The sequence below is a fragment of the Hakea prostrata genome, chromosome 1 (assembly GCF_041222555.1).
Source record: "Hakea prostrata isolate BN-2017 chromosome 1, UWA_Hpros_2, whole genome shotgun sequence".
Taxonomy (NCBI): Eukaryota; Viridiplantae; Streptophyta; class Magnoliopsida; order Proteales; family Proteaceae; genus Hakea; species Hakea prostrata.
Window position 1 is genome coordinate 41,756,148 of NC_142600.1, and position 72,089 is coordinate 41,828,236.

Genomic DNA, 72,089 nt, shown 5'->3' on the forward strand with positions numbered 1-72,089 from the left:
TCTAGATTAATCTTGTTTGTTGAATGCTTGGTCTCGAACCGTCGCTCATACTCGAATGTTGATTCGGATTGATCTCGTTTGTTCAAATTTGCCTCTAGGTCTATTTAAACCCCTGCGTACTCCAATTTCATTTTTACTTTGCCATTTTGTAAATTCTTCCATGCTTGAAGATCCCAGCAAACTCTAAGCAATCCTCCGCTTCCAAGTCTTTCAAAGTCAACTTCAACTTGCTTAAGTCTTTGACAAGTAAGTCCCTTCTGCCTCCTGTTCACTCCCCTTTTCTCTTCTTTCTTCCATTCTTTGCTTCCCTTCAGTTGGATTCATAGTCTCTGCTAGTTTTCTGGGTTTTGGCTCCGGATTCTTTCCAAGCCTTTCCCTTAGGAATTTTTTTATTTTTCTTTTGACAACGGGTAGTGGTAAGACATCTTAGGATGACTCCATCGACTGAATGGTCAAGGGAGATGACTTTGCTAACCAATCCAGCCCCCAAGCTTCTATAAACTCTCTGGGATAGGATTGTTAGGATTACTGACCTTTAGTTCAATCCTTCAACTCAATCTTCCCGTCAAGAGTAGCTAGGGAATGAAATGGAGGGTGGAGTAACTTCTTCACCCCTTACTTCCCAAAAGTTGTGGCTGGAAGCTCCCGACCATCCAAGAGGCCTTCACACGGCCAAAGCTTCTTTGTATCTAACATTCGTCCCCCTGAAGTGGACTTTATCTCCAATCATTTCTCTATTCCATTTACGTACCCCAACTTTGATGAAAGGGTTAGTTCAAACCCTCTCGAGGTGTTCTCCATCTACATTGACACCTTGAAAAGTGAGCTAGGTGAGTTGTTTGATGAGTTGGGAGAAGCCCATTTGAAAATATTGAGGTTTGGTGCTTCAATTCCCTGACTTGGGCTTGTTGTCGCCTGGGTCAAACTGGGCCAATTGACCATCCAATCGACCCACTGCTGACAGGATCTGTGTAAGATCTGCTGATTAGGGTTTTCATGCTCTATTTAATAGGACTTCGTGGTTCTTAGCCTATTTTGTTTCTAAAACCTCTAGAGAGCATGGAGAACCTCTCTCAAGCCCCTCTCTTAGTTGTGTGGAAGCTCCATTGCAAATTCTCAAGTTCTTCATCTATTGTTCCTCATTAAGGTTAGTAAACTCTTAATCTTCTATTGATTTACTCTTGTATTGATTTAATTTCAATGTTGTGATTATGAAGATGGTATTGCATCCTTGCAAACACCTCTTCTTCAATCTATGTTGTTGTGAGTGAATCTCCATTCACTCCAATACTTCTATGATCTACATATTTGATTTTTAGAAGAGATCATGTGATATCTTCATGAATGTGTGATCATTCTTATTGTTTTGATTTCTCTAGCATGTTAGATCCATTCTCATGATAGTTCTTGTCTCTGATCTACTGTTGATATTCATCTAGAGTGAATCCTTATTCTCTCTAGCCTCTCCATTGAATCCATGGATTGTTTTCTATGAAAACCCTATATTAGATTTATTTAGAATTCCATTCTCATGATCATTGTTGGTGTCTAATCTATGCTAGTTAATCTTAAATTATTGTTCCTCATATTCCTTTGAATTTTCCAAGTGTTTTAAATCCCAGAAGATGAGTTTCGGATCAAAATTCTAATTTTGTAGCGTACTATTCATTGGGTCAACTGCCTGGTCGACTGGACCAATCGACCCAGCTAGGCTGCCCAAGGTGACAGCAGCTGGTTTCTTGGTCTGATTGATTCATTTGATTTCTAATCTTTTAGGGCTTATTCCTAATGACTGAATTATGTTTGTTTAGGGTTTGTTTGCTAACCTTGGACTTATCCTCTTGTTTCTCTGAAATTTCTTTGAAGCTATTTAAGGTAAGGATGGTTGTTTCCATAATAACCCAGATTGCATGATCTTTGTTTCTAATTTGGGAATTTCATGAGTTTGCTGCTATTCTTACATTTCATTATGATTCTATTATTGTTGTAAGTGATGAAATTACAGTAGGTCTTATTCATGTAATCCTTTTATGTAATTGATCATGTATATATGATTGTCTTGCTATATATTGGAATATCAATTGTGTATGTTATGACAAGATTGGGAATGTGATTGCTTATGTATGATTTGAGAATGCGGAATGTCATTTTGACATTTCTGTCCTTGGACATCAGTGGAAGTGGTATGGGACATTTCCTATGGTACTCTTTGACTCTTTGCCGGATTATTGATTGACATACCTAGGGCTTGTCTAGCAGTGTTTGGCTAGGATGTCCCTGTTATATCAGATCCGATTCGGAAGGGTATTGAGATCGAGTAACCCGTGGCAGCAATGTGGGTTTGTGGGCACTCAAGACCGGTAGCTAACCCGTGAGAGGACATGGATCACATTGTGAAGGACCATTCATTGGTAGGGTTGCAGTAGTAGACTTGGGCTCATGGGCGCTCAAGACCGGTATTCAACCCGTGAGAGGACATGAGAGCTTCCCGTTTACTATTTGTGGATGGCCAATAGGGTTGATGAGTCCATAGTCCGAGTTAGTTGTAGCCATAGGATACAATACGCTGACTCTAGTGAGAAAGATACCGGAAAAGATAGTGAGAGGCGAGGAATGGAAGTATTTGACTCTAACTTGATATAACTAAGTAGAAGACTTGCATTTGGGCTAGGTTTAACCGTAACATGCACCAATACTCAGACCAACAGTGATGTGAAAAAGTGGTGACCTAAACCCCAGCCAAAGAATGTTCGAGAGGGATGCAGGACCCATTTACCACTGGAGAACCCAAGATACTGAGATGGTTGAGGGAGAGTCATTTGAGACTTACCCAGAGGAGTACAGTGCTATGATTTAAAGAATGTCTACCAATAGACTAGCATACATTGAGTTAGATTCATACATGCATTGTCTGTTTCATCTCATCTTGCATCTTTTATGTTCTACTATCATGTTTTATTATGTTGTTATGGAATGAACTGCCTTGCTGAGTTCTTTTGAACTCACTCATTTTTGCAAACATCTTTGTTAGACTTATCTGCAGGTATTGATGACTTTGAAGGCTAGTTTTATGAAGCCCAAGCGGATGACGCATACTACGCTCAAGGTGGTGGCTACGGTGACTACGACGGTGAAGAATTCCACGGTGACGGTGTATCGTACCAGGATTAGCTGCACCCATGTGCTAGTGCAACGTAATCTAGATTCTAAAACTTTTACTTTTAGAAGTTGTATTTATAAGATTGAAGAGACCTTAGTTTAGTTTTTGATTACTTCTTTTCTATTCCTTTTATTTTGGAAACCGGTTGTAATCTTTCTTTATACTTTCGATCTACTTTTTCACTATGTTTGTGGAGTGATTTTCTGCGACACTCTACATTTGATTATTCTATTGGTATCATTTTCCACACTCTGATTATATTGTTTATTCTCTGAATCTTATCTTAATCTTCTATTAATATAGTATAACATTGATTTGGTCTTGTTGTTGATTATATTATTGTAAATGTGGGAGGTTGATTTCCTCGATACTGATCTTCGGGGTTGTGGATCACACACTCGGGTATGCCAGATAGGGTACCAGCTGGGTGGATGTGACATCCTGTGCTCGATCATGTATCTTCCACAGAACTGAGTGAAGTGTGGGTTATCAAATTGCGTTCCATGGTTGGTGACGATGACCTTTGGGATTTTGAGTTGGTGTATATGCTCTCCAGTACAAACTTCTCAATCCTCTTTTCGGTAATTGTGGCGAGTGGAATTACTTCAACCCATTTTGTGAAGTAGTCAATGGCCATGACCAAATATTCCCTTCCTCCTAAAGCTTTGGTGAACTTACCCATTATGTCTATTCCCCACATGACAAACGGGATCGAATCAAGGATAGATGTTAGGGGGATCACTGGCCTTCTTGACACAATTGAGTGCATCTGGCAGTCTTACATTGTTGAACATACTCTAAGGTGTCTTCTTGCACCTTTGGCCAATAGAGCTCGAGCCTGAGGATTTTGTGCACCAATGCTCGTCCTCCGATGTGCGCTCCACAGAGCTCTTCATGTACTTTTGCAAGTGCATTTCTCAAACCCTCTGGCCCCAAACATCTCTATAATGGCCCCACATAAGATCTTCGATAAAGTCTTCCATTTAGAATGGTGAACCTTGCAGGTTGAAGCCTAATCAACTGTGCCTCCTTCTAATCATTGGGCAGTCGATTGTCCCAAAGGTATTCTATAATAGGGTCCATCCAGCATCGCTCTTCTTCCATGCACATCATTTCTTTCACCCTTTTTCTCAAGAAGTACAACTCTTTGATGTACACCGAGGGCTCCAATATTTTTGGCTTTGCATTTTCCATTCTCAATAATTCATCAGTCATTTCATTTTCCTTCCTTAGGATCTGGGAGATCTAGACTTCCTTGAATTCCTTTATCAATACTTATATCATCTCCTGATACTTTACCAATCAGGGCTCTTTTACCCCGAACTCTCCTTGAACCTGATTCACCACCAAATGGGAGTACTGTAAATCACAAATTTTGGGATGGCAAGCACTTTTGCTAACCGAAGGCTTGTGAGAAAAGCTTCATATTCGGCTTCATTGCTACTCGATCTCCAAACTTTAAGGCATACCGGATAGGAAACCTTCTGGACTTTTTAATAGGATTCCGGCCCCTCCACCATGTCTATTGCTTTATCCATCCACATAAATGTCCCACCTCATCGGACTTTGGGGTTTGGTGATCTTTGATATAGGAGTTGTTGTCTCGACCACGAAATTAGCCAATGCTTGAACTTTTATAGCCATTCAAGGTTTGAAATCTACCTAATAATCACTCAACTCTACCAAACACGCCACCATTCATCTCAAAAGATCAGGTTTATAGAGTACCTTTTTCAAAGGGAAATGCATTAGTACCTTGATCGGGTGAGCTTGGAAATAGGGCCTTAGCTTCCTTGATGCCACCATCAATGCTAAAGCTTGTTTCTCGATCTCAGAGTATCTAGTCTTTGCATCAAGAAGAACATGACTTATATAGTATATTGGCAACTGTTTCTTATCTTGTTCACGAATGAGGACAACACTCATTGCCAAAGCAGAAGATGCTAAGTATAGCTATGCTTTTCACCTTTCTCTAGTTGGAATAACAATGGTGGTCTCCTAAGCATTTCTTTCAGATTCTCAAACACTTTATGGAACCCCTCCGTCCATTGTGCTTCTTTATCTCCTTTCAGGTTTTTCAGCAACTTGAAGAATGGCAAACATCATTCTCCCAATTGTGCTATGAACCTATTTAAGGCTGCTACTCGTTTGGTTAGACATTAGACATCCCGAACGGTCTTTGGTGGCTTCAAATCGATCAAAGCATGGATCCTGGCTGGTTTTGCCTCGATCCCTCTCTATGAGACCATGAACCCCAAGAACTTTCCCGAGGATACTCCAAATGCACATTTTTCTAGATTCAACTTCATATGGTACTTTCTTAACACACCGAAAACCTCTGTCAAATCGGAAATATGTCTCGATCGCTGTAAACTCTTTACAAGCATGTCATCCACATAGGCTTCCATGTTTTTCCCAATCAAATCTTTAAAAACTTATTAACCGCCCTCTGATAAGTTGCTCCTGCATTCTTGAGTCTAAATGGCAAGACTTTGTAATAGTAGCTTTCATGATCGGTCACGAATGCCGTGAACTTCTCGTCATCTTTGTGCATTAAGATCTGATTATATCCCAAGTATGCATCCATTAAGCTTACAGTCTCGTATCCATCCGTAGCATCAATAAAGAGATCAATTCGGGGCAAAGGGTAGCAGTCCTTCGGGCATGCTTTGTTCAGGTTTGTATAGTCGATACACATCTTCCATTTACCATTCGCTTTCTTAACCATGACAACATTGGCCAACCACGTTGGGCACTCAATTGGTCTGATGAATCCTAACTCCTTCAGTTTATCAACTTCACTTCGTATGGCTTCATGCTTTTCGAGAAGTTTCTCCTTCTTTGAATTACTAACTTTGCTTTCGGGTCAATCCATAGCTCGTTAAGAAGTTCCTCCCAATTTCCATCCATCGCACAAGACCTGAGCATCTTCCAAAATTTGAATCATTCGCTCAAACTATCCATCAGTTTGTGGATGAAAAGTTGAGCTTAAATTCAAATGAGTTCCCAAAGCTTTTTGCAAACTATTCCAAATCGTGCAGTGAAACTTAGATCTTTGTCCGATACAATACTCACTAGTACACCATGTAATCGAACCGCATTATCCACATATAGCCTAGCTAACTTATCCATAGTGTATGTGATCTAAATAGGAATAAAGTGCGTTGACTTGGTTAGTCTATCAACAATCACCAACACCATTTCATTCACTTTACTTGTATGAGGTAAGCCCATGAAAAAATCCATAGTGATGTCTTTCCACTTCCAACTAGGGATGGGAAGTGTTTGTAGGAGACTTGATGACGGCTGTCGGATGGCTTTAACTCTTTGACACATGTTACACTTAGCTATAAAATCTTCCACATCATTCTTTAATCTTAGCCTATAAAATCTTCCACATCATTCTTTAATCTTAACCACCAATAATGCTCTTTAAAATCTTTACACATTTTGGTATTGCCAAGATGTAGGGTGAACACCGACTGATGTGCTTCACTTAAAATCTCCTTTCTAAGTTCTTCAATGATAGGCACACACAGTCTTCCTCTATAAGTCAAAGCACCATTAGTAGACATAAGGAAATCAAACTCTTCCTGTGGATTAGAAGAAATCTTCTCGATCTTTTCCTTCAGTTTTAGATCCAAGGATTGCAGGATTATGATTCTATCTCTCAAGGTTGGGTGGTGTTGTCATAGCCCCAAATATTACATCAAATCCTTCCGGCAAAATCTCAAGCTCTCGCTTTATAATGACATTCAGAAGCGGTTTGTTGAGAGAAGCTAGATCTATCTCTTCACAGTTGCTCTTTCTACTAAGTGCATCAACAACAACATTGGTTTTCCCAAGATGATACTGAATATCACAATCATAATCCTTTACCAACTCTAACTACCTACATTGTCTCATGATGAACTCCTTCTGGGACAAGAAGTACTTTAGACCCTTATGATCCATGTAGATGGCAATTCGTTTTCCATATAGATAGTGATGCCAAATCTTCAAAGCAAAAACCATAGCTGCTAACTTGTCCCCAACCCAAAACTAACCAGTTCGGCCCATCAACCCCTTCAAATCATGGTCCCCCACCTAACCCATCTCTCAAGCCCTCTTCTCACTCTTCTGAAGCCCAGATCCTAGCCCAAACCCAACCCAACATTCCCAAACCCTTTAACCCTACTTCTAACACTTTAACCCTACATCATAACCCCTCAACCCATCATCCTCCCCCTTCTCAAAGGAGCCCGAACCTCTCTCTCTCTCTCCCTTGAGCCTTCCAATTGAGCCGCCCTCCTTATGATCCAAGACTCTCTTGAGCCTTTTTCCCTTCCCTCCAGCACAACCATTGACCCTCTCTGTGAAACCCAGCCCTAACCTTGACCCGGAAACCTTGTTATTTGTAGGTCCGATGACCCGAAGTAAAGTAAGAAGTCAGCTTTGGGCCATCCCAGTAGAGGACTTGGTGTCTGGCTTTGAATCCATGAAGGTTGATGATGAGGTTCTATTTATGGAAACAGAATCCTGATGAAGATCTAATTAGTTGATGGACTTGGAGTGCTCTCTATCTTGGTTTGAAGGCATTTCTACCTACTAGGTAAGTCACTTGACTTGTGTACAAAACCCCTTTAGGTTTGGATTTGATCTGGGCCTTCAATTCCCTGTTTTGGCCTTCTTTATCTGCATTGGTCGACTGATTGGTCGATGGGCCGATCGACCAATCCACTCGACCAATGGGTGCTGTCTTTGGCAATTAGGTTGATTCTTGCTCTATTTAAGTCTAACCTCGAGTCCACTTCGTATTTGCTGCCTCCAAACCCTCTCGGAACAGAACCAAAGACCTCTGCAAGTCATCTCTCTTGCATCCTTGGAGTTTTCTTGGCGGATCTTCGTCGGAACTCTTCTTTTTGCATCAAAAGGTATGTCTACTCTCTCTTCTTCTCCTACATCTTTGTTTTTCTTTCCTTTTTGAGTTGAGACAGTAGAAGAGATGCTGCATCCTCTCGTTGCAAACATCTCTGAACATGTTCTCATGATCATCCTAAGGATTTAAGGCTAGAACAATGATCTTAACCATGATCATTGCAAGCTTTTGAAGGATTCATGATCAAACCATGATTTAATCTCTGTTAATTTCCTAATCTGAATTCCGATCTCTTTGGATCTTCTTTCATTGATCATGTTAGTGGTTAATGGTTGTGTTTTCTTTCTATGATCCATAATCCATAGAATTCTAGTTGTTCTCTTCTACCTTACTATGTGTTCTTCATGATGCATGATAGTACATATATGGTAGGTTTTATTTCCTTATTTAGATTTATGCTTCTAAGCCTTATTCCATGAAGACCTATGCATGTTTTCATGTTTTCATTACCAAAAGCAATGATCCATCCTCCTATAATTCTTATCTTTGTTTTCTATTTCAAAATTCATCAAGATCCATGTTTGATTTATTTATGGTAACTTTTTGTTTCCTAATTTGGATCTTGATACCTTGATTTGATTAGTGTTTTGAGGTCCCCTATATGTTAGAATACTACTGATGTAGTCTACCCCTTGATTAGTACCCTTTTGAACCACCAAATTCGGATTTCATATCTCAAAACTCGATTTTCTAAGCTATCGTTGCATTGGTCGCTGATTGGTCGTTGGACCACTCGACCAATCCACTCGACCAATGAGTACAGCAACTCCAGAATTGGTCTATGTTGGATGTTTTGGTATCTTTTCTGTTAGGGATCTTTCCTAATATGTTGTATATACTTGTTTAGGACCTTCTTCTCAAGTTTGCCAAGATCTTACTTGATTTCTTAGGATTCTTTGCGAGTTATAAAAGGTAAGGATGGTTATTTCCTTAATTACATAGATAGCATGAATCTAGTTTCTATATTTGAATATCACTAATATGTTTCCTAAATTAGATTCTTACAATGATATTCTCTACTGTTGCATAACTTTGATTACGGTAGCATTACTTATTCATATTGAATTGATTCATGTATGATTTACTTACCAATGTTATACAAGTGATTGTTATACTGATTTCTTTCCATATATGGAGTTACCATATATGTGATGATATGAATTGATGCATGTGTATGCTTACGTATGGTTTGGAAAGGAGAGGTGTCCTTTCGACACTTACGTCCTTGGACTACTACGGGAATATTATGGGATATTTCCGGAGATGCCCCCTCTGGACACCTTCCTAAACTGTTGGATGACATATATAGGATTGTCTAGTAGTGTTTGGCTAGGATGTCTGTTATGTCGGACCCTAATCGGAGGGGTATTGAGACCGAACGACCCGTGGTAGCAATGGGGATTCATGGGCGCTCAAGACCGGTAACCAACCCGTGAGAGGACAGGGAATCACATTGTGGGGGCCATTTGTTGGTAGGGTTGCATATGGTTAGACTTGGGCTCACGGGCGCTTAAGACCGGTAACCAACCCGTGAGAGGACGTGAGAGCTTCCCGTTTACCATATGTGGATAACCAATAGGGTTGATGAGTCCGTAGTCCGAGTTGGTCGGTGCCATAGGATACGCCGACTCTAGTGTGAAGGATACCGGAAAGGATCGTCGGGGACGAGGAATGGAAGTATCCTGGATCGACTTGATGTAACCAAGTAGAAGACTTGCATTTGGCTAGGTATTACCCCGACATGCGCCAAGTACTTATACCAAATGGTTGTGAGAGAGTGTGTTGACTTAACCCCCTGCCAAGGTTTGTCCTGAGGGATGAAGGACCCATTACCAATCGGCTGCTCAAGACCGGTGAAATGATCCGTGAGAGAATCCAAGATATCTTAAATGGTTGAGGATGTGAGTGGACTTTCCTAAAGAAGTACGGTGCTATGACTTAAAGCATGTCTGCCAATAGAGACCAGCATACTTAGAGTTAGATTCATTCATTCATTGTTTGTCTCATATCATATTGCATTTATGATTGTTCCGGAATCCTGCCATTTATGTTATTATGGATTTTAATCGCCTTTACCGAGTTTCTTTGAAACTCATTCCTTTATTGTACAATGTTGTTAGACTATCCTGCAGGTACGGAATACTATGACGGTCCCTATGAGGAAGCGCAAGGCGAAGAGACATATCTCCGGGGAAGGTGATTGCGATTACCACAATTACTCTGAAGATCCCACGGGTGGTTATGCTTCGTACGATGCTTAGTCCGACCATTGAGTTTTATGAGATCTACACCTACAAGGATGTCGTCTACAAAGTGGAGAATAATTTAGTTACCCAATGTACTTGCTACTGGGATTAGCTTTTATCTAGTTTATTCTTTAGAGCTACTTTTCCGCTGGATGTAAAGTGGGATTTTTGCTTCACTTTACTTATCTGTTTGACACTCTGATTATATCTATTATTCCGTTTCGTTTATGATTCATTCTTTCATTATTGGATCTATGATTTATCTTCCGCACTCTTGTTATGGTTGTTCATGATTATGTTATTGTTTATGTGGGAGGTTGATCACTCGATACCTGATCTTCGGGCTGTGGATCACACTCTCGGGTATGCCAGATAGGGTACCGGCTGGGAGGGCGTGACACTCTCACCGCCTCTCTCCCCTCCCCCTCCAACCCCTCTTCACTGCCTTCTGCCAACGCTCACACTACCAAATCTCAGGTTTGTGATCTAATCCCTATCAATCTGTTGTAACGGATCAGAGTTTGATTGAGGTTGAACATTTGGACGGTTTATCATCTGAGTAATTTAAAAGCAAGCACTACCCAACATCAGGCAAGTTGTATTCCTTCCATTTAAACTCTATTTTATTACCAAAAAAAAAACTCTATTTTCACATGGTATCACAGGTTTTAATCTTACAACCTATAATGATCTCCTCTTCTTCACAACCTCTTCTACCAAACCTTCTCTTCTTCTCTTCAATGGCTGCATACCCTACCCCATCGTTTTAGCAACATCTTTCCCTCAAGCTTACTAGAAAACTTTCTCTTAGAGAAGACTTAAATACTCCCATCTTAAATTCTCAAAGATGTTCTCAATTATGTTGAAGGAATCATACCATGCTCAATAGCCACCATCATCTCATCTGAAACTTCCATAGCAGTTGCTAATCGCTTACACTGAGAATGGTTTGGAAAAGATCAGCTTGTAATGAGTCTCATTATTTCCAGCTTTTCCAGCTTGTCCTCTGAAACACTCCTTATGTTGTTGGTCTTTCTACATTAGCCGCAGTTTGGGACGTCCTGCAATCTGCATTTGGTACTCTCTCCCATACTAGTGTATTGCAGTTACACATGCAACAAACTAATCAACAATGCTGAAATGAATGCTATCATCTTCGAATTGAAAACCTTGGCCAAGACTACGGTGAGATTGTAGCAGCACTTGCTACAAAGTGTTAAGGAGTTAGCTGTCATGCCAGCTAAGACAGTTGTTGACTCTTAAGCATAGATTGTAATCTTCAGTATAAGTTCTTTTGAGCTCTAATAATATCGTATGGTTGTTTTCTAAACCTTATCATGGTATCAGGTTGAAATCTAGGGCTTGCACCCTCGATCTGGGCCAAAAAAAAAATATGTCTCCTCCTGTTCTTTCTTCTTCTTCCGCTTCGATGCCCTCTGCTTCTTCTTCGTCTCTATTTTCTATGAATCTTGGTAATGGCTTACCTATTAAGCTTACTGCAACTAATTCCCAGATCTGGCGATCTCAATTTGTACCTTTTCTCAGAGGATATGATCTTTTTGGTTTCTTAGATGGCTCATACCTCGACCATCTCCAGTTGTTGATGGATCTAAGTCTCCGGCTGCTGCGGTTTGGGATCGGCAAGATCAGTTACTGCTCGGATGGTTGATTGCTTCCATGACTAAATCGACTCTTCCTCACATAACCTCTGCTGCAACCTCGCAACAAGCTTGGGACATCTTGGCTCGTATTTTTGCACCATCTTCAAAGGCTCGAATTCTTGATCTTAAGGATCTCCTTTTTCATGTTCAGCGTGGTTCAAATACGATTGCTGATTATCTTCTTGCGATTCGCACTCTTGCGGGTTCACTACGTGCTGTTAATTCTCCAGTCGATGACACTGATCTTGTTCTTGCAACTTTGCGAGGATTAGGGGAAGAGTATCAAGATTTCTCAACATCGATTCGTGTTCGTGGTGATTCGATTTGTTTTGATGATCTGTCTGGGTTGCTTTTGACACAAGAACTTCATCTTCAAGCTTCTGCTTTAGCATCTGTTCGGGGTGTTTTGTCTGCCAATCTTGCCTCGAGAGAATCGTCTTCTGTTCGTAATAACAGAGCGATTTCCAATTCGTCTCGTTTTGTTAATGATTCTAGTTTGGGTGTTAATGTTCAGCGCTCAAGAGTTAGCTATTGGCGTCCATGGAACAGATCCGGTGGTCGTTTTTCTACTCAATATAGTGGTCGGTTTTCTAATAGACGCTCTATTTCTGATCGCAATGATTCTCACTCTACACTTGATGCTTCTAGAGGTTTTGCTTCACGGTTTTCTGCTTCAAGAAATCCTGAGTCAGGCTCTCCTTCATTTCTTGATGAAGCCCGTGTTATTTGTCAGCTATGTCGTGGTGCTGGACATCAATGTATGCACTGTCCCCAGCGTTTTAATCACGCTTTTGTGGGTAAGTTGTTCTGTTATGCTGCTTTACAGACTTCTCAAGAATCATCTGATTCTTCAATTTGGGTTTTAGATTCGGGTTCTAACAGTCATTTGACTGCAAATCTCGCTAATCTTGCTATAAGTGAACCTTATCTTGCAACAGAAAATGTTTACATAGGTAATGGATCTCCTCTATCTAATACACATGTTGGTTCTTCGATTGTCTCTGGTTTCGGTAGTTCGTTTGTGCTCAAGAGTGTGTTTTGTGTTCCTGCTGTGCGCTATGATCTGCTGTCTATATCTCGTTTTTCTGAGGATAATGATGTGATTTTTGAATTTTCTGCTGGCCAATTCTTGATTAAGGATCCGCGGACCCTGAGAGTGTTATTTGAAGGATGGAGCTTCAATGGCTTGTACTCTATTTCGTTTCCTCTTGCTTCTTGGAATCATCATGCTAAGCCTCTACTGTGTAATAATTCTTTTTGTAAAACTGGTGAAGCTCATAAGATGTCTTGTAATTCTTCGCTTTAATTGCTTCTACCTGTTGATTGGCATCGTCGCTTGGGTCATCCAGCGTTTCACAAGACTAGGATGCTACTTAAACAGCTTGGTATTTTGTCTTCCAACTTGCCAACTTGTGATGCTTGTAGCTGCTCTCATAGTCATCGGTTGCCTTTTCAATTGTCTACAAGCTGTGCTAGAGGTCCTCTTGATATTGTACACAGTGATCTTTGGGGTCCTGCTCCAGTTGAATCTTTTGATGGGTTCACTTACTATGTTGTTTTTGTCGATCAATGCTCCAAATATAGTTGGTTGTTTCCTATAAAACGAAAATCTGATCTTCTAGCTGTATTTCAAGGTTCAGATCTTTGGTAGAAAACTATTTCTCTACTAAGATACGTTGTCTTCAAACTGATGGTGGTAGTGAGTATAAATCTCTGTTTCAATTGTTGTCCGCAAGTGGTATAACTCATAGAATTTCATGTCCTTATATTGCTGCTCAAAATGGCACAGCTGAACGCAAGCATAGACACATTTTGGAGTCAGGGCTTGCCTTGTTATTTCAAGCTGGATTACCTCATAAACTTTGGTCAACTGCTACTCTTATTGCGGTGTATTTGCTGAATCGTATCCCTGTTTCTGGTTTGGTTGGAAAGTCCCCATTAGAGCTTTTATTTGGTACTAAACCAGACTATGGTTTACTTAGAGTTTTTGGATGTTTGTGCTATCCGTGGTTGCACCCTTATTTAGCATCAAAGCTTCATCCAGGGTCTCGTCCATGTGTGTTTTTAGGATATCTGTCTGCTTATAAAGGATATATGTGTTTTGATCCTACAACTGAACGGATGTTTATTTCACGACATGTTGAATTTCTTGAGCATGTTTTTCCCTACGCTTCTTTGTGCTCTGCTTCAAAATCTGAACTACAAGCGGCTTCAGTTTTTCAATGGTTTGATGTGGATTCAATGGTGCTATTACCTTGTTCATCTGTAAATCCCATTTGTAATAGTCCTAATGGGCTTTCCCCTGTACAACATATTAATGAGAATAATCCCACCCCTAATCTTGATGGGTCTTCTCATGGCTCTGTGGTTGCTGAAAGGCTTTTGCATCAGTCATGTACTGATGGGCCTGTGGGCTGTTCTACTGTTGCTCCTGGTTTTTCTCCTCCAACACTACATTCAGCCCATAATTCTGCTCATCCTAGTGCAGCTCCTTTAACCATGGATTCACAGGAGCTGTTGCCTATAATTGATTCCACTTCTAATCAACCAATGACTACACGTCTGAAAACTGGTTCTTTAAAACCAAAGATTAAATTAAATCTTGGTGCGTTAGTAGAGAATTGTGATGTTCGAACTTGTTATTCCAAGGCTGTTGAAAATCCCCAATGGCGGTTTGCTATGCAAGAAGAGATCAATGCTCTTCTTCAAAATGGAACTTGGGAATTAGTTCCTAGAATGTCATCTCAAAATGTAATTGGATGCAAATGGGTCTATCGGATAAAAAAGAGAATTGATGGATCTATTGAGCGCTACAAAGCCCAACTTGTGGCCAAAGGTTTTCATCAAAGACCGGGATGTGATTTTACAGACACTTTTAGTCCTGTTGTAAAACATACCTCCATTCGGGTTGTTTTATCCTTGGCTATCTCTCGTAATTGGCCCATTCGACAGCTGGATGTGTCTAACGCGTTTCTTCATGGAACAACCTTCTGGTTTTGTTGATCCTACTAAGTCTTCTCATGTGTGTCTTCTTCAGAAATCTCTTTATGGGCTCAAACAAGCACCTCGGGCTTGGTATACTAAACTCACTACTTTTTTGATTTCTCAAGGATTTACTGGGAGCAAAACTGGCACGTCCTTGTTCTTCTATCATTCTTCTCAAGTTACCATCTTCGTACTCATTTCTGTTGATGACATTCTTGTCACGGGTAGTAACATTGGTGTTATTAGTTCTCTCATCGAAGCTTTAGCCACTGTTCTTGGAGATCTTCATTACTTCTTGGGGATTGAGGCTAAGCGAACCTCTCATGGATTATTTTTGTCACAACATACGTATATCTGTGACCTTCTCTCTCAAGCTAACATGAGTGATGCAAAAGCTATTTCTACGCTAATGGCTTCTAGTTCTACTCTTTCTTTACATGATGGTTCGCTTTTATCTTATGGAACCGAATATCGGCGGATTGTTGGGGCATTACAATATTTGGTTACCACGAGACCAGATATTAGTTTTGTCGTTAATAGAGTTGCACAATTTATGCATTCTCCTACAGATATTCATTGGACAGCTGTTAAGATAATTTTACGGTATCTTAAAGGGTCTTCTACTTTGGATATATTTTTCTCTACCCAATCTTCTATGCTTTTATCTGCCTACTCTGACTCTGATTGGGCTGGCTGTCCTGATGATCAGCGATCTACTACTGGATTCTGCGTGTTTTTAGGCTCTCATCTTATTTCTTGGAATGCCCGCAAACAACATACAGTTTCCAAGTCTTACACAGAAGCCAAGTATCGTGCCATTGCAACAGTGGCTACTGAACTTATTTGGATTCGATCATTGTTGGGTGAATTACAAGTATTTTTGCCTTCTGCTCCTTAGGTTTGGTGTGACAATGTTGGGGCCACCTACATGACTGCTAATCCTATCTTTCATGCTCGGATGAAACATGTTGAGATAGATTTTCATTTCGTCCGTGATCTTGTCTCTACCAAACAGCTTACAGTTCGTTATGTTTCTACCTTGGATCAATATGCTGATTTACTTACCAAGGCTCTACAAAAAACTCGTCATCATCTTTTATGTAACAAGCTTACGGTGCTGGATCCGTTAAGCTTGCGGGGGTGTGTTAAGGAGTTAGCTGTCTTGCCAGCTAAGACAGTTGTTGACTCTTAAGCGTAGATTGTAATCTTCAGTATAAGTTCTTCTGAGCTCTAATAATATCGTATGGTTGTTTTCTAAACCTTATCACAAAGGATGATCCACTTATCTTTCCTTATCTTCATCGCACTCTACTCAACCATGAAATGCAATTAAAGGCTGCTCAAACTCCTCTTTAAGTAAATCTGTCACAAGCAAAACTCCTTTTAATGGAGAAGATGTCCTCTAACGGTTGCATTGTAAACCTTAGATGTTATCACATCCTCCCTCCTCATCTCAGCGCCTCCTCTGCTGCTCTTGCAATGACAAAATGCATAAACACACTTAGCATATTGAGAAATTGGTTTGACCAATACATCTCGCCTCCTTCCACAGAAATGCGTGAATTTATGCTTGTCAAAGACATTGAAGACAATAATAGAGTTCGAAGGGTTACTGTCTACCATTTTAGTTTCGTTTCTCATTCAACTTTGGGGGAGTTGGCAGGATTTTGATGATCCTCGGTTGGTTCAAGACAGGTGAAATCCAGCTCAACCCCTGATCTTCTCCCTCTAACCACTGCCCTATCTGAGACTTGTTCTCCATTTAGGAAAAACTAGAATCTAATATAGGGGTCTAAGTGCTAATATTTCAAACTAGAAGAGAGTCAAAAGGCCAAATAAATAAAATAAAATAAAATAAAATAAAAAGGAAAAAAGAAAACCCAAAATGGGCATATTTTAAGAATTTTTTAGACAAATTGGGAAGGGGTACACCCAAGGTAGGTCTGCCTCGGATGCAAGAGTATTTCTATTTAGAGGGGCAATACAGTCATTAACCCCTCTAAGGTAATATAGTCATATTGAAAATATTATTTAAGGTTTTAAAGTGAATTTTTTGAGTGAAGGTAAAAATGTAAAATCACATTTATGTAAGCTAACAGTGTGAAGCATGGAGGGGACGGGGGACTATGTAAGGTTTCCGTTTTGATAGGGCAGTGTCGTGTTTACAATGGAGCATAAAAAATTCTTATTACTTCAATGTATCCATACAAAACAAAGAATGCTCCAAACTCCACAATTAACTGTTATTTAACGTAAATCAGAAAACAAATGAAAAAAAATCAGCATCGAGTATCATCTAGGACAAAACAAAGTTGCTAAACCTTGATCAACCGTGACTAGCATTGGAGCATAGGTCATCAAGCCACCCAGCTCAGACTTGTATGTTCCTTCACCTCTTGCCAGGACTTCCCCATCTGAATCTATGATCCCTCCTTTTGTTGGCTCATCTAACCGCTGGCCTGGCTCTAGTAATAATGCCTTCACCTGCAGTTTTTAATACCCGAATTTCAACACAGTTCAAAGATTCAACTATCAAAGAGCAAGAAAATAAGATAAATATATGGATCTTCACTTCAAAAGGCAATAATAGTGTTTATATTAACAGGATCAGACGGTTCAAAACTCTCCAGGAGATATTCTGTTGACCAATGCATATAGTTTAAAGATCCCATCATCTAAAATGGAAATACATCTCGACGAGGCTGCATATATCATGAAGTGTAATGATTTTGAATGACTTAAGAAGCAGCATTGGTGATGGAAGCATTGCTCTTTCTACAACTTAATATTAAGGGATTTGATGGGGAAACTAGTCTAAAACTCAAAATGTTCCTAGGCAATAATACACCCACGTTGAACTAAGTTTTTAACCAAACCCATCTATTTCTGAAGGTAACTATGATAGGGAGCGCCTCTATCAATACAATAATGATAGATTATCAAACTAATTTTTATATCATACAAAAAATTTAACGCACCTTCAAATACAAAACATTTGGTGATTTGACATGGCTTCCATCATTCAGTTTTGTCATCAATGCAAGCAAGGAAAGGTTTGGGCAATCCCTGATAACAACCAAGTCCAAGCAACCATCGGCGAACTGCAGAACGAGCAAAAGAGCAGAATCATAAAGTATACCAGAACAATGTTATGCATAGAAACATTACAGCAAGCATCATAGCTGGAGGCCTAAGAAGAACCAGCGCAAACAACTTCATTGATAAGAATTAAGAGCTCAAGTTTCATTCAAACTAATTATTTTGACTGACAGTTTTTACGTAGTTGATAAGTAAAAAGGCAGTAGGAACTAGAACAAAAAGTGCAGTAGCAATAAATGCAAGAATATTTACTTCCATAATAGAATCTCAATGTTTTTTTTTTTTACTTCGCAATAACTCGGGATCTAATCCCATAGAGATGATAAATCTTTCTCCTATAAGTTCAATGGGATGATTTGCATCCCAATTATATTTAATCGGATCAACATCATGAATAACAATATCTGAGCTATCAAATCAATTCATCATCGAGAATTGAATATTGACGTAGTATAGCATAGGAAGATCTTTTATCCATACTGAATCCAAAATGGGATCCTAGATCCAATCAAAAATTTCATTGAATTTTGCATTCTTTTCTATTGATTTTCATTATACAATCATCTGATGGGGTATCGTCTGACTCGTCTTCCCCTTCCATTGGCCACAAACCCAAACAATAAAAGTGAAATGGAAAGGGTAAGGTCTTGAATTTTAAACTCCATTTTTTTTATGATCTAATTCTAAATGATAAATAAAAAAGTGTAAGAAAGATGGGTTCCCACATAAAGATCTAATATTCTGACAAATTCACTATTTTTTTGGAGTTTGTTCTTTATTCGGTGGGACCATAAGAGGAAAAAAGATTCTTCATTCCCCACTAAGAAGGGTAGGATCTTAGTTTGACTTGGATCTTTTTTTAGGAATATTCCCCTTCCTTTTTGGGACACCTTTATCAAAAGTTCGGTGTTTGAATGAGATAGATAGCTTCTTTCCAATATGGAATTGATATTCCACAAAATTGGAGCTAGAATGTGGGGTAGGTTGAACTTGAAAGTATTCTATCGGGTTAATTATGTAATTTTGTATCATATAATAAAGAAATCCAATTTGTGTACGGGCTCCCGGAAATATATGGCTACTCTATTCCATTCCACGGATCGGGTGCAATCGGAAAAGCCAGACCGGTACCGTATTTCTTGGAATCCCAACCTAAATAGGGTGCTACCAACAATTGTACTAATTTACATGTCTCTCCCTCATCAGTCGTACTAGTTGATGGAATGGGAATTCCCTTATTTATTTTTATTTGAAAATTAAAAAAAAAAAAAAAAGATCCCCGCTAGGAATTAGATCCCACTCTCTGTCCCCCTCTTCACAGAGAATGGAGAGAGAAATTGATGGATTCATCGGATACTAGGTCGGTACTGACGGGACTCAAACCCACAACTTCCGCCTTGACAGGGTGGTGCTCTAACTGATTGAACTACAATCCCCAAGGATTGGGGGTGTACAACATACATATTCTTATGATTTTATTCAAACCATTTCTATTTAGAATAGCTGTCTTGTAACAGAGACACAAGTGATATATTGATATCCACATAGATATGAACTTTAGTGAGAGCGATACCGATTACTAGTAATCCAGTAATCTTTGGAAATCTTTGGATTATTGGGATTATTACCCAACCGATCGATAATCTATCTTTCAATGAAAAGACACTCTTTTTTTCCTTCTTTATTTAATTTAAAATTAAAATTTGCTATTTAATTTAATTACATATTACATTACTTTCCTTATACTTAGAGATCATGACATGCATCTAGATCATTAAAACAAAATATGCGGGAAAAAAAAAAAAAAGGAACATAGCATAAAAATGGACTCTTTTTCTTTATTTCTATTCCTCCCTATCAAAAATTTCTGAAGGACAAATTGATTATTTCATCCTCATGATGAATTGGCGAATTATTGGGCCGAGCTGGATTTGAACCAGCGTAGACATATTGCCAACGAATTTACAGTTCGTCCACATTAACCGCTCAGGCATCGACCCAGGAAGAATCCATTTTAAGTTTATTGATAATCTATGATCAACTTCCTTTCGTAGTACCCCACCCCCAGGATGATTTTTCCAACTGGTATAATTCCAGGCCAGACCAAGTCTTAAGGTCTAGGTGTTAGCTGGCTCACTGAACCAGCACCATGGGGTATTTTATGTGGTCTATATTGTCAGTTCTAATAGATGCTACTTTGATATTTGGTGAGCTTTCCTTTTAATTAAGAGATATTGGGTGATCTGTCCTTGTATTTAAGTTTCTTACTATACAAATCTTCCACTATATATGCCTGAGTGCTTGAGTTTCCTTTTATTAAGTTTCTAATGTTCTATTTTCTGTCGAAGTGCTACAAGCATCAATACTTTGTATAGGCCAATAAGCTCATTCCACGACTTCAATTGACGAATGAGATTTGGTTTTTCCTGTGGTCTGATGTGAGATGCAGTAGAAAGATGTGAAGCCCTTGTGGTTAGTAAGAGACTGACAAGGCCAAAGGTAAGAGGCTTGGTTATATCCCTTTATTCCTTCCCCTTCTCTTGTATTTTTCTATATCTCAAGTTTCAGACTATGACAAGATCCGATCGGGGAAGCACCAAGTCATCCATAGATGACAAGGAATACAAAATTCAAGACTTTGGAGGCAGAGCGCCATAGATGCAATGGAATCTCTCTAACTCTCTGAAGAAGTTATTTTACTTTCATTGACAATATTCTGTAATTATTCTAGAGCATTGATGAAGGTTACATACAATTATTATTTTGGGGTGAACTGCGTACATGTTGTGCACTACTTTGGACAAGCTGTGTAAATATGATTAAGTTAAGGTTATACCTAACAGCTCATCTTGTCATATATATGACTAATCTTACAATTCTTTCTTTTACAACACAATGATCTGGCAATTTGTTTGGTTTTAATTACAATGAATTTTATTCCCTAAGGACTTACTTGGTGAGTACGGAGCTTGTTACCTTCTTTGAGCCCAGGTTGTCGCATGAGTCATATCAATGCAATTTAGCTCCGTGTGTGTGTTTACTTTGTATCTGTAGGTAAGTATTAGTACTTGGTTGTATAATATTTGTAATTTATCTTCCTTGCTTGAACAAAAAAAAGCTATCCAATGCATCCTTGTATTCTTTTGTTGTCGCTGCCAGGTTATGGCCCTGTGCACTTGTAGAGAGTCAGCCCATTTGTCCTGGAGAAGAGTTTCCCGTACATAATGTCCCAAACCCACCAGTCTGATAAAGAAAACCCTGCTCCACAAGATCAAGGAGCAGCTATGGCACAAAATGAGATGATTGTTAGTATTTGCTACAATCAGGCAATTCCTGTCAATAACCCTCACAGGCCTATTGTGACATATCAAACATGGTTATGGGGTTAAGTAAGTTCTGCCCCTCAGTTTTTATGGGTAGCTCAACAGATCCAATAGTAGCAGAAGGATGATGAAGGAAACTGGAGAAGCACTTCAAATTGTTCTAGTGCAACAATGAGCAGAAGATGGCTTGTGCTACCTACATTTTGTATGGAGAGGCTGATTTGTGGTGGCAGACCACAAGGTGTGTGTTGGCGTGTTGGTAGATTACTTGAGCCTGTTCTTGGAGCTTTTAAGGGAGAAGAATTTCCATATTAACATGAGAAGGGAGAAGGCAGCAGAGTTCAGAAAGTTGCAGGAATGAACCTGACGACGACAGTGTTTGCGAAACAAGTTTGAAGACCTATCTTTCTATACTGTGTCCTTGTCGGACCTGGATTATGATAAGGCCTTGTCACTTGAAAGTGCCAGAAATGGAGGATTACAATGGATGGTGATGGCATTGAAGTTGAATACCTATGCTGAAGTCTTGAGGAGAGCTCTATTGTGTGTAGGGAACCCAGAAGGTGGAAAACAAGGACACACAAAGCAGTGCTTCCCAGCTAAAAGTAGTAAGAGTTATCTACCTAAGAAACTACAAACAGTATGGTACAGGGAGCACTCACAGCTGAGGATCCTGAAATTTGCTCAAAGTTTGGAAAGACAAACCCTGGAGAGACTTGGATCAAAGATCTGTTACAAGTGTGGAAGGGAAGGCCACCTCATTGAGAACCCCTGATATGGAATACTCACGGGCGGCGGCAGCAGCAGCAGTAGCAAGATCAAGGAAGTCCTGGGGGACGGAAGCCCCATCAGAATGTCTACGCAAATGACACAACAGGATGCAGGTATTATTGGCACTAGTATTACTTAACTAAGGTCAACCTCCTCATTTATTCACATAACTTTTCCACCAAATTGAAGACTGTGTAGGACATCAGAGACTAATCTGTGTAATGACATCTTTAAGAGAGGTCGGGTTCGGACATGATTTTCAAGTCTTGTTTAGTCCAATTAGAGAATAAACAGCTTAAAGCAGAGTTTGTAGTTATTGAAGATGTGAGACTTCGACATAATTTTAAGCATGGACCAGTTAGCAAGAAATCATGCTAGGATCCATTGCTTTAAGAAGGAAGTGGTGTGTGGACCCTTCTATAGAAAAAAGTTCAACTACATGGGAGATAAGGTAACATCTCAGATGGCAGGATTTTTTTTTTTTTTTTTTTTTTTTTTTTTTTAAATAAACTATTCAGTATAGATCGAGAACTTGCTGAGATCTAGGTAACACCCTTTCTTCTTTTTTTGGGAGGGGTGATTCTGAGACAAAATGGTACACAAGTCAATATCTCAGATATCTCAGCAAGATCTCCATATATCCTTTTCACAATAATTGTATGCTTCCACCAAAGCAGGCTTCAGTTTCAACAAAAAAGGTGCATCAACTTGGCAAGATCTCAGTCAACTAAATTTTTCCCCAACTGAGTTGGGTTCCTAAACCAAGTTCTCAAACTAAGTTGTTTAGCTAGGTAAGGAGCTGCTTAGGCAATGATGCCTTGGATATTTAGTTAGTGTTGTGGACACTAAGGCTAAGGAGCTGTACTTTCAGATATCAAGTTTAAGGATCCCTTGATGTTTTCTCAAATGACGTAGCTTGATACCTGTTGACACAGAGATTGAATTTGCACTTGACCTAGTATGTGCTATAGTACACATCATAAATGTTCCATACCTAACAGCTCCAGTTGAGATGAAGGAATAAGAACCAATCGCAAGAGCTACTGGACAGGGCTATTTACAACCTAGATGTCACCTTGAGGATCTCCATGCCAATTGATGGATGATATCTTATGCAGATTCATCGACTACAAGGAATTGAGCAAGTTTACCATCAAGAACAGGTATCCTATGCTCTAAATAGAGGATTTGTTTGATAAATTAAAGGGAACAAGCATATTCTCAAATATGGATCTCTTGCTTGGGATGCCATTATAACAACAACAAGAAGAAGCCTTGTCCTAACTAAATATGGATGCTTGTCTTCCATTCAGCTCTGTTTGACACCATACTAGATATACAAGGCCTAAGGTATGCATATCATTTCTCACCACTTCTCCTAAGGTCATTTTAGGTCTATCCCTAGTTCTTCTAATTCCTTCAATTTGAACTAGATTGCTTCTCCATACCATGACAGTTAAAGGCCTTTATCAAATGTGGTTGTGCCACCTCAATCGACTTTCTCATAGCTTATCATTTATCCAAGCTACTCCAACACCAACTCTAATATGATCATTCCTTATCTTATCTTTCCGAGTTTGCCACTCATCCATCTTAACATTGTTTTTTCTACTACATTGAGTTTATCTATATAATGCTTCTTAATAGCCCAACACTCTACACCATACATCATAGCTACTCATGTGATGGCGCAATAGAATTTTCCTACAAGCTTTGAAGGAATACATTCACTAGACCCCAAATGCGCCACTCCACTTCATCCACCCTATTTTAATTCTCAAGGAAACAACATTCTGATCACCTTCAGTGCTAGTGTTGCCCCCACCAAGGGTACATATTGCCCATGGGTCTCTTTCTTCAATCTTTGGAAGAGGATCCATCATTGTTACCCTTCCTGACAGCTATCTTCAGTTTTGTATGTCCCAATTTTCTACTAATATTTTGCATATTAGTAGTATTACTCGGGACTAGAACTGCAAAATAATCCTTCTTACCAATAATGGGACTGAATATACAGTTGGGGAGTTCTAGACCAAATTGGCTGATCATGGCATCATTCACCAAACTTCTTGTGTTAACATCCCACCTCAAAATGGAGTGGCTGAACACAAGAATAGTCATCTCCATGAGGTTGCTAGGTCATTAATGTTTACCATGCACGTCCCACCTTGATTTTCGAGAGATGCTGTTCTTGCAACCGCATATCTCATTAATAGGATGTCATCTCGTGCCTTACAACAGCGCTTCCCTCTTGAAGTCCTCTTAGGTACAAAATCATTCACTGTCCCTTCTAAGGTTTTTAGGTGTGTTGCCTTTGCTAGAAACCATCATGTTCAAGGTAAGCTTGGCCCACATGGGTTACAGTGTATCTTCTTTGGTTACTCTACCACTTAAAGGGTTACAAGTTTTACCATCCTCCTTCCCACCAGATGTTTGTTTCAATGGATGTTGTTTTGTAGGAGTGTTTCTTATTTTCCCCCATCACCTCTTCAGGCAAAGAGTGATTATAGTGAAGAGGCTTTGGTTCTCATCCCTCTTTGGATGTTCCCTTTGATATTCTTGATAATGAAGCCCACTTGGATGATCGAGTAAGTGGACAGGAACAACTGCTGATGGACTAGTAAGTGACATGTAGGGGGAGCAACAAGCTACATTGCAGTTTCTCCTAAAGACTTTTTTAAAGAAAAGCAATTAAGGAAGTTCCCCCTACTGTCCCTATCCGATTGGAAGCTCCACTTCCTAGTACTGAAGAGTCTGCTGCTGCTAAATCAACTCTTTACTCCACTTCAGGATCCTCATTAAACTAACCGATTGCATTAAGAAAGCAACCACAAGCATACTACAAGCTTAAATCGCTATCTATAGTATTTCAAAGCGTTATTTCTTCCTAGTCTTCTGCTTCTATCCTAACACTAGCAGGAAACATTAACTCATACACACTAGAAGGGAGCAATGGATGGAGAGATGAGAGCCATGGAAAGAAAACCAAACGTGGGACCTGGTGAGCTTACCTACGGGAAAAAGGACTGTTAATAACCAATAGGTATTTGTCATCAAACACAAAGCTGATGGTATAATGGAAAGATATAAAGCTAAACTGGTAGCAAAAGGGTTCACTCAGACTTATGGGATTGACTACCAAGAGATCTTTGCTCTAGCTGCAAAAATGAACACAATATAGGTGATGCTCTCATCTGCAGTAAATCAGGGATGGAGTCTTGAACAACTTGATGTAAAGAATGTCTTTCTTCATGGGGAGAAATAAGAGGGAGTGTATATGGAATTATGGATGTAACACTAGGGTACACTTCTACTAAAACTCAAAGGAAAGTGTGCACATTGAAGTGTGCTTTGTACGGGTTGAAGTAGTCTCCAAGGCATGGCTTGGAAGATTCCATAGAGCCATAGTGTCCATCAGTTATAGACAGAGCAATGTTGATGATACCTTGCTCATCAAGAAAACAGACTCTTATATAACAATTCTACTAGTCTATGTGGATGATATTGTCATTACAGGGAGCAATGAAAAAGAGATTTCGGCTCTAAAGGCATTGTTGGGTGCTGAAAATTGAGGACATGGGACAACTTGGATATTTCTTGGGCATTGAACTAGCATATTCAGCTAATGGCTTATCTCTCTCCAAGAGAAAATACACTATGGATTTCCTAACCAAAATAGGGATGGTACGGTGCAAACCAGCCAAAGCTGCTATAAAGCCTAAGTTACACTTGAAGGCCAAAGAAGGAGAACCTATGGATAAGTCCAGCTATCAAAGACTGGTCGGAAAGCTGATTTATCTATCCCACCCTCGTCCAGAAATCACTTTTGTTGTTAGTCTGGTGAGTCAGTATATGTATGACCCTCATTCTTCACATCTAGATGCTATCTACCGGATCCTAAGGTATTTAAAGGCCTCATCAGGAAAGGAGATTCTGATTTCCCCTCATAGACACTTGAACATTGAGGCATATACAGATGCAGATTGGGCAAGGTGTCCTAATAATAAAAAGTCTATCTGTGGATATTGCATTTATGTAGAGGGAAAACTAGTAACTTGGAGGAGTAAGAAACAAACATTGGTTGCTAGGTCGAGTGTTGAAGTAGACTTCAGAGCAATGGCACAAGGAATTTGTGAGGTGTTATGGTTGAAAGGGCTACTTCAAGAACTAAGGACAGATTCAAAGGCACCCATACAGTTATTTTCAGACAGTGAATCAGTAATCAGCATTGACCATGATCCAATTCAGCATGACAAGACCAAGCATGTGGAGATCGACAAACACTTTATTAAGGAGAATTCACATTTGGACTAATTCACATTTCTTTTGTTATATTTGACAACCACAAGGCTGATGCGTTTTCAAAGAGTCTGAGCACGAAAGTTTTTGGCAATATTACTAGCAAGTTTGGCACGAATGCATTGATTGATATTTATGCATCAGCATGTCCTACTTGAGGGGGAGTGTTTGTAATTTTAAATAACACTCTTAAGGGTAGAATTGTCTCTAGGATATTATTTGTAATAATTCCACATCAGGAACTGCTCTCTTGTCTCTCATATTCTTATTATAAATAAACACTGGTTGCGTCTCTCTAACACAAGTCAGAAGTTCTCAGACAACTCAAAACTTCGGAAGCAGGTGTCTCTTTAGTGACGCTTCACATTTTGGCTGCATGCGGATGCAATACTGGAATGTGGTTGCTTGCCTTTAGATAACTCTAAGGACTACAAAAGAAACTACCCGACCATGACTTGTAAGTGGTAGCAGTGATGCTAATACTAAAATTTAGAGATGCTACTTATATAGGTGAAATTAATTAAAACCACAAGAGCTTGAAGTACTTTTTACTTAGAAGGAGCTGAACATGAGATGGCATGGATGGCTTGAGTTGATAAATGACCAAGACTGATATTTTCTCCCATCCAGGAACGGCTGGTGTGTGGTCAATGCATTCAATAGGAAGACACAAGGATTTCAGCAAAAATTGAATTTGACACAACATATCCTAGATGATTTCAGGAACGAAGAATTCAGTAATGATTGAAAGTGATGCCATTGCTATCTTTTTCTTGGATGAATTGCTACCCAATGGTTCAACCTACATCAATCGAAAGGATTAAGTTAAACAAGGAAATGACCCAATTCCTGGAGAAGATCAGAAAGGGAGTGCTAAAAGGGAAGAAACCTGATTACACTCTGATGATGGTGTTCTAAGGTTCAGGACATAACTGTTTACGAGAAAGATTTAAATCAAGAATTCTAAAAGAGGTACACCAACCAGCCTATACAGTTACAGCCAGGTAGTGTCAGGCTGTACCATGGCTTGATGGCTCTATTTTGGTGGAAAGTCATGAAGATCCAAGTCCAAGTTTCTGAATTGCAAATCGATGTCCAATTTGTCAACAAGTTAAGGTGGAACATCAGAGTAGTACTAATAACAACCACCATTTCAGTAATATATGAGGTCACATATCTGTTTCCATGGTTTAAAATCACCATATCAAAGAAAAATACAGGACTAATTTCTGGATTTCTTCCACAATCCACAGAAATAGTGTCAAACCAACAAAGGCAAAAAAATTATCCAGAGGTTCATTTACACAATGTCTCAGCTTATTATCCTACCAAATTTGTGTAGGTTGAAAACATGAGTGGGTTGTGGGTTGGGAATAGTAGGAATAAAATGAAAGCAAACTGGCTTTTGAGTAAGAGCTGGACATGGGAAATTATGCAAACCACTAATTATTCAATACATGTCAGTCAGCCTTTATTTGATAGTCACTTTATAAGCCCACTAGGTTTTACTTTCTACTTTTGAATGGTATTTCTGTTATCCATTTGGGAAGGTTCTAATAAATGGGAAGACTACTTACAAAATTCATTATCCTTTGGAAAGAAGTACTAGTGCTTCTGAGGCTAGTGCATTGGCCTGTGTCAAACTAGCAGATCAAGCATATGACAGAGATTGAACAGAGAAAGGAATGCAATATCTCATGAAAACATCAAAGGGGGGGGGGATGAAACACCAACCTTGGCATTAGGTGCAGCCATTGCATCTTCACTTCCCCAAGGTACATTATGAAGCCAAATTCCAAGAAACGGTCCATCAATAACCCTCCACTCCAAGTCATCCAAAGAAACCTTAGGTCCCTGATAACCATGCTCCAGAACGTTTACCTTTTCCAGGTTCTGATTACTCAAACTAAATTTGCAATATTCACTTTCATTGCATGGCATCCCAAATGATTCAAACCCAGGTGCTGGCACAAAGGAAATACGTCCACCATATTTCCGCAAGCACATTATTCGTAGAAGAGCCTAAATAAACATGTAGTAAAAACCTCCATTAGAAAATGTTAGTGATCCATAATACTTACAGTTATACAGACCTCATTTTGAGTTGGTTTGTTGATCTAGTTTTTCTATAAATATGATCGGCAGTACAGGTACTCGCACAGCACAACATGGTCTGGATGACCTAAACAGAAACTGTTTCGACCTATATATATATATATATATATATATATATATATATAGAAATGCTGTTGCCTCATACATATTTTGCAAGTACATTTCCCAACAAAGTTAACTTCAATAAAAAGTACTGAGATTCCGGAGGACATAAATAACTGAATTCATAAGACTTGATATAATAGTAAGAATAATCCCCCTTCCCTATCCAAAAGGGAATATGAAAGCTAAATACGCCTCCTGATGCTATTGGTTTCTTCAAGATGCACGCGAAATACCAAAACTGACGTGAGGACAAGGTTTTAAGTGTCCTACAGGCAACAGTATCCACCGAATACTAACTGATATGTTCTATATCTTTAAGGTACCAATATGGTAGATATATATTGACTGTATCAGGCTGAAACGTGGCACTGTATGGTAGATATTTAGGATAAGCTTGATACATCTTTTAGAAAGTGTACAATAAAATCTCCCCAGACAGTAAATCACTTGTTGAGAGCTCTTGTAAGGCATTATTAATTTTTTATAGGGGCAAAATCAACTTGATTCCGTACTTTTTATAGCATAAGCAACTCTGATAGTATTGATTTTCATTATCATTTTAGGGTTAAACAACTTATAATCAATGATTAGAAAAAGATCTGCATAAGTATTGTTAACAGAATGATTAAGTGGTCAATGAGATCAACCAGCTCCTTTATTCACAATAAAAGAGAGAAGAAAATTATAATAAAGGGAACTATCCATGAGTTAGTGTTCACATGAACAGCACCCATGAACGGTGTTAAATAATAAAACCCTGAAAGGCCATGAACAGCTCAATTTTTTATTTTGTTGCGCAATAGATCATGCAATTGAATCGACACATTCCTAAAAAGAAAATTTTGTAGGACCATTGTACGACCAGCTATGATATACAGCGTACAGTGTTTGGCTGCTAATAAGCATTACATAGATAAACTCAATGTAGCAAAAATGAGGATGTTGACATGGATGAGTGGCAAAACTAGGAAGGATAAGTAATGAATGACCATACTAGAGCTGGCTTGAAATAGTTCTAATATATGCATGGTTGTCAAGGTGACAAGGTGACAAGGTGACAAGGTGAGGCAAGGCGATAGAGGGCAACGAAAACCAAGGCGAAGCAAGGCAACAAGGTGACACCAAGTCGTCTTAACCCAAAAATGGGCCTAGGTGACAAAGCAGCTGCCTAGGCATGCCTAGGCAAACACTTTGACAACCTTGAATAGTTGAATACATATTAAGCCACAAGAAAGTCCTTTGAGGTGGCAAGGCCATGTTCAACAGAGGCTTATTAAATGCCCCCTTACAGAGGAGTGATTAATCAGGATTGAAGGAACCAAAAAAAGAGCTAGGAGCAGACGTTAGGAGAAGTGATGTAACCAAGATTTTAGCGTCTTGAGATGTGCAATTAGCTCCCTTAAATTAGGGCTACTCCAAGACCCTCTCCTTTGTGAACCAGCAAATAAAGAACCAAGAATAGGAAACTCAGGTCCTACCTAATCCAAGATGAGATAATAAGGAATTTAAGGTTTTAACAAATCTAGATGGGATGGGTCTAATGGTGAAACTTTGGAAGGTTAGGGCTTTCGGAAACATTTGGTTTAACAAAACCTAGATGGGTTGAAAGAAATTGGGAAGTAAGTAATTTAGGGTTTTAACAAAGAAATACAAGATGTCTTAGAGATACCTAGACTTACCCTAGGATGGAAGGGGAAGCCTGCGGTTAAGCCTAGGGAAGTTTAAGGTTGGATTAGGGAAAGATGTGGGCTGTTATAGGGTTTTGGGTTGGTCTTGGATAGGTTTCTTGGGTTTCTAGGAAGGATCTTGGGCAGTTGGGCTCTTTCCTATCCCTCTCGATCTTCCTTTTCTTCTCTTTCTTTCTTCACTTTCTTCCGTTCTTTTCTTTCTTTTCACTTTTCTTTCTTTCTTTTCCGTTCTGAAATTCCAGAACTGCTGCAAGATCAAGAATTGGGGGGAATAAGGGTGGAAGCGTGTTTCAAAGCGTCTGCCTAGGTGGCAAAGCAGTTTTTCAACCACTTTGTTTTGAAACAGCTTAATTGGCACACTGTTTTTTTCCCGCTTTTTCGCCTAAGTGCTACCGCTTTGCCATCTCGTGCACCTTATTGCCACCTAGATGCTAAAGCAACCGATTTTTACATTGTGTACATAATTTTTTTTTTAAACCAAAATTTATTCTACAAAACCATATATAAATTTAATAGCTTAGTCATTTCAGAATCGAGTCCCAAATTGCAAAGGAATTCCAATGCCCAAAGTGACATAGGACCTCTACAAGCTCCGGGGGCGCTGCCCCCACACCCCTATTGGGGAGGCCTCCCCGGACCCTTTGCCCATCGGTAGCAAAATGTGAAGCATGAGCCATACTCAACATCGAGAATCAATGAATCATTTAATAGACAATGACTTGGAAATCGATATAATGAGATCTATTAATTTATCATGTTCGCCCTATTAGGACATAGTCAATTATGATGAACTTATGTTTGTGTTCTTTTTTTTGGATAATTTTTTCATAATTATGATTCTTGAATGCTTTCTTTTTTGGATGAATGTGACTAATAAATGTTTTTTTATTTATTATAGAAAGTAATTGTATTAAAAAGTACTTGTATTGAAAAAAAATTTACCTAGCCGCTTTGGTCGCCTTATTGACTCCTAGGTGTCGCTTCGTTGCCTAAACGCCTAAGTGGAGCCCCAATCGCTTTGGTCACCTTGACAACCTTGGGTGGAGGGGAGATAAGGGGCTGGGTGGTCTAAGATGGAAGATGGACGGGTACGGGAGGTTGCTATGGGCTAGAGAGGGGAGAGGAGGGGATGGAATGGGGATGGGAAGGTGCTGGGGTTGCTGTAACTTACTTGGAGAGAGTAGGCTGCTGCTGGACTTGTTGACTTAATGCTGGAAATTGAAGAACTAGGGTTGAACATAAAGAAGACCACTCAAATCCACCATGGCCCTCCAAAGAAGACCACGACTTTACTTGCCTCCAAATTCAGAATTTTATTCATCAACTTCAACTTGTTAGTTTGTAAAAAGGCGGGGGCTTTAAATAGCCTTACACTTGGGAGGGAAAAGACTTAAACATGGAAACCTAACTTGGCTCAACTAGGGAAATCCTTTATAGACTAGGATCTCCTTTACAACTCAAAAAATAGCAACCACCCAAAAATAAAATAAAAAAAAGAAGGAATGTTAAAGGAAAACAAGTTTCAAAAATATCAAGTAATTATCAAAAAGGAATCTCACTTTAAAATCGATTCCAATTGGGACTCTGACTAGGACTCTCAACATTCACTAAATAAATAAATAAATAAATAAAAGAGGATATAGACTCACAAAAATATAATGCAAATTATTGGACTAAATTAGTAACCAAAAGAAGTGAAAAATTTACCAAACTACCCCTGGTATGGTTCGGCTAGCCCACTTGGTGCGCCAATGGGCTCGGACCAAGTGGGCTTAGTTGTTGGGCACAATTTACTGATTTGGGAACTGGGGGTAGGCTTGCTTACATCAAAACGAGGTGAGGAGAGAGAGATATAGCCTAGCTCTTGTATCCAATATGATCTCAATTAGGTCTGAGTGTAAGGCAAGGACAAAGCTTGTATTGTTGTTTTTGCAATAGATCAGTAGGTTAGTTAATAAAAAATAAAAAATAAAATGATTGCATCAAATTAGTATCTTCTTTATATATTTATTTCCTTTTTTTGGGGGGGTGGGGATGCAATGATAATTGCATCTAAACTGGAAATCTTCTGAAAACTGATAATAATATTTTTTTTATACTAATAAATGTAAGAAACATCATCTTTTATACAGTTTATTTTCCTATGTTCTACTTTCTATACATGATGTGTTGCATGTTATTTATTTAGTGTTTTATGCCACTGTATTTTGAATCAATTGAAAGCATTTCCATAAGTTTCTTGACCACTTGCATGCCTATTGTTAGAGTATCTTATTTTGTCTCTGATAAGATACCCAATATTAATACTTTAAACCCTGAGTGGGAGATACGGTTATATGCATCAAACTTAAGCAACAACGCATTCCTACAAAAAGGATAAGGAAATAAAATTAAGACGCTTATCAATCATAAACACAATATTGTAAACATACATAGAAGTCTAGGCGAGTACTCCCCATCCATCTGTATTGCTCAGACTCTATATCAATATCTGCCACCAGACCTGACATTGCCACCCAACCCCACCAATTCCCCAAATGGACAACAGAAATAATAATTAGTGAGATAAGAGAAGCATACCTGAAAAAAAAAAAAAAAAAAAAAGGACTCCAATAAAATAAATAATGGATACAGAAATCTCTTGAAACAGCAACACAAAAGATGTGTACAGCATGCATTATTCAGATGGAACTTATATACCAAATTCAACTAAAATGTTACTTTTGGGCAATACCCCATGCAAGCATCAGGACACTAAAGAATTTAGCCTCCCCCTGCAAGATTGTAGCAACATCAAGTGAAACCCTGTGACCTGCAAATTAACACAATGTAAGTGTTAAAACCACAAATTTCAACCAACTGCATTAATTAAAACCAGAGAAAAGGAACATAAGGGCAAGTCGTTCAACTATTCATTCTGCGGATGACAACTATTACTTAATACTCCAATGGGGAAATGCAAAGTAACAGTATAACAGATTTACCACCACGAAATGGAAAAAGGAAACAACTATATACAAAAGATTACCTCGAATAACTGTAAGAACAGCATTAGTCACTGAACAAGGATAACCGACAGAATCCAGAACTGATTTTGCCATACCATTTCCAGTACCTGCATCCACAAGCATTGTTTTCTCAAACTGGTACAGTAGAAACATATATAACTTTGTTAAGAAATAACTTAAAAGCCCAACTCATCAACCCATTCATCTTCTCTTTACAAAAGGGTGGCAATATATCAGGTAGCATATTTTAAATTCTTTTCTTTCACCACAAGAAGGTATTCCCGTCCTATCCTTTTCTCCTATGGACTTCATTGGCTGTTTATCTGTAAATAACATCAGTGCTCACAGTTATAGCAGTCATTCTAACATTATTTCTCATGGTTGATGTTTTCTATCTTGACCAGATGACATGACTCTTTCTTCTTGGAGTGGTTGTGATCTAAGATGGTATTGAATTTTCTATGTGGATGATTAACGCCCGCTCTTGATGATCAGATTTCTTTTTCTTCTGTTTCTTGGCTACCTGCAATTTCTATGACTCCGATCTATTTGAAGATCCAGGTATCAAATTGGCATCAACTTCACAGGGAAGTTTGTCTGCCTAAATCCTTCTTTCTAGTTTCTACTAAGGGATCTGCCAGATATGCTCAGTTTTTAATCCCTTCTGTTATTTTTCCCCAATACCCTTTTTATCTTGTTTGCTGTTTCCTCTGCCTGAGATTTGTTCTTAGTAGCTGGTTATTGCAATTATTATCTCCCAATACTCCTTTCTTGGCCATCTTAATTTTCTGTTTTCCCTCCCTGTGGTGGTTCTTAGTAGGCTAGTTGTTGCCACTATTCTTATTTGGTTTCATAACTTACAATACTGCTATATATCACTTTTTAGGCCTTCAGTATGTACTTCCAGGTCAGATCTCTATTTATTGCTGATTTCAGTTTATGCCAATTTGTTATTCTGCAGGACCATTGGTTTCTGGTCCTTTGTTCCGCCCTTATATTACTAGTGCTTCTTGTTTAAGCCTGCTAGTTTCAGTTTCTGCTGTGCCATCTTTAGTTATATTGCCTGTAGTGTTTCTTGTTATTGATGCTCTGCTCTTATGTGTGCTTGATCTGGTTGCTAGATTTTTCATCCTATTATTACCATGGTCAGAGAACTCGCTATTACAATGAGTGATGCACAACACCCTGTGACTCACCAAGTGTCGAAATCACTGCATAAAGCTTATTGGTGCATCCAATTATCTTTCATTGGCTCAGGCTAGATATATATACAACAAAAGAATCAGATGTTACAACTCCCCCTTTTACTGAATCCAAGGATTATGAGGGACCAATGAGTCTAAACAACAGCTTATTTTTATGGTACTGGAACAACAAGGATCCATTAGTGGCTGCCAATGTAGTGTTGCACACCACTTTCCCAATATGAATGATATGGATTGAGGGAGAGTTTATCACATGATACAAATATGCCTTGATTGGATATTCTCTTCTTTTATTAATATTTTTTTCCCAGTCTTCTCTTTCAATCAGAATGATAAATCAGTAGTGAGTGTACTATTTGCATTCTCAGGAAGCTAAATATATATCATCCTCTCTATGACATCTGATATGTTAAAAGTCTCAGAGTGTGAAGTTTCACAGGCAATAGGGTGCTTCTGATGGAGTTTTTTGTCATATTCAGATAACCATCTCTCCTTTCTTGCCAAATCTGAATCTTCCTTGTCATAGATGATAGTAATGTTTTTGCTACCGGTAGCAATAGACAATAGTCATGGATGCGTCTTAGGTTTTCCTGGTTGAGATAAAGGTTAAATGGGAAGAAGAGGACATCATACTGGTGGTCAAGAAGAACAGCAGACTCATCAGTCTTTGCGCCTGCATTCTCATTGTAGTAAGTTAATCATGCTGTTGATAAGTGTTGGGCAAAGTATAGTAGACCAGATGAGCATAGCACCTGGCCAATTCAATTGTTACTGATGATATTTTGACATAGTGACTTAAAAGTAGTATGCACCAGGCACTGGCAGGCACTATTGTATTCCACATGGAGCACCAGCTCCATTATACTGGACATTGTGGGTATGGCAAGTTTAGCTGTTCATCATCATTAATTACCCTCCAAGTACATGAGGTCAGTCAGACATTAGGTCATTAATGGACAAGATCTTCTCATTCCTAGCCCCCAAACCCACACATGTCGTCATGTTGGTACCAGTTCCAGAAGCACAATCCACTAGCAGTGGCTCTTGATTGAGTTCCTCATGGTTGAAAGAACTACTTCATAGGTCAGGGTTCTTCCAATATGTTGATGATTCCATTCATGGTGCTTTTGTGGAGTTATTCGAGTGTTTTTTCCATCACACTACGACATGACTGCCGTTTGTGATATAATTGAATGAAAACTTGCTTAAGCAGTAGCAGCACCATTCTAGTGTTTTTGAACATCTCCAGAACTAAAAATGGTACTAGGACTCTAGGATAGGCATAAAGGTGTGTGATGTAATTCAGCTGCCTACAAACATCCTCAGGTGTATGAATTGCTCCATACAAAAACATTAATAGGAGTTGGAATCCACCCTATACCAAAGTCATGGGAATAGTTTAGGATTGTATTGAACTTTTAATTTGTCTATTAGTTTAGTAGTTTTTATTTAGTCATTGTTTGATTTCAAGTAAGGCTCCTATAGTTATTTTCATGTGAACAGTGATCCTAGTCTATTTTTTATTCCTAGTTTGAATTTGAAACCTATGTCAACCATAGTGACCATATATAGATGTCATGCTTAGTTGAGCTCATAATTTAACTAATAAGTGTTATCTGTGAGTATTGCTTGGCTCTGGGACAGAAATTCTTCTCCCCAATCCTCCATCAAATTCTTCAAGCCCCCCCCCCCCCAATACCGCCCCCTAGTTGATCTCCATTGAAAATCTTGATAGTTGCCAAAATTTCTGCAAGTTTTAAGGATATCTCCAAGAATGCCTGCTTTTCATCACTAATCGCAATTTGAATAATCCCCTGGCTCTGACCCTTTCCTACTTCTAAACCTCTAAACATCAACCTAGCCTTCCCCTTTTCAATTTTCGTTTTCCACAAAGCCTAGCCCAGTCCAACATTTCTATGAACAAATTCTACCACTAGATTCCTTCCATAACCTGTCCACTGCATCCCCAACCCACCAGTAACATTCGATCTACACTGCTGCACCATTACTGAAACCCTAACTTCCGCAGTTCCACCATCTCAATTCTTCCTGATAAACCATTACTGAAACCCAACTTCCACAGTTCCACCATCTCAATTCTTCCTGATAAAACCCTAATATCAAGATCTCAAAACCCAACCATCCAACTTCTGTCAACATTGGATCAACAAAAGCCCATAAGGCCTTCAAATTTGACCCAAGCCACATACCCAAGTTCAAAACCCTAAACGATGTTTGACTTGAAGTTCCTTCTTAAAACCCAAAACCTTAACCCCAATTTGTTGGAATCTTAAAATTCCGCATTCAAAACCCTTCTGCGAAGTATTAAAACTAGGGGTGTAAATGGATAACCGAAATCAGCTTCCAAATTCGCATCCGCATCCGTTTAGGGGTATCCGAATCCGTCCGACTATTAATAGGATGCGGATATGGTATACCTCTTTCTTACCGATTATTATCCGTCCGATAAAATTATCCAATTAAGTTATTTATTTAGATTTATTATTCTTATTTTTATAAATTTTACCTATGATATGTGACTATTTTTCTATATTTTCTCTACTAAAATAGCTACCAAAGTTGTTAAATTCTTAAATTTCAAACCTAGCCCTCACAAATAAAAAGATAAAGATGTAAATAAGTAGTCGAAAACTTGTATTCAATCTATATTCATGCCCATTTAGAAGAATCTACTTAAGAAAATTACTATCCAATTATCATCCGAATCCGGCAAAATCCGTCCGAAAACCGATAGGATATTATCCGAATCCGTCCGAATATAATAGGATGCAGATATGGATATACCACTATCCAATCCGAATCCGGTCCGTTTACACCCCTAATTAAAACTTCACTGATAGCGCTTCCATCATCCACTTGACTAAACCTACCCATCAAAACCTAATGAGAACAAAACCCTAGCCCTCAAGTGGACCCCACATACTGTTTTGACATCTCCAAGCTTACCAGTTCATCCTAGATCCTGAATATTGGCTCCTAGTTGGAATTGCTTGTATGTTAACTTTTATATCTTTGACTCTTTGTGACAATCCACGTATGATGTATCAAATTAGTTTATAATTTTATGTCTGTTCATTTCTAAAGCATATTTAACTTGTTTCTAATTGAATTATATGTGTCCCAGAACTAATTTGTATGCAAGTCCCTCAATCTCACCCACATTGCTTTTGTTGATGATCTCATGATCTTTTTCAAAGCTGATCACAGCTCTATCTCATCTATTCTCTCTTCCCTCGCCTTCTTCAAGTCCATCTCTGGGCTCAAAGTTAACCTTGACAAATCTACCATCTTCCTCTCTGGGGGTTTCGATTCTCTGCACTCTAATCTCCTGAATCTCTCAGGATTCAAGCCTGGAGCCTTTCTTGTGGTCTACCTTGGTCTCCCTCTTATCCCTGGCAGACTCACTCGCCATCACTGCTCCCCCATGCTGGACCACATTCGTAAGAGCCTCCAACTTTGGAAAAGACAGCTCCTCTCCTTTTCCGGTAGGGGTGGAGCTCATTCGGTCTGTCCTCCAATCCTCCTACCTTTATTGGTGTGGCATTTTCCCGATTCCCAAGTCCATCTCGTCGGCAATGGAATCCCTCTTCTATGCCTTTCTCTGGAACGGCCAGGATTCCTCGCGATTCCTCCCTCCCATCAGTTGGTCCAACATCTGTCGACCTAAAACTGAGGGGGGCCTAGGAATTCGGCGGATCCAAGAGGTCAATTCTGCTGCTTTGCTCAAACTCATTTGGAAAATTGTCTCCAAACAAGACTCCATTTGGGTCAATTGGGTTTACTCTTACCTTCTCAAAAATGACTCTTTCTGGACTTCCCCTATCCCTTCTAACCCTTCCTGGATCTGGAGGAAACTTCTTTTCCTCAGACCCCGTGCCCTTCCTGCCATTTCCGCCCAAATTTCCTCTGGCCTTTCCACTAACTTCTGGCTAAATCCGTGGCATCCGATGGGCATTCTCCTGACCCTTTTTCCCCCGTACTATCTATGAAACTCGTATCCCCAAATCCATCCTTTTATCAGAATTCATCTTCGATGTGTCCTGGGTCTCTTTTCCCCACCCTTGTCTCACACAAGTCTGGAACTCTCTCCCCCCTCCCCCATATTTCCCTCCACCCATGATACCATACTTTGGCTTCCTTCCGCCACAAATCCTTCACCACATCTTATGCTTGGAACCTGGTTTGATCCCCCTCCCCTTCCCCCACTTGGCCTCCCCTAGTTTGGTTCAAAGGTCACATCCCCCGTCACTCGCGTACCCTTTGGCGAGCCCTAAATCTAGCCCTCCCAACCCAGGCTTTCCTTATTACCCGTCACATCCCTGCAAACCCCAACTGTATCCTTTGTTGGACTGGTACTGAGGACATTGAGCATTTGGTTTTTTCTTTCCCTTTCTCTAGTTCCCTTTAGAGGAAAGCCCTTACCTACATTTGGCCCCGCTCCCATCACTCATTTGGGTTTGATCGTGATTGTTCTTGGATTTGGAGTAGCTTTTCAGGTTCCTCTATTTGTGACCGGATTGGTAAGCTTGTCTTTGGTGCTATGGTCCACCATCTCTGGTGGGAGCGCAATCTCAGGCGTTGTACTTCCAAATCCCACTCTCTGGACTCGATTTGGAATGCAATTTACTTCGATGTTTCTTCTAGGCTTGCTTCTATCCCCCATCCCCCGGTTGTTGATTCCCCAAGGAACAGGCTCATTGTTGTATCCTGGGGGATCAATTCCCAATTCCATCCTTCTCTTTGATCCTTCCCTATTTGGATCTTTCTTGTAGTTCGGTGTTTGTTCCTTTAATATATTTATTCATTCATCCAAAAAAAAAAATTTGTATTAACAATCTAAATTAGAGAATGTAGACAGCAGCATACGACATAACAATCGAATTGGCTCTGATTTCAAATTACCGTTGGGTGTGCCTTTAAAACTTAAAGACTTTTACTATATTTAGATGGCTTAAAAAGTTTCGGGACCTGATTCAGCTTGGGTCTTAATGTCCATCCTTGAAATGTTTTCCTACAAAAATATTCCAGCAACATATTGAACCTTGACACACAAGTGAGCAAGAGGATATAAAGCAGGAAGGAAAAACAGAGAGAACCTAACGCATGCTAAGGAAGGAAGAACAACCATAATTGAATACTTTTAAAATTTAAACGAACTAACCAGCAGGAATCATCCCAAGGGGCATTTTTCTTGCTACTTCCCAATCTGCTCGCTGAAGCAGCCCATTTACAACCTACTATACAGTACACTTTGTCAGAAAGAGAAGAAAGCAAACTAATTAGCAAAGTCAAAAAATTAAAAAAGAACATTACATATGTAACCAGAATATCACAAAGCTCATATCTATATCTCCATTGTATCAGTGGCAGAAGTTCTGATGGCCAATATGATTACAAAAGCTAAGGTAATGTTCCAAAATGTTCAAGTTTCTACTGGCAAATTTGTAGTACTACGTGTAAGTATAGGTTAAACATCCCCCCCCCCCCAAAATCTAAATGCTCATTGTGACCATCTGACCTATTGACATTTCCAAATGTAGAGAATCATTGGAGTTAAACACAAAACATGCAAACCAGAAAATGTTTCCAGTCTATCATATGACGTTAAATATGGTCTGAACATGCTTCCTTTGCCACTCGAACCCTTTTTTCCTTATCATTATCTGCATCTGGGTTTTCTCAAGAACCCCAAGGCATGTTAATGGACAAGCTGGTGCCGGTGAAAGAACTGATAAAATACCAAATCTGTGGTCCATAGTGTAAGAAAACCTACCCTACCTTCCTCCTCTAGAAAAGTCAAACTGAAACTCAAGGGACTAGATAAATTGGAGGAAATTTTCAGTGCCACCCCCTGAGTTACCCCCCAATATTACTGCCACCCAAAACAAATCAAAATATCAGTTAGACCCCCTACAGTTAGTCAAGTAGTGACGTTCTACATTATCTTTTTTTAAAAGACAAAAATACACTGGACAAAGGAACATTACTCCTCCCAAACTACAACCAAGCGGGACCCACCTACAGATAACTTTAATCTTGTTCATCTTCCTCCTCTTTGTCTTCTCCCGCACCCACGAACAAGAGCAGCCCTTTCTCCCACCACCCCTTCTTTCCACTTCTCTGCTAACATGGCTCCCTCCTCATTGCCATCAGATCTTTTGTTTTCTCCCATTTTCTTTATATCTGTCAGGAAAGATTTCATTTGTGGGTTACTTGAAAAAGGCAAGTTAAGTGCCTTCAAAACAATAGAAGCATTTGGCAATGAACCAGCAGGAGTCTATAGTTTGATTGCAGCCAGGTTGAATCAAGCTTGTGTAATTTGAATCGATGGGCACCATGATCGTCTGCCGGGGCCAAACACCATTAATGAACGTTATCAAAAGCTTCAATTCATTGATTTTGGCAACAACACTGGCTGTGCTACTCTTCCTAATTGCACAGTTTTTTGCTGGGGAGAAAATAATCACAAGCTGCTGAAAAACTAAAGATACTTATTTCTGAGGTCTATGATGGATTCTCTTCGATCAGTACCATAGTCAAAAAAGTCTCCAGCAACCAACAGAATAATTAACAGAAGAGAAAGGGTTACTTGGAAAATAGATAAAATTGATCCCTGCTATAGTTGCAGAAACTGAAATATGGGAAGATGGAATTGGACTCCGTAGACCAGAAGGGAAGCCAGCATAGTTGAGGGATGTTTGTCCAGACTCCAGTCAGCGCACAGATAAGTGTTTGACTTGAGATTTCACTGATCGCATATTGCTGGAGAGAGATGAAGAAAATCGAAGAAAAGAAGCCAAGATCTGGGGTGGGAGTTAATGGCTATCATGGCATTGGTATTCGGTGGTATATGTTGTTTTTCACGTGTGTCAACTCTCAACATAGAAAACTCCAGCAGCTCCTCATTTCTTGAGTGAAATCTAGCTGGGAGGCTTGGATTACTGGATGGGAAGGCATGTGGAGGGAGGAAATCGTGGTAGGGTGGAATACAGAGAGAAAGGGAGGTGGGGAAGGGTGGGTGTAAGAGAAAAAGGAGAAGAGGAATTTAACTTTGCATGAGTTGTTGAGCATGGATGTTTCTAACATGGACACACTTCCATTGTGCTGTCGGGCAAGCATAGGTGCTGGAAAAGATGAAAAAGAGGAAGCCAGTAAAGATTAAAAGGTATCAGTGGGCGGGTTCCACTCAGTTGTGGGTTGGGAAAAATAATGGTTTTTTTATGAAGGCTGCTTTTATCTTCAAGAAATAACGGCTGAGATCACCACTTATATAAGGGCTGAGATCACCAGTTAACTAACATAGTTTTGACTAATATTTTGATTTGTTTTGGGGTGGCATTAATATTAGAGCAAATTGCATTGGCACCCCAAAATGGAGACCTTAAAAGCACGACACCCCACTTGATGTTTAAAAAGCACAGAGACCCCAAAATTGGATTTTCATTGGATATATGTGTCCAATTTGTCACTGAAAACCTTTCAAACACTATTTATTATAGGGATATTTTTTAAAATAAATAGTGATTTAACAGTTTTCAATGATAAATTTGACAAATATATCCACTGAAAATCCAATTTTGGGGTCTCTGTGCTTTTTAAACATAAAGAGGGGTATCAGTGCTTTAAGGCCTCCATTTTGGGGTGCCAGTGCAATTTTCTCTTAATATTAAGAGGTAACTCAAGAGGTGGCAATGATAATTTCCAATACATTAAGGCAAGAAATTGCTAACCGGTCATTTATCCTTGCACCAGCATGGAGGCCAATAAGGATGTGCACAAATATATTGGTCTGGATGGACTATATAATTTCCATTGGGAGCTGAATGGTTCATGAAACCAGTTAGTATTCTTTTTATTATAAATTAATGAAGGTAATAAAAACACTGGTCAAAATTCAAATGAAAAAAATGCAATATGAGAATAGGTTTCCATGCAGATATCATATTGCTTCGCTCATTTTTCACCTTCCAATTGAAGGATCAATTAAGCTGTGGAATTTTAATTTCATCAGAAGTACTTTGCAGCTTCATACCCATTTCTTAGAATAACCTGGTATGTTCAGAATCTTTTCATTTTATTTTTCTTGCTGGAGTGTAACATCTATGGCAACTTATAGAACTTTTTTTGAATGAATAAACAAATTCATTAACCAAAGGAGAGTAAAGGGGGTGGGCTGGGGGAAGGAAATTACCAGAGTAACTGAAAAGACAAAAGCCCAGCTAAAAGCAAAGAAGAAGAAAACATAGAGGCATAACAAACGGCACAAGCCTTACAACATAACTACTGCCAAGCAGCAAAAGAAAGAAGAAAGCCTCAGAAAAACTAGGTTATAATATTGGACCAAAAAGCAAGGCCATTAGGACAAGCTAGGCTAGGGTGTTTTCCAGTCTTTCTCTCTTTTATTTTACTTCGTCTTTCTTGGAGACCGGAAATCAACAAGGAGATCTCAATCAATAAGTTAGCACCCCTTGGTAATATGGTTGCTTCTCCTACGACTATCACAATCAAAGACATATGAAGGAGCTGAGTTTTTAGTCTCAAGAGCACCCTAATAGGAGCAAGTTTCCCACCATCCAAAATAAGAGCGGTTTCATCCACCAATGCATGGGCCCCATGAACAGCATTAAAGACAACAATATGAGAATTAGGGATACTCCCATTTGTGGGCCCATGATGACATGACCACAACCTCCAAACGAGAATCCAATGTACTCACATGATCCTCAATAACAATCCAGGGAGAAGGGATGTGTGAAGGAGGTAAAGTACTCAACAAAGACCATCAATGGGATCAGAAGAACAGTAGGGAATCGAGCGATGAAGACGGAACCAGCCAAACTCTTAAGAAAGTTAGATATCCCCAGATCTGAAACCAAGGGCTTAGTAGCAAGCTACAAGATGACAAAGGCCTATACATAAAGGAGGCAGTGATTTGTTCTCAGCCCTTTCTCCCTTTGTTTCTCCTTCTCTTTCCTTCCTGTTTCTGGGATTGGCTTCAAATACTCAAGAGTTTAGCCATTGACGGCTTCTCTGGCTTTGGGGGAAAACCATGAAAGCTATCGATCTTGAACTCTCAAATTATTTTGGAATCTAATCTGTTCTTAGTTCTTTATCTCTTTCTTGTGCTACCTACCCTTGCAATTGTGATGCTGCTGCGCTGGTCCTTGTGCAAAGTATGGCTATGGATCTCTTGTGCTATGTATCAAGTTTTGCCCTAAATTCTTGCTTGGCTCATTGTCTCTTCGTTTGTCCTTGGGCCTCTTTGCTTTAATTGTTGCTAGTTGGTCCATGTGCAAAGTATGGCTTGATCTCTTGTGCTATGTAACAAGTTTGCTATTATTAGTGCCCTTAAATTCTTGCCTGGCTCAATGCCTCTTAGGCTGCTTGTTAGTTGAGGCTTTTTCTTGCTATATCTCGCTTGTCGGTTGCTTGTTGTTTGTGCTATTGTATATTTTCTCTTTGGTAATGAATTATTTAATCATCCAAAAAAAAAAAAAAAGGAGGCAATGACACGCAAAAAGGGATAGCCGGAACCATAGCAGGAGGGCTGAGGTTGTTAGAGGAAAAGACATCAGGGGAGAGATGAGAATCGTCGGTTAGGTTAGGGATGGTGGTGATGGCCTGCGAAGGAAAGAAGATAGAGAGGCGGAAGGTGCTGTGGTGCTCAAACAATTTTCCTTCTAGGGTTTCGCAGATCTGAGATGGCTGGTGCTAGGTCATATTGGATCTACTTTTCATGCACAAATTGAAGAAAGGAAAGACTTCTATTAAAATTCAAGAAAATTACACATCAGGTGCCAATCTCTATGAAAAAATCATTTTAAATCTTTGAGAATGGGCATTTAAGATGCCCTATTAGTTTCTTCTACTCTAAAATTATGTAAATCCCCAAACATATACCTCTCAACCCCATCTTAACTCCATTTACCTAACCCTTCTGCCCTTACAGCCACTTCCTCCACTCCATGCCTTTCCCAGATTTTGCCATACACAGATAATGGTGGGGCATAGCACAGGGAGGCAGCATAAAAACAAGGTGGGGTTGCAGTGTTGCTGGTTGAGTGATGGTGATGACAGCAGTGGTTGGAGGGAAGAAGAAGATGGTTGTGAGGAATAAATTTGGAATTCACATCATTTTAGATAAGGACTAATCAAAAAGCAACTCAAATATCCATAAACATTGAGCCAAAATTACATTTCCTTAACTTTTCTTGCCACTTTTTTGTTGGTGGTCCAAATTTACTTTGTTTTGCTCAACTTTAATGTTATTTAGTATAATTCAAGAGCCTTATCAGATATAACAACCCTAACAAGATTTGCAGAAGTCATGGTTGACCATGAGTCTTGGAAGGAAAGCTGACAGGTGCTAGTCTCTTATTAGATCTCTATCATTGTTAACAATGAATTCTTGAGGATCATATTTATACATGCCTTTTTCAGTGAATACATATAGTATTCAAGCAAGGGGTTCGAGATTCTATGTATCTATATCCCATAGTTTTCTTGACATTAACGTTGGCCAAAGTGGTGGCTGGCATCCTTGATGCCTACTTGAAGCCAGGGCACTCAAAACAAAGCCTTACCGCTAATATTTTATGTCAATTCCAAGTGTGTCTTCCATAATTCGGAATTTTGTTCTTATCTGATGTATAACCCAAGGTCTGGATTAACCTTCTAGGACCCATTGTAATTAGAACCAGTAAATAGATGGGCTATCAAAGTGCTAGGATTTCAGTTATGGGTTGGTTTGGGTATGTTTTGAGAGGAAAGGAAACTTATGGGTATCCTATGGGGTGGTTTTGGTAAAGAAAATGGATAATATATAGTGCACCTTGGCTTTTAGAGGTTTAGGGAAAGGTTTAGGGAACGGTTTAGGGTTTTAACAAAATTGAGATGGGAAGGTGGTTTGAGATTACTTGGTTTGGCATACCCAAAGATCCTATGGGATGAACTAGGGTTGGTAGGAAAAGGAAAGGGATGAATTAGGGCTAATATGGGCATGGTCTGAGATACCCAAACTTACCCAAGGATGACAAAGAAAGACAATGATTGGTCTTGGGATGGTTAGGGTTAACAAAGATGGGTTCCAGGGTCTTGCGACTAAGATTCTTGGTTGAATCTTGGTGAGTTCTTGAAGGGATCTTGGAATTCTTCAAGATTCTTGATTCTTTCTTATTCTTCTTTCTTTATCTCTTTCTTTTCTTTTCTTTCCTTTTTCTTTTCTTTCTATTATTTCTTTTTCTCTCTGTTTCAGATCTGCTGCAAGACAGGGGGAGGCTGCCGCGAGATGTAGGGAAAAGGGGGAGGGTGTAGGAGGGAAGGGGAGGGGTTTTCTTTCTGCTGCAGGGTGGGGGAAGGGCAGTGGGACATTGCAAGTGGAGGGGGAGGGTTTCCTAGGTCTGCCAAAGGTTAGGGAGGTCTAGGGATGAGAGGGGAGGGGCTGGATTCACTTACAGGTTGAGGGAGGTTGCTGTTACACTTGAAGAAGATGAAGATAGTTACTGAAATTGCAGAAAACTCTCAGCCCAGGACGTGTGGTCTCTCTCCCATGACTCCAAGTCTTATTCTTTATTCAATTTCAACCTGATTCTTTACAAGGAGAGTGGGGCTATAAATAGCCTTACATGGAAAGACTTAGAGTTGGACTTAAACTAGAAACTCGATTGGACTCAACTAATTAATGACCACAAAAAAAAGAACATCCTAAAACTAACAAATAATTGCCAACTAGGACCACAAGAACATAAAAAAGTAAAAATAAGAATTATCTAAAGGGAATCCTGTGACTAGATTCCAACAAGGCTAGGGCTCTTAATTTTCTTGACTTTGACTCATCCAATTAAAGAAAATAAAATAGTCCTAGACTCCTGATGGGATAGAGAATCTCCCAATACTCGTGGAACCCCAAGAAGGGGTGTGAAAAATGACCAAAATACCATAGGGGCATTCGGCCAGCCACATGGGCTGTTTGGGCTCAATTATTGGACTTCCATTGGCCTTCTTTCCGTGGTTCGGGGGGGGGTTGGGCCTGGTTACATCATCTCCCGAGTTGTTCTGTTCTTTTTGTTAAAGTGTTTGGGGTCTTGATGCTCTGCCTGGCAGTAAATACCAACAGCGCAAGATCAGGATCCTCTTTGGGATCTCTTGGGGGTATTTTTGAGAGTCATGTCATTTTTTTGGTTTCTTTTGTTTTTGCAGCAGTATGATTTGTCTGATATATAATGGATAATATTGGGAGTTCAACTCATACGGTTGAACTCCAGAGCTGCAGCATTTATCTTCCCATTGCTGAATGCAAAGGAGATTGCAGTTGTACCCAACACCCAATGGGTAATTTTTCTCATACTCTAGACTGTCTTACTCTTTTCATTGTTCTTACCACTATGGCATCTCATCTTGTTCCTAAATCAGTTGCTGATGTATTATCTAATCCTGGCCGGAGGGTAGCTATGGAGGAAGAATTATTGGCTTTGGAAAGTAACAACATGTGCGATCTTGTTCCTTTACCACAAGGTAAGACTGCAGTTGGTTGTCATTGAGTATTTGTTGGGCAGGTGAATCTTGATGGTTCTCCAGTTTGGTTGAACGTTCAGTAGGTTGTGAAGGGATATACCTAAGTTATGGGGTTGACTATCTAAGACTTCTTCTCCTGTTACCAAGCTTGCTTCTGTTTGGATTTTGATATCATTAGCTGCGTCACATCATTGGCATCTTTATCAGCTGAATGTGAAGAATGTTTTTCTTCGTGGATACCTACAAAAAAGATGCACACGGAGGAACCTCCAAGGATTGTTGCTCAAGGGGAGCATAGGTTTGTTCGCGAGCTGAAACGATCATTGTATTATTTGAAACAGTCTCTCAGGTGTTGGTTCGTAAGTTAAACAGTTCTATTCTAAAATTTAGGCTGAGAATGATCATTTCTTTTTCCTCTAGTCTCCCAGAAAAGGGTAAAATATTTTGGTGTGTGATGAGCACATTTATGTGTGAAATCTTAGGGCATAAAGCATGCATTTTATACACTTAGAGTGGAGTTACCTTGGGTTTTATGTTGTTTTTGCAGATTTTAGGACTTTTCAAGATTTAAGCAAATATTTGGAGTTTTGGGCTTGAATCATGCTATTTAACACGTCAAGAAGTCCATTCAATTTCTCAAATGCGAAAATGGGCCTGATCTGGAGCATGATGGGCTAGAGATGTGTGATTATGGGCCAACTCCGAAATATTGAAGAGATAAAGAAGGCAAATTTGATCTACGGCTACGATTTTAAATCAAATCTACAGAGATATTATTGAGAGAGTCCAAATGGAAAAGAGTCCTTGCATACCTTAATATCTTATCTCCTATCTTGGATTTAATTAAAGAAAGAAAATGAGGAAAAAGAATTATATTCAGAAAGAAAAAGAGGAAAAATCCCGTTTTTGAATGCCTCTGTCCAGTTTCGATCAAACCCTTCATCGAACGGTCATCTGATGTCCGATCGTGCTGATTTTTGGAGGAGAGCTTCACGACTACTTAAACCTCAAATCCAACGGTGGAATTATGCATCTGATCTCTCTAAGTCGGCACGATTAGTACGTCAAAACCCTAATTGGCTGAGTCAAATAGAAACCCTGAGTTTTATTTAAATTTAACCGTGCTTCATATCTCATGTAAACTCTATAAAAGGAGAGCATACTCCATCAAAAGAGGATGTTCTAAAGCTTAGTAGAAGCATTCTTTCTTCTCTCTTCAGTTTATTTAGGCTTTCTCTAGTTTTCTTTGCTTGCATTTGTGAGATTTAAATTTCTAGATTCAATGTTTAGGTTTAATTTTTATGTAATGCAATTCAAGTTCAAGTTTCAAGTTCAAGTTTCAAGTTTTTAGATTCGTTTTTCCCTGGGTCTAGCAATTGCAGATTTAGATCATTCTAGATCTAGATCTGGTTGTTAGGGTTGGTTGAGATTCGAATCATTTGTTCAATTCGCAAGTAAGTAACCTTCTTTATTAATCTTCTCTCCTTCCTCCATTCCCGCTTCTATCTACCCCTCCATATTCTTAATTTAGGATTTACTTCAGCATTATTTATTGTTCTCCCTTCCCCTGGATCCTTGATCAGAGATGCCTGCACTCGTGCCTCTCTTTGGTAAAGGCTTCCTTTTCCTTTTATTGCTTTGTTTATTGCTTTGTTATTTACTTTCTGTTATTTACTTTCTGCCTATTCATTCATCATCTCGGACCACATAACCGGAGCAAGCCTACAGGCGTGCCTATGCTTCTGGTGACGGGTGGTGTTGCATCTGCATTTTAGCTATGAACTAAATTTTACTGACTGCTTTAACATACTAACTGGTTTTACTTTTTTTTCCTTTTTATTTTTATTGTTCGCATTTTTTTTCCTATCTTTTATTTATGCATTGATTGTGTTTAATTTATTTTTCGTTTCAATTCGATTGCATTAGACGTATAGATTAGGATCGTTTAGTTTAGTTAATTAGTTAACAAAAAATAGAATCATTCCACTCTCGCATTACTATTAAGAAGTTGAATTCTAAGTGGTATATCTCCTTGAGATCGACCCGTTAGCTACACGATACCGTGCGCTTGCGGTTACTTTTAAATTTCAAAAACAGTATGCATGTGGATGATATAGTTATTACAGGTAATGGTGTTGATGGCATTGGATAGTTGAAGACACATTTGGACAGCAATTTGAAACCAAAGACCTTTGAAAGATAAAATATTACTTAGGGATTGAAGTTACTAAGTCGAGCAATGTTATTTGCCTTTCTCAGCACAATTACGTTTTGGATTTGCTTATAGACTGGCAAGTTGGATTCTAAACTGTCGGATACATCTGAAGATCTAAATGTGAAATTGGTGGCTCTTAAGACACAATAATGAGGGTGTACATCGTAGGGGTAGAGTACAAGGAGTTATAGGGGATCGATTCCAAATGTGTGGAGGGATCTCATGCTCACCTACATGGAAAGTAGTTCGTCTAGGATTGTGATTGTGAGGATTGTGTTGTGTTACATTAAGGAGCAGGAAATACAGTAAAGGGGGAGGATTATTTTGTAAAGGAAAGGGACAAGTTGTGCTCGTACATGAGGGGAAGATCCTCAGGTATCCAAGGTTTGCTAATGGCAGCAGCCATGGGGAAGGTGTTCAATGTAATTTCAATCTGGTCTTTCATTTTTTCTAATAAAAATCAGAGTCAATTTCTGTTTAACTCCTTGTTATCCATTGTGTTCTGTTAATCGATTCAATCTAGGAGTGTCGTTTGTTTCATTTAAGATTGAGAACTTGGTGTTATTGCCAAAGGAGACCACAGATAAGCTAAAGCATCATCGGAAGTTACAGGTTACTAACGAAGCATTGTCGGAAGTTGCTGGGTCCTATCAGTGGCTAATGATGGTGATTTATTGAATCTTCCTTAGAAGTATCATCATTTGGTGGGTAAGCTGAATCCTCTTACGGTCATACAACTGGATATTGCTTTTACCACTAGTGTTATGAGTTACTTTTTGTCCTCTTCTATGATGTCTCATTGTCATGCTGTTACTAGAGTTTTGCACTATTTGAAGAAGGCTCCAAGGCATGGTTTTCTGTACTGACCATGGGCATACTCCTGTGAACGGTTTTCTAGAGCAGACTGGGCAGGGTCTCAAATTGGTAGGAGGTCTACCACAAGTTAGTGTACTTTCATTGGTGGAATCTTGTCCATTGGAAAAACGAGAAACAGACAGTGGTGGCCAGGTCAAGTGTTGAATCTGAGTATCGAGTGATGGCTCATCTTAACTGTGAACTTTGTGGCTGAAACAGCTATTAACTGAGCATGGTTTTGTGGGACTTGTTCTGATGCAGTTATGGAATGATAATCAAGCACAACCGTCCATATTGCCTCTAATTCTGTGTTTCATGAGAGAACTAAACCCTTGAAGTAGGCTACCGCTTTTTTTGAGAGAAACTACAATAAGAGCTCATTTATCTGCCGCATGTTCACAAACTAGTAAATGTTTTTACCAAGTCTTTGGGAAGTGGGAGGATGTATATTTGTAGCAAGTCAGGTAGTGGATATATATGCTCCAGCTTGAGGGTGAGTATTAAAGTGCATCAAGATCCCAAAAGGATTTCAATATTCAGCCTGGAGGTAATTACCGCCAGCACAACATGAGATCCTTTTTGGAATCTCCTGAGTTAATTTTTAGGAATGCACTTAATTCTATTTCATTCAGTTTCCTTTCTTTTTGCTGCTGTATGATTCAGATGATATATAGTGATAATTTAGCATTTCAGTTCATACAACTGAACTCCAGAATTGAAGCCTTAATCTTCTTCTTCATTCTCTTCTCTATACTCTTTAATTTACACTTTCTATTCTTCTTCTTCTTCTTCTTCGCCTGTTTTCTCTTGGTTTTGTCTAAGCCCCTTCGCACTTCTGGCAAAAAGTCACCTACGAAATCCCATGTTGCCATGTTGCACACGCAAGGCCTTGACAAAAGAACAATCCTTTAGTCACTGTACCAATGGTTGTATCTCTTCTTTCTAGACACAAGTTTTTTTTTCGATTTTTTTTTAAATGTCATATTTATTTTTTCTGTTGCCTTTTTTTCTTTCACTGAATTAATTAATATTTGGGCCAGGGGTTCATGAGTCTATATTTATCTATGCCCTCTCCAGTTCAACATTTGATATGGCAGGTTAATGTCCTACCTATTCACCATAAACGTCTAAGATATTTCTCTTCAACCTATGAGTTTATTGTGCCAACAACCACATGTATGATGTTTAGTAAAGTCAGTGGAACTCTACATAATCTCTCTTCACACCTATCTCAATTCTTGAATCTCAAAAACCTCATTTCCCAGTCCCCCCCCCCCCAACCCAGCCAACTATGCAGTTTCCTGAATGCTAAATTGAATCTGTAGAAGAACAGAGTACATTCAAAATTAGGAAGTCAGTATCATGTTGATTTTCATAAATGAAAAGTATTTTTGTTATATATTCTTGTTAACCACAGAATGAAGTATGTTGATTCATCAGCACGCATGAGCCTCCCCTTTTTCTAGTCAAAGTAATAAACAAAGAAGTCGGGCTTATTGCATCAAAGATGCACTTTAGTCCCATAGTTGATGCAGTAAGAATGAGCATTCTTATCTATATGACAAATAAGCATAGCCAACTAACCTCAACTAAGATCCCATCTCCACTCACACATACAATCCCGTCATACAGAGAGAGATCCAACATCTGAGCCATTTCTTTTGCATGTAGCTGATATTGAGTTTCTGAACATAAACATAAACTAGAATCAGGACCATTAGAGGAGCATCAATTGTCTTTAGAAATAATAACAAGGTGTGCAAAAGATAAAACCTTGTAGTGAGTATTCAATATTGGCAGCAACTAGAAGTGGTTTTACTTCATCATGGAAAATTTTCGTGGCAGATTTCTTCCCACCAAAAGGATTCACAATGATGAACAACCTTTTTGGTCTACCTGTTACAAAGGTAAAGATGAAAACTGTCTTATGCCACCAATTCTAGCATGAAAGAGGAAAATGAAACTTCACGACCCAGGAGTTGTTAATATTTCAACTAGTCAAAAACAGCTTTCCAGTTATATGTTAAGAAACAAGAAATTGCTTCCGTTGGTAAGTCCCCCTGCTTTCTTTGATAGAGCTGCTTAATGTTCTTCGTAGCCATTGTACAACAGCCATCCCTGAAGAACTTAAATTATTTATTTGATAGTGAGTTGGAGAGCAAAAAGATAAACGAATAGGCAATAAAATTCCTCCCCTTGCATCAACCCATATAGCATAAGAGCGGCTTGCAGGGCAAGAGAATTGTTTGTTTTGGAGCTGGAATTTTGATATTCCAAGACAACAAGTTATCTGGGATTAACAGAAACTAGGAAAATGTAAATTTCATTCTAATTGAAGAAAACGATCAATTCAGTAGCAGATAAGATTCGGATCATTCCAGCAACTTTCCCGAAAGAGCAGAAAAGTAATTCAAAGATTTCAAGAAGTTGTAGAGGACAGTAAGCATCATACCAGCAATAGCAGCAGCTAATGTTAAAAGATATCAAGAAATTGCAATTGAAAGCACACCATTAATACCAGTAAATTTCTAAAAAAACAGGAAAGGAAGTCAAAATTTAACAAATTTTCAGCAAACAGCAGAGAGAATTAACAGACCGAGAGAGTCAATGTATTCTTGAAGCATCCCGCACCAAAGCCGTGTCGAGTCCTCCGTCAAAGGCTCCAACACGATATCCCTCCTCCCTTGATCTCTAGCCTGATCACACAAAACACAGTGAATCTCAACCCAATTCTCCACGAAAGCCTGAATCTTGATCTTGGAGTCTTCCAGTTTGAAACCAAGAAGCTCCTTCTCAAGGTTTAAGCAACGTCGTCTTTGATCCTCCGTCCATCGAAGCTTTCCGTCGCTAGATAACGTCAACGACGTCACCTTTCCATTGACGCGAACCGCCTCCCAAAGGGTGGTCTTCTCGTCTTCTTCTCCCTCTACCTTCATCTTTGACATTCTTTCTACCAGCAACTCGTTCTCTCTTTCTCTTCTGAAGGAGCAGAGGCAAGGCAACTGGGTTCATCTGAAAAAGGTTGAACTCGTAAAACTAATATAAATAATGTACAAACAATAACTTTTAACTGACACAAGAGAGAGAGCTTGTTGTTAGTTGAACAGGTAACCATAGACTCACAGAGAGGGCTGCTCAGTGCTGACTTTCCTGTCTCCAGTCAATGGAAATCACTGGGATTGAAATGAAACAGCACGCTGGATTCCGAAAGCTGAATCGATGATCAAGTGCCAGCCAGGCTTCTCGTTGGCGCGCGTTTGGAACGGTGGATATGAACTTTTCTTGGTATAGATCTGAATTTTTTTATTTTTTTTTTGGGTAGAGATCTGACTTAGAATATTGAGAAAGGTTGAGCAGGGCCGTAAGTTAGTGTAACAAAGGATCCACTCTGACTGGTAGTTCATCTATTAAACATGTACCCTCTTTCTTTGATGCCTGTACTTTCAATATGAATTATTTTTTTCTTTTTTTGCCAATAGAGAATTATATTAGACTCTCAAGAACAAATCTAAGGGGGTGACAACTACAATCAAACACAACTCAAAGAGAACTTTCTAGCACCTTTAACTAGTTAGCAAACACAACATTAAATTTACTAACATTTACAAAAATAAACTGCCTAAAAACCAGTCTTTAGACGTATTACATCTCTCACGTTACACTTGCCCAATCTAAACATTAAGCACGCCCTTGAAGGGCATTAATGGCAACTAAATAGTTCGATTAAACAGCAACGTGAGACGGGTTAAGAGAGAGCTAATAAAAGAGTCCCTAATAGCCTCGCACTCAAGTGCTAAAGAAGAAAAGTGCAAACAAGCTACTAAACGAGCAATCACAAAAGTGCCACTGGGGTCCCAACTGATACATCAACACCCTCCTGATTTTGAAGATGCATCCCAAGTTGCATTGCTGTGAATCTTAAAGCAACTTTCCAACTCAGGAGGGCCCGGGTTGTAACCTTCATCCCATCCCTTTGAACTTCCTACATTTTAGAAGAAATACATATTAATGTCTTGTGATAGCCTAGACAATCTAAACATATAGCTATGTAAAGAATGTAAAATGCCATAAAAATTTGTAATAGTTCTGTCATAAAATAGAATCCATACCACAGTACTCCATACAAGTGAATCCATTCTATTTTAATAGAATTGTTGAATTTAGAAGAGATGAAATCCATCCAATCCTGAATAGTTTCCCTAGTGAATTCTATGGTATCAATCCTCAAAATAGAGGCTTTCCAACATGCTCACAGTGGAATAATATGTTCGAAATAGATTCAATACGTGACATACATAGATAGCATATAAAGGAAAGGGATGTGAAGGGGTTTTCAGTGTATAGTTTCTGAACAGGAATTTTTTTTTTTTTTTTTTTTTTCATTTTCCAATCTGAAAGTGTGAAAGTAGAATCACCAAAAGATTTATTAGAATCATCTTTTTCTTTTTTTGAATAATGAATTTTCTTTTATTTTTATTTTTACTTTTATTTTTATGAAGCTTGATTGATGAGAACAATGGGTTTATCATTTTTTTATTCACCAGTGTCCATTACCAGCCAAATGCACTCTATAGGCCTAACTCATTATTTTGTTGGGAGATGACTGGTTTCCTAGTTAACACACATGTTAGAACTTCTACCAAAGAAAAAAAAAACACATGTTAGAACAATGTATGAATCTTGTTGGATTTAAACCAACATACCCTAGAAAATTCTAGGTCTTTGCCATATTAAGCTAAGGATTCACTTTGAATAGAATCACAGGCTAGTGATTTTGCATCTATATCTGAGTATTCTCATTGAGTCAAATGTCTATGATCTATATAACTATTATTATGAAAACAATATGATTTGATCAAGTGTCATATCTGGCATACCCGATTGTGTGATCCATAGCCCCAAAGATCATAATCGAAGAAATCAACCTTCCACATTTACAATAATATAATCAAGAACACAACTAAATCAATGTTAAACTATATTAAGTGAAAGAGCAAAATAAGATTCAAAAGAATAAATAACATAATGACTGTGAAATCCAGCCCAAACCTAACTAGGACACCCTATCTGTTTTGGGTGAAGAAATGTTAGTTTAATGTTACACCTTGAAGTTAGGCCTTGATTTCAGTGTTCTATCTCCTTCTTCTCTCTTTTCTTCTTCTTACTGTTCTATCTTGATGTTTTGATTGTGGAGAAGGTGTTACACTACTATAACTACCTATTCTCTAATCTCCTTATGTCTTAGAGTGAATCCCCAATCACTCTATGCATTCCTTGAAACCACATGGTGAAACTGTTCAATTCTTCATTGATTTTGATCAAGTTTTGGACAGCATGATCATTCTACTGTAGCTTCTTTTCTAATTAATGTTTAACATGTTTGATCTTAGCCTTTACTGCTATTCTAATGTATTTCATCTATTCGAATCAATTTCCCTTTCTTTCTAGCCATTATAGCCTTCTATATTGACCATTGATATAAGCATTCTAGTAAGTTTCTATTGTTAATTCCTCTCATTCTAGGATTAGTGTTCTTTTGATTTTCTATTTAGTTATTCTTGCCTCTTATATGTTCTTGATATTCCATTAGAGTGAAGCCTTGTTCTCTCTAATTCTTCCCTTGAATCCATGGTGAGTTTGCTATGAGAACCATGTTGTTTCCAATTTAAAAACTCATGTTCCCAATTTATAAAGTACTGATTTTTGGACCATGGATGATGTCCAATTCATGCTAAATAGTCTTATTATGTTTGTGTGAAGCTCCCTTTCGAATTTCGGATCAATCAGACTTCAAACGAAGAAGTTATGACCAAAACAGTGCATTTTGTACCTTGCTGTCTCCATTGGTCGACTGATTGGTCGATTGGAGCCAGTAGACCAATCAATCGACCAATGAGATATGTTTTGCGGATTTAGGTCTTTTCTTGCTCTATTTAAGTCCAATCTCGGGATTACTTTGTCTCCTTAGCCTCCTAAGCCTCTGGAACGAGTCAGAGCTCCATTCCAATCAATTTCCTTGCATCCTTGGTTGATTTCTCACAAGAACTCAAGTAATCTTCTTCCTCTTGAATCAAAGGTATGTCTACATTCTCTTCTTCTCCATCTCTGATTTTCTTTCCTTTTTGGGCTGAGATAGTAGAGAAGATGCTGCATTCTCTGTTGCAAGCATCCCCCTACTCGCCTCTCATGATTTCCTAAGGATTAATGGCTAATGCAATGATATTAATCATGATCATTGCAAGCTTTTGAATGAATCATGATCTTGTCTTCATTCATCTTTTGATTCAAATTCTGATCTTCTTAGATTTGTTTTATTGATCATATTGGTAGTCAATCGTTGTGTTTTCTTTACAAGAGTTGTAACCTATCAATCTCTAGTTCTTTCTTCTTAATCATACCATGCTTTCTTCGAAAACCATAACTGATACATTTATGGTAAGTTTTGTTTCCTTATTTGTGTCTTTAGATTTTTGATCAATGATAGTGTTAGGTTTGTTCCTTAGCACTAGAATACTATCATGATAATTCCTTTCTTGTTTGGTGGCGATTCGAATCAATCACAAAATTTGGATTTCGGATCAGAAATCCCTGTTTTTGTCTATCACTGACCCTGTTGGTCGACTGATTGGTCAACTGGGTCAGTAGACCAATCAATCGACCAATGAGGACAGTAACCTCATATTTGGTCTGTTTTGGATGATTTGATCTCTTACCTTCTAGGTTTCTTTCATAATATGATATATATACTTGTTTAGGACCTTCTTGCCAAGTTTGGGAAGATTCTCCTTGATCCTTGGAGATTCTCTTCAAGTTATATAAGGTAAGGATGGTTACTTCTATAATAGCATAGATTGTGTGATTTTAGTTTCTATATTAGAATCTTTCAGAATTGTTACCATAATTAGATTCTTTTATGAATATATTATTGTTGTATTTACTTCAATTACAGTAGTATTATTTACTTGCTTTCTTTAGTTTATGAATGTCTTTATTTGTCAACTGTATATGAGATGGATCTTATTATGGTATATTTTCTATATACTATAAATGTGTATGATATGATTGATTTGTGTTTGTGAATGATTAAGTATGGTTTGGAAAGGGGAGGTGTCCTTTTGACACTTCTGTCCTTGGACAACTACGGGAATATTATGGGATGTTTCCGGAGATGCCCTTTGGATACATTCCTAAACTATTGGATGACATATTTAGGGCTGTCTAGTAGTGTTTGGCTAGGATGTTCCGTTATATCAGACCCGATTCGGAAGGGTATTGAGACCAAACGACCCATGGCAGCAATGGGGATTCATGGGCGCTCAAGACCGGTAACCAACCCGTGAGAGGACGTGAATCACATTGTGGGGGCCATTTATTGGTAGGGTTGCATATGGATAGACTTGGGCTCACAGGCGCTCAAGACCGGTAACCAACCCGTGAGAGGACGTGAGAGCTTGCCGTTTACCATATGTTGATGACCTATAGGGTTGATGAGTTCGTAGTCAGGGACTATGAGGACTCTAGTGTGAAGGATACCGGAAAGGATTGCCAGGAGCGAGGAATGGACGTATCTGGAATTGAGTTGATATGACTAAGTAGATGACTTGCATTTGGCTAGGCTTAACCCTGACATGCGCCAGTACTTAGACCAATGGTGATGTGAGAGAGAGGTGACCTAAACCCAAGCCATGGAATGTCCCAAGGGATGCCGGACCCACTACCAAATGGCGTTATGTGATGAGACCTTCCCAAAGAAGTATGGTGCTATGACTTAAAACATGTCTGCCAATAGAGACCAACATACCTAGAGTTAGATTCATACATTCATTGTTTGTCTCATACCATATTGCATTCATGTTTTGCTTTGAAATCTTGCCATTTATGTTATTATGGATTTAACTGCCTTACTTGGTTTCTTTCGAAACTCACTCCTTTTGTACCATATCTTTTGTTAGACTTCTCTACAGGTTTGGAATACCATGACGGTACATACGAGGAAGCACAGGGTGAAGAAGATGAAGACTGAAGAAGAAGAAGAGCTGACTGAAGATGTGGATTAGATTCTCTTGTTTCTTCTAGACTTATCTTTTACTTTACTTGTATTAGCTTAGAGCTTTACTTAGATTTTGATCTACCTTCCGCATATGTTGTGGAGTATATTTCCGCTATACTCTACAGTTGTCTTTTGATTTGGTATCTTGTTAATTCGCACTCTGATATTCTTAGTGATCCTTCTGAGTTCTTTTCTTGAATTCTATTATTAACTTATTAGAATACAATGATTTGTTCTTGCTTTTGATTATGTTATTGTGCTAAATGGATATGATCGTTCCTAAACTTGATCTTTTGGGCTGTGGATCACTCCCCCGGGTAACCTCGATAGGGTATAGGCTGGGTGTATTTCGGCAGGATGTGACAATCAGACTGTAGAAAAACAATGATACCAATAGAATAATCAACAATAGAGTGTAGCAGAAAATCACTCCACATAAATAGCGAAAATGTAGATCGAAACTAAAAAGAAAGATTACAACCGATTCCCAAATTAAAAGGAATAGAAAAGAAGTAATCAAAACTAAACCTGTTTCTTCAAGTCTGTAGAGAACACTTCTAAAAGTAAAGGTCTCTATATCCAGATAATGTTGTACTAGCACATGAGTACGACTAATCCTGATACAATATTCTGTCACCATGATATTCTTCACCGTCGTAGTCATCGTAGCCAGCACCTTGGGTGTAGTATGAGTCATTCGGAGCAAACTCATATGCTGCTCCATCATAGTCATCAACACCTGCAAATAGATCTAACAAGGATGTTTGCAAAAAGGAGTGAGTTCAAAAGAACTCAACAAGGCAGTTTATTCCATAATTACACAACAAAGCATGATAGCAGAACATAAAGGATGCAAGATGATATGAAATAGACATGCATGTATGATTCTAACTCTATGTATGCTGGTCCCTATTGGCAAACATGCTTTAAGCCATAGCACCATACTCCTCTGTATAGTGTCAAATCACTCTCCCTCAACCATCTTAGTATCTTCGATTCTCCAGTGGTAATTGAGTCCTGCATCCCTCTCAAACATTCCATGGCTCATGGCTGGGGTTTAGGTCACCGCTCTCTCACATCACCATTGGTCTGAGTATTGGCACATGTCAAGGTTAAACCAAGCCCAATGCAAGTCTTCTACTTAGTTATATCAACTTAGAGTTAGATACTTCCATTCCTCGCCTCTTGCGATCCTTTCCGGTATCCTTCTCACTAGAGTCAACGTATCCTATGACTACAACCAACTCCGACTACGGACTCATCAACCCTATTGGTCATTCACAAATAGTAAATGGGAAGCACTCATGTCCTCTCACGGATTGGTTACCGGTCTTGAGCGTTCATGAGCCCAAGTCTACTACTGCAACTCTACCAATGAATGGCCCCCACAATGTGATTCATGTCCTCTCACGAGTTGGTTACTGGTCTTGAGCGCCCACAAACTCCCATTGTTGCCACGGGTTACTCGGTCCCAGTACCCTTCCGAATCAGGTCTGATATAACAAGGACATCCTAGCCAAACACTCCTAGACAAGACCTAGGTATGCCAACCAATAATCTAGGAAAGAGTCAATGGGCACCATAAGAAATGTCCCATACCACTTCCACTGATGTCCAAAGATAGAAACGTCAAAAAGACATTCCCCATTCCCAAATTATACCTAAGCAGTCACATTCCCAAATCAGTCATTCACATACACAACTGATAATCCAATACATAGAAAGATAATCATTCATACATGATCAATTCAATAAAAGAATGACATGAATAAGACCTACTGTGATTACAGTACTTACAGCAGTAATAAAATTATAAAGAATTATAAGAACAGTAATAAGATCATGCAAATCCGAATCATCAACAATAGATCATGCATTTTAGGTTATTAGAGAATCAACTGTCTTTACCTTAATTAACTTCGAAGAATTCCAGAGGGACAAAGAGGATAGGTCCAAGGTTAGCAAATAAACCCTAAACAAGCATAGTTCAATCATTAGAAACAAACCCTCGAAGATCGGAAGTCAAACTGATCAAGACAGACCAAGAAAACAGCTACTGTCAGCTTGGGCTGATTGGCTGGGTCGATTGGTCCAGTTGACCCAATGAACAATACGGAACAGAAATCTGAATTTTGATTCGAAACTCAACTTTCGGGATTCAAAACACTCCAAAAATTAAAGGGAACCTTAAGAACAGTAGTCTAAGACTAACTAGCTTAGATTAGACATCAACATTGATCAAAAGAATAGAATTCTAATTTAATCAAAAAAACTAGGTTTTCAGAGAAAGCATTCCGTGAATTCTACGGGGAGGCTAGAGAGAATGAGAATTCACTCTAGAAGAATAACAACAGTAGATCATAGTTAGAAACTAACATAAGAATGAATCTAACATGCTTTAGAAATCAAAACAATAGAATGATCACACATCCATGAAGATTTCACAAGATCTCTTTTTAAAATCGTGTTGTGTAGATCATGGAAGCATTGGAGTGAATGGAGATTCACTCACAACTACACAGGTTGAAGAAGAGGTGTTTGCAAGAATACAAAACCATCTTCATAATCACAAAGATGAGTAGAAATCAATATAAGAATACATCAGTAGCATAGTATGAGCGATTACCAACCTTAGTGAAGAATGATTGCCGAAAGACTTGAGAATTCACAAAGGATCTTCCACTACTCGAAGGAATAGGCTTGAGAGAGGCTACCCACGTTCTCCAGAGGCTTAACAACAAGTGTGGCTGAAAACCACGTAGTCCCATTAAATAGAGCATCAAAACCCTAAAAATTAGAAGTTCACAACTAAGCCCCTGCCACTGTGGGTCGATTGGCCCAATCAACTGAAGCAGTAGACCTAGGCTGACAGCAAGCCCGGATCAGGGAATTGAAGCACCAAACCTCAAAATTTTCAATGGGGCTTCTCCCAACTCAACAAACAACTCACCTAGCATTGAGGGATGCCTTCAAACCATCTCCAACTAGGCTTCAAGTCCATCAACCAAGCTCTTCTTTTTCAAGGTGCAGTTTCTTCTCCAACTCTAACAAGGTTTCCAAGTATGGAACTCCATCATCAATCTCCATGCGTTCTGGATCAAACACCATGTCTTCCATTGAGATGGCCCATAATTGTCTTCTACCTTCACTTTGGGTCTTCGGACCTACAAACAAAAGGGTTTCGAGTTAGGGTTGGGCTGGATTTCACATCAAGAGCAATAACTACTAAAAAGTTTCTACCAAAAATAAATAACTACTAAAATAATCAACACTCCAAGGAATTCTAGGATGAGAAACCAACAACAGGAAAAGTGGATTTTAAAGGTCCTACCTCCCAGGTGTATGATGGAGCTAATTATGGCAACAGATGAGGTACAATAGACATCAGAATTGCTGAATTATAATTGGCAGTAAACTCATATTACCTATGGTAGATAACAAGAAGATACAACGTAGACAGCTAAATTTAGTTAATTATCATTATGGTTGATAAACATTTGGCTTCATTGACTTGCAAGTTTTATTTCACCACAAAAGAGCTTTTACAACTAAATCTGCCAACTGCACTTGGAATTGAAGCTACTTGCACACTATAGAGAAATTTCCTAGTAGAGAGGGAGAAAAGGATGACAAAAGCTGTCAAGTCACATATTTTTTTCTTTTTACCTTGGGATATATGCCAAAGGATTTAACATTGAAATGGACCATAACATGTATTATTACATACAAATGTCTATAGATTTCAGTACCTAGCCATCCTTTAGCTATTCTAGATAGCAAATGCATTTCGAAAGGTAGAACCAACATTGTTTGTAAAAACAGGGTCATCCAAAGTAGAAATCATTTTGAATAGGACATGTAAAACTTTGAAACAAGTGATCAAAAATGCCTTATGTCTGCAACCTTTATTAGGAAAACACAACAAGAAGATACTGAATCATCCCATTTTTAATTGGGATGAAGTAAGTTTGATAGGACATTGAAAGAAAAAGGAAGTGTATATTCAATGCACGAGGCTCCAACAAATGCAGGGTCTAGAAGGGTCAGAATGTATGCAGGCCTATCTTTGCAGAGAGCTCGCTTCCCAACTTGAATCCCAACAACTTTAATGTATCACTGTAGCACCGATGTCAACATGCTTAAGGCATTGAAACAAGCATTGCCAGGCAAGCGGCAATGGAATTACAGTAGATGGGCCAAAACTTTAAGTGAAAATTTAATGAGCTAGAATCTAGATAATGGTCCTTGTTCAGTTAGTCTAAAACATGAAATGAAAAATAGTATAGAAAACAACAAAGCAAATTCAAAAGAGTAACATATGTAGACACAACCCCTCATAAGCCCCTCATGAAATTTAACAGCTTTAACATAGTAGGGAGTGGAATCTTTATCAAGTTCTTTGTGGGAAGGGATCATTTCAGATAAACTCTTGGAAACAATCTGTGCGTGTGTTATAAAAGAAGAAAAGTAAGAAATCAGGTGAGTTAATAAATCATGGGGATGTAAAAGAAAATATAAGATCTCCTCCAACACCTAGGGAAACTTGGATCCCAACATGCTTTTAACGATGTTATGACAAGCCTTAAATCAAGGACTCTTCCTGAGAAGTTTAGATCCCCATGAAAAAGTGTAAACACTTGGTGCTAGACTACTTTAAAGAGAAATCCATGCTTTAACATTGCACCTGATCAATTAACATTCGTAATAAATTTGGATCCAAACAAAATGCTGTATGTTCCATTTTTACTTGAGGTTTCTTTGTTGTTAAGCCTAAGTTTCTTAAGATACAATTAATAAAAGAGACAAGGTAGCACTAACATAAAAGAGAGTTTGATTTAGACCCCCACACAAGTATGAACTAAATGAAATAGAGAAGAACATCTCCAAAGCTATTGCCATGTGATGCGTCCAAAATCTGCTTAGCCCTTAGATCACTTGAGAATGACCTGCAAAACAATTGTCGATGTGGCCCGACCGTGGGGGTCGGGAGTCCACCTCCAATGGCTAAGTCAGTTAATGAACTGATCACAAAGGCTCTGACTAATTGCAGTGCTAAAGTATGAATACAACTATTGGGAATACGATTTAGATACCTTCTTCATACGTAGACTTATATAGAGTTTACCTTCTAATCTTGTCCTTTGAACTTGTTCAAGCCTTCTTTTGGTGACTGTCAAATCTTGACGGTTATACTCATTAGTGGGGTGATGGATAACTCCCCTTAATCACATGATCTTGATGCTACGGGCGTGGCAGTTATCTTGGTTGGCACGATCGTCTGCTCCTAAGAGTGATGATAACCGTCTCTTTGACGGGTTATCCATCCCGAGAATCTCGGACTCGTGCTTGCCCGTTGATCGTGTAAGGTTTCTTCCTCAGCACGCTATCTTCTAACCCGGTTCGCTCGAACCTAAATCGGTCGGCTTGCCCTCGACCGGGGTTGAGGGTTGAACCAAGGACGGACCCGATTCAACGATATTTTTCCCGTATCACCATGTCATTATAGTTATTGGAGAAAAAAGTAAAATATTATAAGGAAGACGTATGGGGAAAAGTGGAGGTGTGCTATCTCATTCAAAAAATATAATCTATAGCTCTTGTCATTGAATGGGTATTCTTTTAAATTAGTTGTTTTTTGTGACCTAGGAAAATTTTGAGATTCATCTTGATGCTAAGTGATGGGCTTTTCGAAAGATGGGCATACAATGGAAAATTTTCAAATCCAAGTTGAATACGGGTATGTATATGCTAAGTGCACCTCTCGTACAGAATGTATTAGGAATTGTCCGGTAGACATGCCAAAAGAACATTGGATAGAGCTTGTGCGAATTTGGGATAGTGAAAGAAACAAGGTATTATTAATTTTTCCATCTATTCAAAGGACATATAGATATAAATTGTTGCTAACACATCTGTATGTTCGTTTCTAGAATGGTAGGCACTATGTACGCGAAAGAAGAATAGTAGGTTATGTCAAAAAATGAGTCACACAGCTGGGAGAAGGAGTTTTGTACAAGTTAGAGAGATCATGGTACTCTATATCTCAACCTAGTATTCTTTTTTTAAATTATAAAAATATTGCTACTAATTTCTTTTTTTTTAAATGATTGTTCAGCGTAAGGAGAATCCGAAAGGAGAAGATACATCAAGGGTGGAGGTGTTCTTGGTGACACATAAGAAGAAGAATGGAGAGGTTGTAGATGATGCTTCGAAAGAAGCAATAGTAACTTCTTAATTACTTCCATTCTTGGAACATATTTTTTTATTCATATAACAAGTGAATTTTGCATACTTATTGGGTTGATTACATAAATGTTTTAATGTTGTTATTATTTTGTTGTTCACGTTTCTTCCTATGAGGCCTATTCATAATTAAATTGTAATTTTGTTCATGCATATACACTTTCATTGATGTGATGACATTATCTTGTTGTACTTGTTTACTTTGGATGCAGGAAACTTTTGAAGCTAAACTGAATGAGTTACCTGAGGAGACTAGAAATGACAAGGCAATCCATGAGAATTTATTTGTTGAGCGAATGGGGAGGATACTAATGGTTGGATGCACATGTATGGGGTTGGCATAAGCCCAACAACTTCAACCCAAAAAATATAAGAATGGAGGAAGCCTTGCGTGAGAATGATTAGTTGTGGGCTCAATTAGCAGCTTGGGAAGAAGAGAAAGAGAAGAATGAAGAAAGAACCATGGATATGAAGAAAAGCACAAGAAGTATGAAGATAATATCGCTACTCTTCAAACAGAACTAGCAATGCTCCGGCAATTCCTACTTTGGAATTGACAAGGAAATATTAATTTCCAAGGCTCTAATTTTGGGTAATGATGAGGTAACCATATTTTTATTCCCACTTAATTCTTAATTTTAATAATTTTATGTATACTTGATATGGAATTGTGTGAATCTACAGGCACATAACTAGATGGACTACCTGCTTATTGGACAAGCCATTGGATCATGACAGTGTTTTGTAGGGACAATGCTTCTCCTTTTGATAGAAAGAACTTAATTATGAACACTTCTATTTTTTTAGTTTGGTTTATCTATCATCATAGTATGATATATTACTTTGAACAATGAGCTTCTTTTTTGGATATACATTATTTAAATTTATGTTATTCTTATTAAGCTACTATAATTATACTTTTGACCTACATTATCTAAATTTATGTTATTATCTTATTATTAGCTGTATTTCATAGACTATCTCTAGTCAATGATGGTTCTTCTAAGCATGCTTTAAAGTTGTCAACTTTACTTCATTCTCTCTTCCATTTTACATTCTCCCAAGAATCTAAAGATGAGCTCAGAAGATAATTATCAATATTCAACAGTATAGCATCAACCAACTGAAACTGCACATAAATTTCAAAAGGTAAAAACGTTCTCCTATTGCTTTTCATGTTAAGATTTGTATGTTTTGTTCGCTATACTTGTTTCTCTGATGGTTGAAAGTTACTTTTGGGTGTAGGTGAACGTGTCTAAAGGCCAAAGTGCTTGTGCCCTTGAATCTGATAACATAGTCTATGAAGAAGGACAATTATCAAAATCAGTTACTAGTATGTGCAGCTCCTTTGGTCCACCACAGGATAGCGACAGCTCTAATACCTCTTTGAAGCTGGGGTAAGCTTGGGTTTTTTTTTCTTTGTTATTGTGTTTTCATGTTTATCGTTCTTCCATTCTTTCCTACAAATTGACCTTCTAACTGGTCACAAGTGCTGCATCTTGGATAAAAATACTTGAGCTTAAAGATGTAATTTGATGAATTTGGAGGATATATATTATTAACTTTCCAAGAATTGAGTTGGGGATTTAACCACAATGGATAGAAATATGAAGAGGTTAGGGACTTATAAGAAGGGAAGCTCAATGTGATACTTAAAATATTGAAGAAATGGGATGGTGCATATAGAGAACCTACAATAGAGTACTTGGCAAAGTTTGGAATACATGAAGCAAGCAATGCAGATTTTTAGGAGCTTATCTTGCCTATGAAAACATGACTTGTTTATTATATATAAGTAAGTTGCTTTCACAGAAGAGCTGCTTCTGTGTTGGACAAAAACAGAGTAGAGCTAGCAGAGCTAGAAGAGCTCTTGAAATAGGGGAAGCAAAAGCAAATTAGTAGAAAGTCTTTTTTTCCCCCCTTTGTTCTTTCCTATTAATTCAAGTCTATGCTGGTGATGTCACATCCCGCCAAATCCACCCAGCCTATACCCTAGCTGGATTACTCGGGGGAGTGATCCACAGCCCAAAAGATCAAGTTTAGGAACGATCATATCCATTTAGCACAATATATAACATAATTGAAAGCAAGAACAAATTTTTGTATTCTAATAAGTTAATAATTAAAATCAAGAAAGGATCTCAGAAGGATCACTAAGAATATCAGAGTGCGGAATTACAAGATACCAAATCAAAAGACAACTGTGGAGTATAGCGAAAATATATTCCACAAACATATGCGGAAGGTAGATCAAAATCTAAGTAAAGCTCTAAGCTATTATAAGCAAAATAAAAGTTTGGAAGAAATGAGAGAATCTAATCCACATCTTTAGTCGGCTCTTATTCTTCTTCAGTCTTCATCTTCTTCACCTTTGGGTTATGCTCTTGAAGCTTCAGATCAGTATCTAGCGCACGATCCCATCGGCGAATAAGACGATGCTGGCTGCCGTCAATAGGAGCTGTCAATGCAGTCCAAATCCGGGTGTTGGCTGCCTCACTGTTCATTACCTTGTCCAAGGACATCCAGAGTTGTACTATGTACGGAAAGGTCCTCTGTATTGGGGCACGAGTTCTCTTTCGATCCTGCAATGTCATCTAAAAACAAGTCCCCCGAAGGGTAAGCTCAAAAGAACTTAGCAAGTAATCCAAACACAATAAACATCTTCACATGCATTCACAAGCAAACATATATGCAATGATATGAAACAATATATGCAAATATGCTTCTAACTTTATATATGTATGCTGGTCTCTATTGGCAGACATGCTTTAAGTCATAGCACCATACTTCTTTGGGTAGGTCTCAAATCACTCATCATCAGTTGGTAATGGGTAGGAACACCTTTCGGACAACCTTGGCTGGGGTTAAAGTCACCGCTCTCTCACATCACCATTTGGTATAAGTATTGGCGCATGTCAGGGTTAAGCCTAGCCAAATGCAAGTCTTCTACTCAGTTATATCAACTCAGGTCTAGATACGTCTATTCCTCGCCCCTGGCGATCCTTTCCGGTATCGTTTCCACTAGAGTCCTAATAGTCCCAGACTACAAACTCATCAACCCTATTGGTTATCCACATATGGTAAACGGGAAGCTCTCATGTCCCCTCATGGGTTGGTTACCGGTCTTGAGCGCCCACGAGCCCAAGTCTATCCATATGCAACCCTCCAATAAATGGCCCCCACAATGTGATTCCCGTCCTCTCACGGGTTGGTTACCGGTCTTGAGCGCCCGTGAATCCCCATTGCTACCACGGGTCGTTCGGTCTCAATACCCTTTTGATTTGGGTCTAATATAACGGGGACATCCTAGCCAAACACTGCTAGACAGCCCTAGGTATGACAATCAATGATTCGGGAAAGCGTCAATGGGCAACCCCGGAAACATCCCATACTATTTCCGATAATGTCCAAGGACAGAACTGTCAAAATGACACCTCTCGATCCCAAACCATACCTAATCAAGCACATTCTCAGATCAGTCATGACATACATGTCACACCATAGTCCAAATCGCATTCAACATCATTCATGATTCATTCCAATATGTAAATCACAATATTAACATCCTACTATAATTGTAGAGGTAACATAATATAAAGAAAGTAAATCAACAATAGCTAAATCATGCATTCGAATCATATCATAGCAAGGTATGTAACTATGCATATTGGGAGTGGAATACTCACCTCGTAATCCGAACTTATAATCTTCAAGTAAGAGATTAGAGAACAATTCCAAAATCACCTAAACAAGCTTGACAAAACATGTCTAGGTCATAAGAAGTAAATCCAAGAGATAGGAGTCGAAACAGAACAAAATTGAGGCTATTGCGTTCATTGGTTGATTGATTGGTCTACTGACCCAGTTGACCAACCGAGTCAGTACGGAACTGCAGAAACTAGATTGGTCATAACTTCTTCATTTGAAGTACAATTGATCCGAAATTCGAAGGGGAACTTCCTAGAACATATTAGAACTATAAAGGAAGGTCAAATCATCAAGTCAAGGTCAAAAAATGGGTTCTTGATTTGAACCAAGAAATTAGGGTTTCAACCTTTAAGGCTCTCATGAAAAGGCTAGGGTCACAAGATGAAAGGGAAAAATTGCTTAGCAATTAGATAACAAGTAAATCATTGAAAAAGTTTAGATTAACATAAATATAACTCATGTGGTTACCCTCACATGGAAGGTTACCCAAGGGTTCTAAAAGATCGTACGAGGATTATGGTTTCAAGAAGAATATTCAGGGCTAGGGTTGAGATCACGATGATGATCATAGATCTCAAAGAATAGAATGAGATCATGGAATAGATGGTTGCAAGAATGCAGCATCTTCTTCCTGATCTCAATCAAGAACAAGATTGGAGAAAGAATAATCTATAATACAGAAGAAATACAAACCTTGAATTGGCAGATCAGAGATGAGAGGCTTCAGATTTGCAGAGGAATCTTCGAAATCACCGAAGAGAGTTTCAAACGAGTCTTCCCACATTCTCAAAGTGTTTTGAAGGCAGAGGATACTAAGAAACACGAAGTTCACTTAAATAGAGAGCTAAAAACCCTAAATTGAAGATTTTCGGATTTCTGGCCCTATTGGTCGATTGATTGGTCTACTGGCCCCAGTCGACCAACCAGTCGACCAATGCACAATTCACCAACTTCGGACAGGGATTCGGAGGGCTATACAGGGTCAAATTTAGTGGGGTTTTCTCCTACAAGTCAATCAAGAAGTCTAGTTTCCAGAAATACCTTTGGATTGAGCACGGGAGTTCATTAGGTACTTCAAATAATTCACCCCTCTTCAATGCGCAGTTTCTCACTAAACACTGACGATGCTTCCAAGTATGGAGCACCATCAACAATATCCATGGGTTTCGGGTCACACACCATGTCTTCTATAGAGAGGGCCCACAAAGATTTCTTCCTTCACTTCGGGACCTTGGATTTACCCTAAGGAAAGGTTTGACATGACTTCCTAAGGCTTTCAAAGGGTAGTAACACTATTATCAAGGTCCAACTTCAAGGTCAAACATTAAACTAACCTTTCTTCACCCAAAATAGATAGGGTGTCGTGGCTAGGTTTGGGCTGGATTTCACAGGTGATGCGTCCAAAATCTGCTCAGCCCTTAGATAACTAGAGAATGACTTGCAAAACAATCGTCAGATGTGGCCCGACCGTGGGGGTCAGGAGTCCACCTTCGATGGCTAAGTTAGTTAATGAACTGATCACAAAGGCTCTGACTGATTGCAGAACTAAAGTATGAATACAATTACTGGGAATACAATTCAGTTACCTTCTTCGTACGTAGGTTATGACTTATATAGAGTTTACCTTCTAATCCTGTCAGTTGAACTCGTTCGTGCCTTCTTCTGATGGCCGTCAGATCTTGACGGTTAGACCCATTAGTGGGGTGATGGACAACTTCCCTTGATCACACGATCTTGATGTTGCGGGAGTGGCAGTTATCCAAGTAGGCACGATTGTCTGCTCCCGTGAGTGCTGATAATCGTCTCTTTGACGGGTTATCCATCCCGAGAATCTCGAACTCGTGCTTGCCTGTTGATCGTGTAAGGTTTCTTCCTTAGCACACTGTCTTCAAACCCGGATCGCTTGAACCTAAATCGGTCGGTTCGTCCCCGACCGGGGTCGAAGGTTGAACCAAGGACGGACCCGGTTCAACGATATTTTTCCCGTATCACGAGCCCCCCATGCCAAGCATTCGGGAACGCCGAGGGCTTGGTTTGATTTAAACCGAACATGAATACTAAACAAGGAATCCGAACGACTGCTTGTTCTCTTAAATGTCAAGTCGCATTTAATGCTGTTGCGTCATCGTTTTCCTCGAGTTATTCAAATGTCTTTAGCTTTCACGTGGGAGTCACCACGTGTTTGTCACAGCTGAAACCATCATTATTTATAACTCAAAACGATGGTTCCTCAAAACGTCAACTCTGATTCGATTCATTTACACTTTTTTGAAACGTCTCCCGATCACAATCGTTGATCTGAACTGATCCTGATCGTACACGTGCTCACTGACTAGATTATTTACAAACCATTCATTGCTTTTTCGAATTTCATTCTCGTCTGTAACTCAAAACTCATCGTCGTCGTCTTCTCTGCACCCTAACTACCTTCTCTCTTTCAAGCTCTTTACTCCGGTGAACAAGTAAGTTCAGCAACTTTCTTGCCTTCTTTACTTACTTTAGTTACTCCTTTCACTTTCGCATTCATTTTCTTTCAAATTTAAAAACCACAACTAGTCTTTTTTTGCAATGGGAAGCGGTAAAACCTCTGACGAGGGTTCCCCTAAACGTTACGCCGGTCAGGGCGATTCTAGTGACGAGGCCACTGTCTCCGTCTCCGTCGAACAATCGGGTAATGAAGAGCAGAAATTAACTGAGATTTGGCGTGGGTTTGAAGAAGTGAGCCAAAAGAGAGAGATTGAGGTTCCAACCCTGCCTCTCTATTCCAGACCATCAAAGACCTCGAAAGCGGCCGCCAAGGCCCCTCGGCAATCCAACAGACCCAAAGAAGATCCAAGTTCTTTATCTCTGAATATATCGACGCCGAATTGACTTTGGCAACCGAACACTTTGATTTTCCTCCTAACTATTTTCTTCGAATTCCCAATTCTGACAAGAGGGCCAATTCGAATCTTCCTGATGAATTTTTGTTGTATCTGGACACTCTGAAAAGTGGAGTCCGGTTTCCCTTTTTTAATCCTTTGTTTTCTGCCATTTTGAACCACTGGGAGATTTGTCCCGAAATGCTCCTCCCCAATAGCTAGCATCATATTCTTGGCTTTCTTGGTTTATGCTTCGAACATAGCATTGAACCTTCTCTTGCTCTATCTCAATCCAATCCTCCGGGTTGGGTTTTCCTATCCAAGCATAACAAGACCGAGCTTGGATGGTCGGGCAGTATCCTAGCTAGGGGTACTTGTCCTTCTAACCACAAAGGGTGGCGCACACAATACTTTTTCTATCAAGCGCCCCAAACAGATTTAAACTTCCCGATTGGCTAGAATCGGCTTGTATCTTATACCAAGGCTAACCGCGTTCTTCCGTTGAATGACGCCGAACAAGTTGTTGCCAAAAAGATCAAGTCAATTACGTGGTTCCAAGAGATTCACGGTTTGGAGATGGAATATAAAGCTATCCTTTAGTACTGGGGGCTGGCTAAGTGTGAGATTTCTGATCTTTGTGTTTCTTCTGATCATTATGTTACTTCATCGAGTTATCTAACTCTAGCTTTTTGCAGTGCCTCCAAGAGTTAACCCCAAAGCCATCCAGACCAATGCCATCAAGGGGGTTGAGGCTGCGGAGAAAAGGTCACCTCGAAAGGTAACACCGGCTGAGAAAGCCTCTCCTGAGAAGGCTACCTCCCCCACCCCGAAGCCCTCCACTAGGAGCATAAGAATACTGAGACCCGTGGGTGAAGGCTCGGGGAAAGGGAAAAGGCCAATCGAGGAGGAAGAAGTCGTCCCTCCTCTTGTCCGAACTAAGAGGAAGCATGACTCAACTGATGCCACTGTCCCAAAGAAGCAATGGAAGATCCAAGGGTCGGAGGAGATCTTTGTTCCCCAATGGACTCTGAACGCATCCG

At 39.1% G+C, this 72,089-nt stretch overlaps 1 protein-coding gene across 1 annotated transcript; it reads right to left on the reverse strand.

Annotated features, from left to right (window-relative positions):
* Nucleotides 1-17,071: 17,071 nt before the first annotated feature.
* Nucleotides 17,072-53,524, reverse strand: LOC149028977 (sphingosine kinase 1-like). Its single transcript, XM_089139856.1, has 11 exons — nucleotides 53,311-53,524; nucleotides 52,784-53,199; nucleotides 51,961-52,083; nucleotides 51,772-51,872; nucleotides 39,766-39,838; nucleotides 33,399-33,485; nucleotides 33,105-33,182; nucleotides 32,803-32,873; nucleotides 28,197-28,484; nucleotides 17,949-18,071; nucleotides 17,072-17,454 (listed from the first exon to the last, which is right to left on the reverse strand). The coding sequence occupies exons 2-11, from the start codon at nucleotides 53,130-53,132 to the stop codon at nucleotides 17,263-17,265; spliced, it is 1,485 nt and encodes a 494-aa protein (XP_088995982.1). The 5' UTR covers nucleotides 53,133-53,199; nucleotides 53,311-53,524; the 3' UTR covers nucleotides 17,072-17,262.
* Between the last annotated feature and the right edge of the window lie 18,565 nt (nucleotides 53,525-72,089).

Bases quoted from the DNA above. Each gene is read 5' to 3' on its own strand.
- LOC149028977 (XM_089139856.1), bottom strand. From the start codon at position 53,132: ATGTCAAAGATGAAGGTAGAGGGAGAAGAAGACGAGAAGACCACCCTT. The intron at 52,084-52,783 runs GTCTGTTAATTC...CCTTTGTAACAG, and splicing joins AGAATACATTGACTCTCTCG to GTAGACCAAAAAGGTTGTTC. The intron at 33,486-39,765 runs GTTAGTTCGTTT...TTGTGGATGCAG, and splicing joins CCTTGGGATGATTCCTGCTG to GTACTGGAAATGGTATGGCA.